The sequence below is a fragment of the Magnolia sinica genome, chromosome 9 (genome assembly GCF_029962835.1).
Source record: "Magnolia sinica isolate HGM2019 chromosome 9, MsV1, whole genome shotgun sequence".
NCBI lineage: Eukaryota > Viridiplantae > Streptophyta > Magnoliopsida > Magnoliales > Magnoliaceae > Magnolia > Magnolia sinica.
The window spans coordinates 64,904,129-64,976,217 of NC_080581.1; the positions used below are offsets into that span (position 1 = coordinate 64,904,129).

The 72,089-nt window shown below is 39.9% G+C and overlaps 2 protein-coding genes across 2 annotated transcripts; one reads left to right on the top strand and one right to left on the bottom strand.

Annotated features, from left to right (window-relative positions):
* The first annotated feature begins 26,074 nt into the window (after nucleotides 1-26,074).
* LOC131255050 (ankyrin repeat-containing protein BDA1-like) lies at nucleotides 26,075-40,337 on the top strand. Its single transcript, XM_058255745.1, has 2 exons — nucleotides 26,075-26,644; nucleotides 39,597-40,337. The coding sequence occupies exons 1-2, from the start codon at nucleotides 26,075-26,077 to the stop codon at nucleotides 40,335-40,337; spliced, it is 1,311 nt and encodes a 436-aa protein (XP_058111728.1).
* Nucleotides 40,338-44,071: 3,734 nt separating this feature from the next.
* Nucleotides 44,072-47,497, bottom strand: LOC131255051 (uncharacterized). Its single transcript, XM_058255746.1, has 2 exons — nucleotides 45,252-47,497; nucleotides 44,072-44,594 (listed from the first exon to the last, which is right to left on the bottom strand). Exons 1-2 carry the CDS (start codon nucleotides 47,495-47,497, stop codon nucleotides 44,072-44,074), a joined length of 2,769 nt encoding a protein of 922 aa, XP_058111729.1.
* Between the last annotated feature and the right edge of the window lie 24,592 nt (nucleotides 47,498-72,089).

The window sequence follows — 72,089 nt, forward strand, 5'->3', positions numbered from 1 at the left end:
AGAATGATGTCGGCCATACCAAGGCCATGCAATGCGAAATGTAAGTCAAGCATACAAATCCTCATCTAAGTCCACATGTCAATACGGCTCAAATCTGGGATTCACGGGGTCTAATACACTCCAAGCCGATTGCCGCCCCCGCGCAATAAGGTGAGTGGAAAAGACCTCACTATCCCCCTTGTCGGGCTCTCCAATAGCGGACCCATTCCTCGGGCTGGTCAAACTCAGTTCCCCTCACTCAGCCGGGTAAGGCTGCACCCCCTTCCAACCAACCACGACATAGTGGAAAGCGCGACCATTTGATAATCGACACTCGACGCTCATGCATCCACTCGGTCTAGACGTTGGAGCAACCTCCTAGTACCATAAGGGTTTAGGGACTTTCACCTAGGGATATCTATAGCACCCCATGTAGAATAAGATTTTCGGTATCCAATCTTACCAACCATGATATGCCTGTGGAGGCTACGACCCTGATGTCGCTAGGGCATAAGTAAGCATATCACCCAATGCAAATTGCATGAATCATGCTATCCAATCATGCAGCAATCCTGCACATATCGTGCGCTCATGTGGGGCATCACCAGGAGCCCCTAAACAATCTGCCCAAAGGCATATGCTATGATCAGTCATTTCTCATATCAAGCATACGTATGATGCATATGCTCATGAATCATGGAATTAAACATGTTATATAGGATGGATGACATGCATAACGAAGGTGGGCCTAGACGACCTACACATAACATACATGGGCCCAACAATGGGCCCTAGGGAAAGGCATAATGCGGACATTTAACCAACATTATACTTGCAATGTGGACGTCAAACCAACATTGCTCCCTAGGCACGACTGCCACAATTATCATTACATAAATCATATTGGGATTACACATTGCAATGGACCTTAGGTATATCCCATTGGGCCTTCAATATATCAAATGGGTCGTATCATATGGGCCTCATATTCATCAAGTGGACCACATCAATGGGCCGCACCAATGGGCCTTATGTGCATTGCAATGGGCCATAACCCGTGGGCCTTAGAATGCATCAAATGGGCCTACTCACATGGGCCTTATGTATATCAAATGGGCCTCGCCAATCGGGCCCCCCATATGTACATCAAATGGGCCTAAACCCATAGGCCCCAGAACATTTTTAATGGGCCATAACCCATGGGCCCCTAATACATCAATGGGCCTCGGCCCATGGGCCTTACATCTATACCAAGGTGGGCCTCAATTACAGGCTACAAACAAACTAAGGTGGGCCTCCCACCAATATTATATTAAACAGGATATAATATATAATATATACATATAATACATATGATATTATATATAATATAATATTATACATATATATATATATATATATATATATATATATATATATATATAAATATACACACACGCACACACCACACACGCACGCATACACGCACGCATACACCCACCCACACACGCACGCACACTCACCACAGTGGGCTCCACCGTCCAGGTGGACGGTGGAGATAAAACACTTACATCACTGTGGGCTTCATGTGGGGCCCACCATATTGTTTCTATGCCATCCAACCCGCTGATAAGGTCCCATGGGCCTAGATGAAGGGTGAAAACAAATTTCACCCTGATCCAAAACTTCTGTGGACCCCAAAAAGATTTCAAAGGTAGAGGTCTAATCCCACTGTTTCTTACGGTGTGGGCCACCTGAGTCTTGGATCTGGCTGATTTTTGGGGTGGGCCCACTTCAGGGGGTGGCCCACCCTATGAACGGTTTAGATGGTGTACAAACATCAGGGTGGGGCCCACAGCCACGGCCGTGGGTGGCTGTGCGAACGTCCGTCCGCCCGGACGGCGTGCGCAGGCGCTGCCTGCTGCGCTTTGCTGCTGTGTTGCTTATTTTTTTTTTTTTTTGATTTCTTGTTTTTCAGTGGTTTCCGCAGGAGGTGTCCACATCTAGACGATCTATTCCGTCCAACGGCCTCCCATAGCTTCTGACAAGCAAAACAAGCCCAATATTGGGCCTGTTTCGACGTATAAAAGGGTTAGGAAAGGTTTCAATGGTGCAAACCTCCATTTGCCAGGGTATGGCCCACCAGGACCTCGGATTGACACCATATTTTGGTTCAACGCCTAACCTAAGGCTTAGAACGGAATGGACGGCGTGGATTTAATACATGCATCAAGATGGAGCCTACACAAGTGGCCCACCTCATTGACTTGAAACCAAGCTGATTTTTTTGCATTTTCCAACAGAAACGTCCAGCGTCCGTGGACGCTGGACTTTGTAAATACATTAGAGGTGGGCCCTGCTTAGGTGGGCCACCTCATTGAGTATGGTGTGGATACTAAGCGCAAAGTGGGCCCCACTTGTAGATGGCTTGAGTAGGATGTATGCTTCAGGGTGGGATCCATCCAAGTGGGCCATACAAGCATGATATAATCGCACATAAAAAAAAAAGAAATAGAGAGGGAGAGAGAGAGAGATAGAGAGAGAGAGAGAGTGTGGGATCCGCGTGATGGAGGGACCCCGGCACTATGGGCCCTCCCTTGCACTAAATCATACATCAAGTGGATCCCATAACATGTGGGCCCATTAAATCGAAATCCAACGGTGGAGATCCCTTCTCCACTAAAATAGACGGTCTAGATGACCCTAAGCATGCAAGAAATAAACATCATGATGGGGTCCATGGAGAATGGCCCCATCATGGAATGATCATGATGATCCAAGTGGGCCATCGGCCACATCTTAGGGTCCAAAGTGAGATCCCACCATTGATCGGTTGGCCTCACTTGGCCTATCTTAAAAACATCAAAAGCTACCCTATCAAGGCACCCACCACTTGATCTTCTTGCTCCCTTGGCTTCCTTAGCTCCTTCTGCTCCTCTTTGATGGAGAAAGATGAGAAATGGATGGTTGAGATGAGAGATGAAGGGGTAGGAAAGGGGGCCTCACAAATGCCATTTTCTCCCCATGGGGGACTCATACGTATGGGACTTGCTATGGGAGAGTTTGAAATGAGAGAGACTTGTAAGGAGAGAGAGAGAGAGAGAGAGAGAGAGAGAGAGATGGGTGATGGAGTGATGGGGGATGGTTTGGGTTGAAAAAATTGTAAAAGGGGGTATGGTTGATGTTGAAAATGGGAAAAAGAGGAGTGGTGAGGTGGAAAGAGGGTAGACTTTTGAAAAAGGTGGAAATGGGTTGTTGTACTTAAGGTATGGGATGCTTTAATGGTTGATTGATGGGACTAATTGTAGAGATTCCCTCGAAATTCACAACGCGCGGTGTTTCTTCAGAATAAACGCTGATCGGCATCTTCTTGCCTAGGTATCGGTTCGGTGCGCAAGTCACGGCGTTGGAACCGCGGCGACGACGCGGTCGCTATGATATAACTTTCGGACCAAGCCGACTTCGGTGCGCGGGACCTGGCTTAGGATCGTGCGCAAACACCGAATACGGTGCGAAGGTTGCCGGAATTTGACCGGAAGGACCGCGGAAGCTAACGGAACAGTACGGATTAGGACACGGGTCTTACACACTAATCCTGCGTATATCATGCACTCATTTGAGATAAGCTCCGCCTATTACGGAGTCTCATAACAACCTGCCTAATGACATATGCAATGGCCAACCACATCTCATAACAAACATGGGCATGTATCATGATGCTATAATATCACATACTCATAATCGGTATAAATAACTGGCATCAACAATCGGCCTCGACAATTAACCTCGACAATGTAGACATTTAACCAACATTGCCCCTAAGGGGTGGCCCACGTAGAGCTTAATATACAGTGGACTTATAGCCTCACACTAGGGCCAAATATACAACACCACGGGCATCACTCAAGAGCGTAATACACATCGCGATGGGCCTCACTCATGGGCCACATATAAATCAAGTGCGTCGCATCTCACGGGTCTAATATACATCGCAACGGGCTGCTCCCACGGACCTAATATACATTAAGTCGGGCCTCACCATATAGGCCGAAAATATATCACAATGGGCCATGTCCCATGTGCCTCGAATACATCACAATGGGCCTCAATAATCGAAATTGGCCCTAACAATTGGAATCAATACTCAAAATTGGCCTCGATACTCGACCTCGACAATCAAAATTGACAAATCGGTCACGACAATCAGAATCGATCGATAATCGGAATCGACAAATTGGTCACGTCAATCGGAAATCGATAATCGGTCATGATAATCGGCCTCGATCGCTAATCGGCAGTTGGCCACGACAATCGGAATCGGTCGATAATCGGAATCAGCAAATCAGTCACATCAATTGGAATCGACAATTAGTCATGAAAACGGTCTCGATCGCTAATCGGTAATCGGTCAAGTCAATCGGAATCGACAATTGGTCATGATAAACGGCCTCAATCGCTAATCATCAATCGGTCAAGTCAATCGAAATCGGCAATCGGTCATGATAAACGGCCTCGATCGCTAATCGGCAATCGGTCAAGTCAATCGGAATCGGCAATCGGCCACGACAATCAGAATCGATTGATAATCGGAATCGGCAAATTGATCACGTCAATCGAAAATTGGCAATTGATCACGATAATCGGCCTCAATTGCTAATCAGCAATCGGCCACGACAATTTGGAATCGGTCAATAATTGGAATCGGCAAATCGACACTGATAATCAGGGTTGATAATCGGCACCGATAATCAAGGTCGATAATTGGCATTGGCCTCGATAATCGGCATCGATAATCGGTAGATAAACAAAGCGGGGTCCATAAATGATCAGCCGATCAACCATAGTATAAAGATTGACACTCAACCGTGGTTATATCAAATCCAATGGCACAGAGTCATCTGTTTATGGCGAATGGGGCCTACTTTTTTGGGTTAACCCACAAAGAGAATGGGCCTAACAAGGCCTAAGGGAAGGACACAATGAGGACGTCTAACCATCATTGTCCCTCAATGTGGACACCTAACCAACGTTGCTCCTAAGGAGTGGCCTACATAAGGGATTTATATGCAACGCAACGGCTATACAGGCATCACATTGGGCCTCACATACATCGTATTGGGCTTCATACGAGGGCCTCAAGTGTATCACAATGGGCCACGCCCATGGGCCTTGAATACATCACATTGGGCCTCGCCCATGGGCCTTGAATATCAAGTGGGTCGCATTACATGGGCCACTTATATGGGCCGCACTAATGGGCCCAATACACCTCACAAGGACCACAGATACAACTCAATGGACCACGCTAAAGAGGGCCATGAATACACAACAGGTGGGCCCTACACCTAGGCCTCAAATACATCATATGGGCCTCATCACATGGGCCTCAAATACACAATAGGCGGGCCTCAAATATACATCACAAGTGGGCCTTGTACATGCAGCAAGTGGGCTTACTCATCATAGCTGGGCCTACCAACGGTCCAGCCAAAGGACGGCTTGGATAACATACACATCACGATGGGTCCCACTAGGATGTGGGTGAGAGCTTGGATTACATCGAAAATCATTTCAATAGTGGCAGGTGCAACATGTGTATCACTATACACTATCATTCTATTGAGCACATGACGCACCAGTGATGATCAGCACCGCTCAAACATTGAACAGCACCGCCAGCACCGTCCAACACAATCTGGACGATGTGGATGAAATAATACTGCATGGTGGTGTCCACATGTGTGTGGGTTCTACAGCTACAATGCAGCAAGGATAAAACACATCTATCATGTGTGGCCCACAAATGCACGGTGTGGATATATCATGTACCACATGATCAGACCCACTGATCATATAGCAGCTATATAACTGGAGTGAGGCACACCAGCTATATAACATGAATATATATATATATATATATATATATATATATATATATAAATAAAACATAATATAACATAATATAATATAATATTTTATTGTTGAAAAGTATATATATATCACATGATATAATATTATATAATATTTTATTTCAATATTTGAAAAGGGTCCAGCGTCCAGACCCTTTGGACGCTGGACGGAAGGTGTAGATTTAGGACGGGAGCGTCAAGGGCCCACGTGTTAGATGCACATGTCTTCAAGGTGGGCCCACATCCAATGTGCCACACGTGCTGCTGTGCAGCATGGAAGAAATGCATATATCATGATCTGGCCTGTCAGACGGACGGCGTGGGTGCAATGGATGGACGGTGTGGGACGCAATACATACATCATGTGGGTCCCACGTGGGGCCCACCATAACATTTACATGACATCCAATCTATTAATAAGATTGCACAGACCCGGATGTAGAGAGAACAAATTTCATAATGATCCAAAACTTCTGTCACAACCCATAAGGGTTTCAATGACAGATGTTCAATCAGCATTGTTTCCTGCCGTGTGGGCCACCTGAACTATGTATATGGATGATTTAAGGGGGGCCCACCTAATGCACGGTGTTGATGTTCTCACGCATCACGGTGGGGCCCATGGTTGGGACCCACTTCCCTGGCCCCTATAGCATGCCCAGCGCAGGAGCGCAGCAGCGCCTGCTGCACGTCCAGAGGACATCAGTGGCAGCAGGTGTTGCTGCTTATTATTATTTTTATTTTTTTAAAAAATAATTTTTCTATAGTTTTTCCCATGTGGGGCCCGCATCATGAGAATCTAATCCAATCATTGCATTCTACGGCTCAAGATAGTCTAAATGAGCCTAAAATTCGATGCGTTTTAGTGCATAGAAACATCAGAGTGGGTCCTAGTGGATTTCAACGGTAAAGATCACTGTTTTTGATGATATGATTCGCCAGAAAATCGGATTGGCCCCATATTTTGGCTCAATGTATAAAATGAGCTGGGGAATGGAATGGATGGCGTAGATTTAATTTATACATCAAGGTGGGGCATACATGTGCGGCCACCCAAAAAGTTTAGAATCAAACTGATATTTTGTTTTTTTTTTTCCTTCCCAACCTCCAGCGTGCGTCCAGGGAGGTTGGGCGTCAATCCACCCCAATGTCCGTTTACACTACACTCTGTAACCTTGTACAATTTGGTTACAATCCATATTTAAGGTGGGCCACACCTATAGGCCTACTGCCTAGGTGGGCCACCAAATGGTTGGATGGTGTGGATAAGACATACATCAAGGTGGGGTCCATCCGAGTGGTCACACATCACAAAATGAAAGAGAGAGAGAGAGAGAGAGAGAGAGAGAGAGAGAGAGAGAGAGAGAGAGGTACCAACCTTCAAAACTACTCCTCCTTCCGCACTAGGGCGATATAACTCCAAGGAGAAAGAATCAATGGTTGAGATTGGTTTTTAGAGGTTGGATGATGGGGTATGAAGCTTCATGGTGGGTGGAAAATGGAGGAAAGCTTGGACGTTGGGAGTTTTTGGGATTGCTTGGAGAATGAGAGAGATGAGAGAGAGTGTGATGTAAGGGAAGTGATTGGAGAGAGGGATGGTGAGGTGATGGAAAGTTGACTTTTGACAAGTGAGGTGATTGATGTGATGGATTCACTTGGGTTTAGCAACGTTCGGCGTTTTCCTCGAACTAAATGTGGGCCCACATCTTCTGGCCCAGGTATTGCCTCAACGCATGAGATACGACATCGGAACTGCGGCGACGGCGTAGTCGCAAGGATACAAGTCTCGGGTCGAGTCGACTCTGGAATACAGGATACGACTCAGGGTTGCGTGCAAACACCGATAACAGATCGCGGGTCGCCGGAATTTGACCAGTAGGACTGCGAAAGGCTAAAGAATGGTACGGGCTAGGATACAAGCCTTACAATATTTAACCAAGATTGCTCCCAAGGAGTGGCTCATACAAAGGATCCATACACAACGTAACGGGCCATACATATATCGCATTGGGCCTCAACCATTGGATACATTACAATGGGCCTTGTTATTTAGGCCAGAAATACATCACAATGGGCCACAACCCATGGGCCTTAATACAAAACGGGTGGGCCCTACACATGGGCCTAATATATATCACAAGTGGGCCCTGCACATGGGCCTCAAATATATCGCAATGGGCCTCGTATACATCAAGTGGGCCATGAAACAGATACATCATGGTGGCCCTCAAAACTTGCTAATGTGGTACTGCAGCTATATAACTGGAGTGAGGTACTCCAGTTAATCCAATCCCCCACCCTCTAAGGTCTGGACGACATGGATATACAACATATCATCAAGGTTGGCCCCATCGTGGGTGGACAGTGTGTAGATAAAACATATACATCTAGTGGAATCCACGTTCATGGACTGGACGGAGTGGATAAAACACTTATATCATGGTGGACCCCACATCCATCAGCTGGATGGCATGTATGTAATACATATATACACCCTGGCAGGCTACATACATCAGGGCCCACCGCCCCATACACATGGATGGTGTGGATATATGCGACACATCAAGGTGGGACCCAAACGTGTGGGTAAAACACTTGCAGCACGTGGGTCCTAAGCAGATAAATGGTTGGATAAACACATACTCCATAATCAAACCCACTGAGGCTACTGATGTCCATTCAGCAGTTATTTAGCTACAGGTATACCAGCCAATCTACATCCACCATCCATGGATTAGATGGTGTGGATGTAACACAACAATTAAGGTGGGCCCCACATGTTGCCATGGTGGGGTCCACGTCAAATGAATGGACGGTTAGAATATAACAAATACCTCATGATCTGGCCTACCCTCTAGAGTTCTGGACGGTGTGGATCAACGACACATACATCATGGGGGCCCCATAGCACTGCCCATCATGGAGGGTCCCACCAGCACGTCCAGACCGTTAGACAGTTTGGATGAACGGAGAGCGTGGAAGACACATACATCAAAGGAGCCCACGGGCTGTTGACGTCGTATACAGCAACTAGATGGCGGGTGTACACCATGCCATCCAACATCCAAGTAGGTAAAGACCTGAATAAAGGGGAAAAATAAATTTCATATCGATCCAAAACTTCTATGACCCAAAATTTTTTTCAATGGTAAACGTTCAATCCCTTGCTCCTTTTGGTGTGGACCACCTTAGTTCCGTGAATGGTTGATTTTTAGAGGATCCTGCTTCCCAAAGGGGACTCATCAAATGCAAGGTGTGGATGTTCAACGTACATCATGGTGGGGCCTTTAGTGGGGCCCACGGTCCAGCCCGTTAGAAGCGGCAAGACGCTGTTCTCTGCAGCATCCTCTGGACACTGGCAGCATCAACGTCATCTCTTTCTTTTTTTGTTTTCTTATTTCCTAAGGAATTTCATAGGTGGGTCCCACATCAGGATCATCCAATTCATCCATTGGATTCTATGCCCCGGGTTGCATCTAACAAGCCCAATATTCAATATCTTTTTATGCACAGAAACATCATAGCAGGCCCTATCAGATTTTTAACAATATATACACTATTTCTTATGATATGGCCAGCCAAATATTTGAAATGGCTTCATTTCTCGGCTCAATGCCTAAAATGGGCTGAGAAAAAGGGTGGATGGTGTGGATTAAATACATGCACTCCTCACTACAAACCCATATAGCATGGGACGCTACTTACTGCAGCATCCTATGGATGTTGGCAGTAGTGCCCGTTACATAGCCCATACTCACATTTGTGGTGGTATTTCATCACCTATGTGGGCCCACTAGGTGGATGGTATGGGTAAAATACATACTTCGTAGTGGGGTCCTTCCGGGTGGGCCACAAGGCTTCATCTTTACCATAAAAATGAAAGAGAGGGAGAGAGAGATCTGTAAGAAGGGGAGGGACCCTGCCACTATGGGCCCTCCCTAAATACAAAGCATACATCAAGATGGGTCTCACCATATGTGGGTCCTCAGATAACAAAATCGACAGTTAGATCACCCACCTGTCGGCCTTCTTCTTGGTCCCTTAGCCTCCTTAGCTCCTATGCTCAACTTTTGATGGAGATAGATGATGAATGAATGGTTGAGATGGGAAATGAGTGAGTGGGAAAGGGCTACTCTTGGATTTGGGAGAGTGAGCTTGAACGTTGGGTGTTGCTCATGGAGTTGGAGAGTAAAGATAGAAATGAGAGAAAGAGAGAAATAATGGATGAAAGGGATGGATTGAGTGGTTGTTGTAAGGAAAGGAGATGGAGAGATAAGGTTTTGTTTGAAATTTGGAAAAAAAGGGATGGGTAGGGAGAGAGAGAGTTAACTTACAGAAAAAGGAGGGATGGGTGTTGGACTTGTGGTATGGAGTATACTTGACTTGATTGATTGATTGATTGATGGGACATGTTATAGAGATTCCCTCGAAATTTGCAACGTGCAGCGTTTTTCTTAAAATGAACGCGGGCCCACATCTTCTAGCTTGGGTATCGGATCGGTACGGGAGTTGCGGCATTGGAACCGCGGTGATGACGCGGTCGCTAGGGTATAAGTTTCGGGTCGAGCTGACTTCAGTATGCAGGTCTCGACTTAGGATCCCGCACAAACGTCGGATATAGGTCGAGGGTTGCCGAAATTTGACTGAGAGGATTGTGGAATCTTACGGAATGGTACGGTCTAGGATACGGGTCTTACACTGCTTATGATGATTTACCCCAATAAATGAAGTAAAAAGCCGTCTATAGCTATTTATTCTATAGGTGGTATCAAAGCAAATGACAACCCCGAATACACTGTAGTCTACTATTGACCTTCCATTTGCCCAGAACATGATTGTCATTTGATCATCTTTATCCACTTGTATAGCATAAAAGAAAGATGGATCATCAATTTACTTTTGTTGAAAGTACTCTAAAACAGCTCCTGCATCACCATTTTTCATTGCTTTCATTTGCTTTCTCTGTAAGTAGTTCTTGGAATTAATTGACATGAAACCCATATTCTCTTGACCTCTAGCTTGTCTACTAAAATATTCAACACTTGCTCGTGGTGTTATTCCTGAATCATTTATGATATGTATGTCAGCTTTTTTTATCATCAGTCAAGCTTTTGTGTGACCTTAACATGTGCACCTTCGTTGGTGTAACAATCTCATGGTTATGCTCTGCCACAAACTTATTCACACTGTATTTTCCATTCTTCTGAAGCTTAATCATCATGCTTGTTTTACAATTCGTTCTTGTAATCAGACGGGTAAACCTCTCGAGATCAGTTTGTTTCTTTTCACGTTTTTAAACTTCTTTAGAACAATAAAATTGTCTGAAAACCATGACATCTTCATCTAATTTTTGTATCCATCCCCTTCAAGCACTGAACCCTATCTTTTTAGCATAGCTATTATAAAAATTGTATGCACTTTTTTAAGAAGAAAACTCCATTCTTAGTTTTGGTTCTTCATTAAACATGTCACTTGTCTTGAATAGTACATCTTACCTTTAGTCTTCATTGCACTGGCTTGCATCTTGAACATCTATTTCAGTATCAAATTCTAGCCTTCGATATAGTTGAGAACATGCTTGACTCTCCAAGGTATTATCATCCATTTCAACAATTAACCTTCAAAAGTAAAAGGCGTACAAATCATGCAAACGATTTATTTCATAATGTAAAATATGCATATGGAATATAACAATAACGGTTATAGTTATGCATGGAAACACAAACAACACAATTAGATAAATAAAACCCAAATGTGCCTTTAGAGTTAAATCTTAGCGAAATTCCAAAAAGTCATGGAATTGTACTGCAGGTTAAGAAAGAGGTCTTTCCAATTGAACAAAAAAGAAACATATTTTTAGATATTTTCAAATTTCTACCAAAGCTTTATTTGGAATAATGGATAGGGATCAACTTACATCAAGCTAATAATTCCATAATATGTTTGAATAGTTATATCTATTACATAAATAATCCAAAACAAAACCATCCCAATACTAAGACTCTCCAAATTTTTAAAACGCAAATATTAAAATTAAACTAAATACATTAGAGTTTCTAAATTGCTTGGAGTCATTCACGTAAAAATTCATCTATTTTCCATCTACTGCAGGGTGTCATACATGAAAAAAAATAATCAATCTTTAAAAAAAAAAAGGCTAATAAAAAACCTATTTAAAAATTTGATAACCATAACCATCCAATGGTCCTATTCCAAATATAAAAATGCCCTACTATGGATTTGAAAAATCTCCTACTATGGATTTTCAATTTCTAATATAAAAATGTTAATTAGGAATTAAAAATTTGAAGAATCTCAAATCATGGATTAGGGATTTAAAAAATCCCCTACGGATTTTCAATTTCAAACTCACGTCCCTAATATTTCATAAAACTATTAATGGAATGGAGCAAAATCCGTAATCCTTAATCAACATCGCCATGCAAAGAGAAAAGAGAAAGAAGAGCATACCCCTTAGTTGCTACAAGTCACTATCACCACTGCCGCCTTCACGTGCCACTATTGTTAAGGGAGCTAGAAAAAGAGATGAGAAATGGGTCGATGCAAATCTGAGAGAGAGGGAGGTCAATCTTGAGAGGAGAAGGAGAGGTCTACAGGAGAGAGCCTAAGGCCTCTTTTTTTTTTTCTTCTTCTTCTCTAGAGAGGACGCAGATTGCATACTTGGTAACTCATTATGCTTAACATGCTGAGTAAATTTTATGACGTTCATCATAATTTATATATCTTATCCACTCCGTTCATCTATTTTACCATATAATTTAAATGCTTAAGACAAAAAATTAATCATATATAAAGTTCAAATGGACTACACCACATGAAACAGTGTGAATTAAATGTCTACCGTTGAAAAATTCTTTGGGGCACGGAAGTTTTGGATAAGTTTATATTTGTGTTTTCCCTTCATCCATGTCTTTATGATATTATGAATAGGTTGGATGACAAATAAAAATCGTTGTAGGGCCTAGCAAGTGGCCTAGCAAGGTTTCAACGGTGGAAATCATTACTCATAATGTTTCCTGTGGTATGATCCACTTGATCTTTGGATATGCTTAAATTTTGAGCTCAACACCTTAAATTTACTGTAAAAACGGATGAACAACGTGGATAGATCACATACATTCAAGGTGGGCCCAACTAAGTTTACATAGTATGATAAGACCGCACTACACATTCTGATTTCCACTAGAGAGAAATAAGCAGTAGATACTTTTACGATTCTGTTTCTTTTTACGGAAGAGAGAAAGAGAGAGAAAGAGGCTAACGACGTTTGTTTTGACGTTTGGAGGAGGGAAGCAGCCCCACATCTTAGAGCCAATAGGCTCTTGCCACGTCAACTCAGTACCCCTTAAGGTACTGAGTAACTCAGTACACAATCTAATTCTTATCGACATCAAATATGTCATTATGAAGGAAAGTGTTTAAAATCGTCTAGTGTATATGGAGTTCATTGGCACTAAGTAGATGATTCTGGATCCGCTTAGTAAAGGGCTCTCCATCACCCTATTTCACAAACATGTGACATCCATGTGAGTTATTGATTCCATAGATGCATTCAATTAGTGGGAGTTGAGCGTGCTTTATTTGTATAGACATGTGTAGAGATCTCATTTATAAAGTTTTGATGATTCTGATATAAAGTTCATTTCTACTTCTCCTTAAGTATGTAAAATTTGTTTTGAGTAAGCGGAACTAAAGTTTGTCTCATCGAAGACATTTTAAAGCTCTAGGACCTCTTGAGGAAATGCACATATGATCACACTACGTGTGTAATCCTCATAACACACTTCTCTGTCATTGATCTATGTCATAAGGCAGGTGGTATTAGTGACCATGCTTGCTCTCACTTCACCAAGATTAAATGTTGTGATGACTACCGCGATCCGGTACTAGTAGCCTTGATGGATCAGATTGTATAAGCATTGCCCGTATAATCCAATAATTGCATTGGTTGATCATTCATAAGTTTTCTTCAAAATCATAAAATATGTTTTCAAATAAATTCATAAATGAACCTTAGACATTGATCAATGTGGCCTAAGTGGGATAATGTGAGACTTTTATAAGGTGTGCCTAATTGATCAACAATATATATTTACCTAAGGTTTTGATATTCTAATCGGGCATATTGGTGGACCCTATTAAGGTTGTGATCAATCTCAATTAGTGTAGGGGTGGTGCACTTGGACTGTGTAACACGCACAATGTTCTAGAGAACTCAGAAATGTAAAACATGTGGAGCCTTTTAAGGATGAGTAGTTTCGATGCGTTGCAAACTCCTCTCTCTTGTGACTATTTAAACATAGCTGGCCCTCAAACCTACACGTGCATGAAACTTATTCTTCCCATCCCATTGCTTGTCTAATGGTGTAATGTGTGGAAGATCCCTGAGGATCCATTTTGGAGTGACTTCCAAATCATATACCTTATTTGATATCCATACTCCATTTATAGCTCCATCCATTTCAATTCTGCATTATAGTTACATCAATGACCAAAACTGAATTTGGAGCCAATACAACCTGCATAATTATGTGATCTACGGATCAGTTTGGACACAAAGTTAGAGAAATCAATTGTGTCCTTCATTGCATTGCATTGAATGCAGGGGTGGCCAAGCATGAACGATCAAGATCAAAACCGAGTCAACTCGGTGTCAATCTATCTTGGATGAGTGAAAGCCAGAGTAGTCTATATATTTGTTTGAGATGCTTGTTTGATTATTACGCTTGTGATGTCCCCTTGTTTTGATGTAGCGTTTACTTAATAAAATAAGCAGGCCATTTAATCCGTCCTTTAGCAGAATAACTAAACCATACATGACCAAATAAACAAATAAACAGAAATGCTCGAGTGCTCTTAGAGCACCGTAAGTGCTCCCGGTTGTATTGGGCGCTTGGACAATCCATTAATCTAGACTGTTTATTACAATCCGGCTCATTTAATGGGCAACCATGCAAGCATCACAGGGATCTGACAATCTTAACCTTCTGATTTATAGCACTTAATAGTGACGGTCAAGATCATTTACCCAGAAATAGATGCAATAAAAATAAAAATAAATCATTCCTGTATTTGTAAAGGGCCATCATGAATTGCTTATGAGTGCAAAGGATTACTGTTGGTAGGCAATCCTAATAATTCCACCGTGACTTAGAAAAGGGATGGATACAAGGCCAAACCAAGGATAGATTTGAAAATCAAATTAGTGTAATTTTTTGGTGTGCTCAATATTTTATTTTATTATTATTATTTAAAAAAATAAATAAATTCAGACACACTCGCTCCCATCGGCGCACTCACACCACAATGGGTACTCGAACCCATGGCCTGGGGCTGAAACTCTTTTGAGTCTACCACTACTGAGGCATGACTAAGGACCTGGTGTGGTTACTTGTGAAACGTGTTCTAAGACTGTTTGGCTGTCGAAATGACCCAGTGCAGCTAAGAGCACTGCAACTTATGTTGCTCTGTGATTACTGGATCATTTCTCGTAGATAAATGAATGAAAACATGCCACGTCGAGACAGAACATTTCGGTTAGTTCGAAATGAATGTGTCAGTTTCATCTGATTGAAACATTCTGGTATATCTTTATAAATAAATAAATGGAATATGCCAACTCAGGACAAAACCAATTTGATTAGCTCGAAATGAGTAGGTTGGTTTCATCTGATTGATTCACACATACACACACCATATATATATATATATATATATATATATATATATATATATATATAGAGAGAGAGAGAGAGAGAGAGAGAGAGAGAGAGAGAGAGAGAGAGAGAGAGAGAGAGAGAGAGAGAGAGAGTCATGCTCCCCTGCGCACCTACGCACATGTGCACCTTTGCACATGTGCCATGGGTGTCTAATATGAACGGTCCATGTGATGCAGAATCCCATCAAACCCCATGTGACAAATTTTCACCCCGACCTAAAATTATGGTGGGCCATAGCAAAGAGAAATGCAAATCAAGGGAGGAAACTGTTTTCATTTTCCATGGACCATCAAAGTTTTAGATCAAAGTAAAACTTGTGCCCGGGGGGTTTTCATGAGGTGCTGCTTCACATGTATGATAGGTTCTCAAAAAAGTTTGTACGTAGTACAAAACGTACTGGTTCGCAGGTGAGCGTTTCTGTGTGTATGTATGTATGTGTGTGTGTGTATATATATATATGGGAAAAGGTACTATGCGCTCGACCTCACGAGTTCGTCCCATGAGGTCGAGCTGTGTGGGCCTCACCATGATGCGTTTCGAACATCGAACCCATTAGTCAGATGCAACATTCCATCGTGGGCCTAGGTTTCAAAAATCAAGTCAATCCGTGGCTTGTGTGGGCCACACCACATATAGAAGTGGGGAGGAGCCGTGCACCATTAAAACATTCATAATCCATTTTTTGGGCCCACCGAGATGTGGTTTGCAAATCCAACCCATCCATTATGTGTGTCCCACTTGCATGAGGGTTCAGACCAAGTTTCAGCAGCATTCAAAACTCAAGTGGGCCCCACCAAGCGCTTTTATATGTTTTAACGGTGTTTCACATGATTTTAGATGTTATGGCCCACCTGAGTTCCGTATACGGCTGATTTTTGGGATATCCCATTATTTTGAGGGTACCCATCAAATGCACGGTGTTGATGGTCGACACGCATCACGGTGTGGCCCACACAGATCGACCTCATGGCAGCTAATCGTGAGGTCGAGCACATAGTACCTTTTCCCTATATATATATATCCAATTAATTTTTGTGTGGGGCCTACTGCAGTGTTTGTATGACATCTTACACAACTACCAACCATCCATCTATGAAAATGGGACGACCCAAAAATTAAGTTGATCCAACGATTAAAATGTACAGCAAATGGACAGAGAGAATTTTCTATGGTGGACCCACCTAATAATTAGATGTTTTGGGATCTCTCATTTTCACAGTGGAAATTAAGACTATGATAGATGGATTAGACGTTATACAAACACCATGATTGGCTCCATGACCATCCAACTAGTATTTAAAAAAAAAATTAATTTAATTGTTTTTTTTTTTTTTTTACACACACACTTCCACGGACTCACGCCGTAACGAGATTTCACCACCTATGGATGCTCGAACCCTTAACCCAGTGTTGAAACTCTTAAGAGTTTACCACCGTGTCACGCCCCAGACTCGGTAACCGGATTCACAAGAAACCCGATGGCCGGTTCTGGTCGCAATAGCCTCCGTAGTACCCCATTCTCGGCTCCTGAGGCAGGTTTCGATCCTAGGATCCTACAAAGAGGATTTTCATAACAATATAACCATTTCTAATACGAGCATACCCAAGATCACAGTAAATAAATCTGAGAATAACAAAGGCACACATCACAAAATCTACTATGAATTTGAACTTTTACAAGTTTACATAAGGTCCAAAAGGACATACATAAGATAATAGAAGAAAGAAAGGAAGGCTGCAATACTAGGTCCTCATGCTCAACTCTAATCCAAACTCTGCCACTGCGACACCTGCCTAGGATCTCTTGCACGCATCAATCGTGCATGAGCTTATAAAAGCTTAGAGGGTGGTGTAAGTGTGTGATAATAGTACATAGAAGAATAATAGGAGATACAGGAAGGAGACATGATCAAAGCCAACACCACTAGCCTTACCAAGGCTATCATGAACATAAAAAGCTATACAAAGGTAGTATAATAATGCAGGAAGCCATACCAAGGCTATATGATGCAATGAGTACGGTAATGCAAAGGGTACTGGGCGCCATGCCAAAGCGATGTAACATGAGGCTTATATAATCGATGCAATGCAATGAGAAGTAATGTTAGTGCTCATATCCAACCTACATATCAAGTACATTTCCATCATAAGAAAATCACTAAGGTCCATTACACTGTTGGATTACTACCGCTCTACAGACCCCGCACAGTCAAACGAGCGTAAGGGACCTCACTACCCGCCTGTGGATAGCCAATCACCAGCAAGGCCTGACGGTAGCGGACCCATTCATGAGCTGATCAGATTCAGCTTAGCAATGCCTCCTTACATAAGGCGAGTAAGGCCACACCCCTATCCAATCGACTACAAGACAGTGAGAGTCGCGGCTTAACGATATGAGGCCCTTGTGTGCTCATATATTCCACTCGGTCACGGCGCTGGTGCAGATCCTTGGTACTATGGAAGTTTTGAAAATTTCACCCATGGGCATCTTATGCACCCGATATGCTCAAGTAACATTTCCAGTGTCCAAACATGGCCATCCACGATGTTTCTATGGATGCTATAGCCCTGATGAAGCAAGGGCGATAATGCTCACATGTTATGCAATGCCAGATGCATGAATCACACAATCAACCATACATCAATTCTAAGCATCCAATGTGCTCAAGAAGGAATACTACATCCCTCAGAGAAGGTAACATGCAATGCCTAATGACACAATATGACCACACACACATAGTGTCAACCAAGCATACAATGATGTACATGGTTATGAGGATGAATTTAATCATACTATAAGGCGATATACAATGTATATTACATTCCTCCTATCCAAGAAGGAACCAAGACTAGGTATTTAGACAACATCCTTAAGGAATCCAACTTCTAGTGGGGGCCCATATACCTGGGGTAGCCCACAAGACTAAGTATAAAAGTTACGAGTCTAAGTAATGTAGGAATGAGCCTAGCAAGAGTCTACGATAAGTATCCAATCACTCTTAAATACAACCGGACCTAGAGGGGTCCATAATGGGGACATTTAACCACCATTCCCCAAAAAGGCATATCAACCATGAACTATATGGATAAAAGGCCCAAGCCTACATTTAGGATAAAATTAAAAGTAACCACATACATATATTCCTCATAATAGGCCATAAAAAGATATAATACCACTTTTAACAACATAGGTTCTAAGAGGGGAATTAAGGCCCAAGGCCCAATTTCCAATGGCCATAGAATCCATGCATTAAGTTGGACTTGGTGGGCAGCCCACGTACACAATGTACGGCAAAAAAAAAAGTTCAAGTTTGGATGAAATGGGCCCACTACGTCAGCCCAATAACTAGCAATTTAAGTGGTCAATCAAGGGCCCAATATTATCCTTATCTCAGCCCACAAGTCCATCAAAATGGTGGAAGTCGGCCCAATATATGGCTGGGCCAAGCTGGGACGTCCCTACCAACTTTAGGCTCACTGGATGTCCCAAAATTCTGATCTTAAGATGGGGTCCTCATAAGATCACTAAAAGTGACCCAAAAGAATGCACTGATTAAGCCCAAAGATTATAAGAAAACATAAGCATGTAACATGTACACAAGTTCTCAATATGGTGGGCCCCATAGCCAAATAAAGTTTTAACCATAAAATTGTACATCTAAGGCCCTTTAATAAACTTTTGGCCCGTTTGACTTCCTGGGCCTGCTAAGGTCCAGAAATTAGTTGACTATGTGGAAATAATCTCATGAAGGCCAACTATACTCACTAGGGGACCCCACCAGATGGAGAGTGTGTATATATCATGAAAAGATCAAGTGGGCCTGCTACTGGATTGTGAGTCCAGCAGCAACCCAAGGCAGAGAGTGCTTTCACAATCGGGCAATCCAAGGCTTGGACGGCCTGGACCAAACATGCGTTAAGGTAGGTTCCACATACATGCACATTGAGCCTTAAATAAATGGCCTAAGGTTATGGTAGGCCTTTAACCACCCATAGAGAAACCTATGAGCTTACCTTAGGATCACCCAGGAGGACATCCAACCTCAACTGGTTTCCAAGAGGTAGCTCGCCACTACCCATATAATGTAAGGTCTAAAGCCTAGGCAATGCATGGCCTAATGGGCCATACACCAAGCCCAACTCATAGGCCATATAGTGGGCCCTCAAGTAAGGTTTGGGCCCAACTACAAAGGTCATAATTCCACGTATTATGGTGAGCTTCATGGGCAACCCAGTAATTCATTTACATGAGCAAGTTTTACATGGCCCAAGTAAAGGGTCAGTTTAGTGGGCAGCCAAGGGCCCGACTTCTTGTGTATTATTGCCCCTAAGCCCATCACAATAGATAGGAGAGTATAGGCCCAAGATCAATGGGGCCTATCCAAAAGAACTAAGTCCACAAGGCTTACTTGCTAACACAAACATGCATATACTATATCACATAATGGGCCCTAAAGAAATGGCCCAAAACAAAAGCCATCCAATTCATACATTATGGTGGACTTGAGGGCAGCCCATAAGCCCAAGAATACACATGGGCAAGGCCTATGCTGACAATGTGGGCCTTGCCACATTAGCCCAAAAACTTAGCAAGGCCCTCCACAATATACATTTATGTGGGCCCCGCAAGTCAGCCCATAATTAAGCATTTCATGAAGGCATCACGGCTAATAAATATATACGGTTAGCTTGTAGACGGCCCGTTGGGCCCGTGAAACAATAAGGTCAGGCCCTGCACAATCTTGGGCTCAAGAAATAGGTTTTCAGCCCATTGGGCCTATAAACTACCAAAAATTTGGTTAAGGCTAACCCCCAACATCACCACAACGGTGGGTCTTAAGAGGAACTAATTATTCTTAAAAATGTCTAAGGAAATAAGTCAAGGAGTGTGTGCAACACTCTCTTAAATCTGGTGGGCCATAATAGCTCCAAAACAATCAACTATGAGGCAAATTTGGGCCCCTTGCTGGAATTCCAGCCCACCCACTTCCTGGGCCTGCTGGAATCCAGAAATTTATGTAATCCAGATGGGTTACTGGCTCATGGTGACCCACACATATCACAGTGGGTCCCATTGGATGAGAGGGAAATGCATAACACACATTAGAAGTGGGCTATGCTGCTAGAATACAGGCCCAGCAACAGCCCAAGGTAGGGGCATCCGCGGTGGGTAGTCATATGAGCCTAGGTATCTGGCCCAAAACTGACCCAAGTTTGCAAGCCACACCACGGTCAGTACAGGGGCCCGATGGCTATGAAAATTTACAATATGGTCCTCCCATAGGTGGGCCACGAATCCTCAAAATTTTGTGATTTTTGGACAGTCAGAAGTATTTTAATTAATTTAAATAAAACAAACTATCAAGAAAATCTGGTTAATCTGGACGTCTGAACGTGGTGAGACAGTACAGCCCAAGGTAGGGGCATCCCGTGGTGGGTAGTCATACGAGCCTGGGTATTTGGCCCAATACTAACCCAAGTTTGCAGGCCACACCACGGTCGGTACAGGGGCCCGATGGCGATAAAAATTTACAATATGGTCCTCCCATAGGTGGGCCACGAATCCTCAAAATTTTGTGATTTTTGGACAGTCAGAAGTATTTTAATTAATTTAAATAAAACAAACTATCAAGAAAATCTGGTTAATCTGGACGTCTGAACGTGGTGAGCCAGTACGGCCCTTGCCACGGTGTGCACGGGGCTCCATTGGCCCCAAAAATTTGTAGGTGAGTCCCAGCATGGGTGGACCACTTCCCTGTAAATTTTCATGATTTTAGGATATTCATAAGTATTTAAATTAATTTAAAGAATACAATCCATATAGGGTGCAACATTGCTGGAATATAACTATCCTGAATTTGGGCCATCCAATGGGTGGGTTCTGGGCCTCCAAAATTTCTGAAATTTGGACTCAAGGTCCCTTATCAAGCCTACAACAAGGTGGGATCCATAAATATGGCCCACCTTCTTAGAAATTATTTTTTTTAATATTATTTTTATGGGACTATGCTGCTGGACTGCACAACAGTAATTTCTGGCAGTCCAGTATGTTGGCCCACCCTTTTGGATGCCCAAATGGGATCCCTTGGCCTTGAAATTGTGTGGATAAGTCCTACCATGGGTGGGACACCTCCCTACAAAAATTTAGAATTTTAGGTGGGGTCCACACCTCAAAGAGAAGTCTAAGAAATTAGGAAAAAAGAGACCACAAACAAGGCCTACAACCCATACATTACAGCATAAAAAAAATTTCAGCAATCTAGACAGTAACATGTTAATGTCTAGATCAGCTCACAAAATTAATAAATGGAAAATAAATCATAGATTCCACAAGGTGGGGTCCACCCTAATGTGTCACACAACTCCCAGCCCCAGCCCCACCCCAAGAAAATCCATAAAATTAGGCCCAAAGGCCTTCCAAATCAAGCAGCAAAACTAGGCAGCACAATTGGGCCTGGGTATCTAGCAACTTGGGCTTGGATGTCCCAAAATTTTGAAAATCCTATTTGCATGACACATCAGGTGGGCCACATAATCATTATATCCAAACCACAGAAAGGAGAGAAGAGAAGATTAAAGAAAATCTCATCAAGATGGGGTCCATGGAGAATGGCCCCATCAAGATCGCATGCATGCAAGTGATGGCTAAAAACCTTATCCAAGGAGTGGTGGACCTTCACCATTGATGTGGTGAGTCCTACACTCTCCATATGAAGCAACAAAAGATCTATGAAAATAAGAACCATGCAATCTACCCTACATGCTCACCCACTTGTTGGATCTTCAAGATTCCTCAACCACCATGCTTCTCAAGCTTCAAGGAAGGAGGTTCAATGGTGATGATGGATCTTTGATAGTTAGATCTAAGGGGAAAGAAGAAGAAAGAGGGCTGGAAAAGTTCAGTAATGGTGGATGTTGGAGGGCATTTGCAAAGAGGAGATGAGAGAAATGAAGAAAGAGAGAGGAAGATGAGAGAGTTTGTAGAGTTGAAATGATTAGTTTCTAGAAAGGGGAGGGAAAATGATGTCTTCTTTCTCTTGAGAAGAGAAAAATTTCAGCTTTTTGCTGGAAAAGAAGACTTGGGTTAGAGCAACCCATTATTAGTTGCTAGGAAAGAGGCTATCTTAGCCTAGGTTAGAGCACTTTCATCATTGTTAGCTATGGGAAAGGTGGAACTAGACTAGGCTAGGCACATGGAACCTAGGGTGGGCCCACATAAGAAAAATGTGCACATGGGTAAAGTGGGCCTCACATCATGATCAATGACCCGAATAATGCGTGACCTACAACTTTTAATGGACACGTCGGATTTACGCATGAGACGCGGCGTTGGAACCGCGGCGACGATGCGGTTGCAATGGCATAGGTCTTGGGTCAATCCGAGTCGGGTCTACGTGATTAAACTCAAGGGTGACCGCAATCACTATCCGAAGGTCACGGGTCACCGAAATTTGACCGGTAGGACCGCAGGGCCAAAATATATGAGATGCATACTCACACACACACATGCACACATGCAAACTTGGGTTGGGTCTCACACACTGGAGCAAGAGTAAGGATTTCAGGCGAAAGTGTCTTTTCTGTGATCGTACGTGTGTGTGTGTGTGTGTGTGTGTGTGTGTGTGTGTGTGTGTATAGGAAAAGGTACTATGCGCTCAAGTTGATGGGAACGTCCCATGAGGTCGAGCTGTGTGGGCCCCACCGTGATGCGTGTCGAACATCTACCCCATTAGTCAAATGAACCATTCCTTCTTGGGTCTAGGTCTCAAAAATCAAGTCAATCCGTGACTTGTGTTAGCCACACCACATACAGAAGTTGAGAAGGGCCGTGCACCATTAAAACATTCATAATCATTTTTTGGGCCAACCGAGATGTGGTTTGCAAATCCAGCCCATCCATTATGTGTGTCCCACTTGGATGAGGGTTCAGACCAAGTTTCAGCAGCATTAAAAACTCAGGTGGGCCCCACCAAGTGCTTTTATATGTTTTTGGCATGTCTTCACATGATTTTAATTGGTATGGCCCACCTGAGTTCCGTATACGGCTGATTTTTGGGATATCCTATAATTTAAAGGGGACTCATGAAATGCACGGTGTTGATGGTCGACACGCACCACGGTGGGGCCCACACAGCTCGACCTCATGGGACGTTATCATTTTTTTGAATTTTTCCCTAATATATATATATATATATATATATATATATATATATATATATATATATATATATATATAGACACGGACCCATACAGGGGATATTATCTAGTGCAAAATGTTTCCACTATATTTGTAGTGTAAATGGTTGATTTGGGGTAGTTGTGATACGTTTATTACATCCACTCCAACCATCATGCACATCCACTCCAACCATCATGTACATCCACTCTCGTTTAGACAAGGAATCGAAAATCAAGCTGATCCAAGACTCAGGCGAGCCACACAAGCTGGAACAGCTGGGAGAGACGCCGAGAACTGATTTCTGCTGAGCCTCACAAAAGTTTCAAAATGGCCTATTTTTTTGCTTATGACCACGCAACATCTGGGGCAGATGTTTCATATGAATGAATATGATGGCAATATATACAAATACTGTGGGTCCTTCACACAAATCAAAGGTGAGCATCCGCTCTCAACTGTTCCTGATTGTATGGCGGATCCAAATTATAGATTGACCTATTTTTTTTTTATTTTTTTTTTTGTGCATGGCTAAATGAATAGGGTGTGCAAAGTGGTGGGAGTTTTTTTGTGCACGGCTAAATGAGTAGGGTGTGCAAAGTGGTGGGAGTGGATGTCATCGACATTAGAGTCCATAGCACACATTTGTCCCAGAATAGGGCTGAAAGTTGGGTGGGTTCAACCTAACCGACCCGTGACTGACCCGACATTGGGTTGCGCTGGGGCAGGATGTATCGGGTTCGGTCTAAGGCTTGGGCTATACAAACACTAATCGGATAAAACTTGGATCAAGCTTGGGTTGAGGTCTCAGGTTGCCCGACCCAACCCGAACGGATCAATATATATAAGTTAGTTGTAAATTATAATTGAGTGTGGATCATCTGTGTTGAAGGCACATAAAATTTCGTTGTTGTCGGGTTTCATTGGTCCACGTCATTTTCGATGACTCAAGCTAACAAAATACGCTAGACTTCTCTCTCTCAAATAGATTGCGTGCTACACAACACGACTTTTAAAGGAGCAGTCCTATATTTTAGATTGTTTGTTTAGAAAAAAAAAATGAAGTTCATTACAATAAACAACTGCATATATAATTAATAAAAGCATATGTACAAAAAATAAGTAGTGTACTTGAAGCATAATATATTAATGTCATAATGAAAATATTAGCATATATCCACCAAACCAAATTGATTGAACCCGTTTGGGTTGGGCTTGGGTTGAGAATTCCTAACCCGAGGGTTGGATTTGGTTAGGGTTGAGGTATAGGAACCTTGGGATGGGCTAGGGTTGAGCACCAACCTGATCCAACCAGCCGGACATTCAGCCCTAGCCCCATACCTATAAATGAGCCTGTCAATGAGCTATACAATTGCACAATCAGAAGCAATACGAACGGTTTCATCTGAAATTTAAAACCATAAATGACTAATTTTTCCGATCATATCAAAATGATATCTAGGACATGGAATCTGTACAAGTCAACATAAGGGTAACCTGATGGCACGATTCTCTCACACGTGCTCTTGTTTGTTACTTCGTTTACCCAGTAAGGTGCAGCTAATTTAAATTCCCCAGATGGACCCAGCACACAACACTGCACTACAAGGGCCAAACCCTTAGCCCAACATGGGCCTAGCACAGAAGGCCTCGTCCGAGCCAAAAATAAATAAATAATAAAAGGTTAGCCCGGGCAGGAGCCTGCTTGACACATATATTGATGAAATCATTATTTTCTATGTGAATTTTCCTGATCCATATCTTGATTAAGTGGCCCACATGCGCACAAGAAAAATAGTAAAACCAGCCATATACATGCAAGATGCATGTGTTGCCAAACCAAGCTTTAGAATAGCCTATAATTTGTAGCATGGTTCGAAAACCCAAAAACTGAACTGGATGTCAAGTCGGGTTGGTTTGACTCAAACGAGTCTTTAACCAACTCGACTCAATGTTATATCATATAAAATAAGGAATATACATGTGTTAGTAAAAATTTGAAATCCCTGGAATTATAAATATAAAAATTTCCAAAAAGAAGCGTGGCTAGTACCAGGGCTGCACTTTCAAAGCAGACTTTCTGAGTTGAGGAAGCAAGTTTTAGAACTCGTTAGTTATAAGATAGAACATGACCATACATGCCAGTCCGACCGGCCGAGCTAATAGGCCAAACACCAGTCCGAAACCATGCTAGGCTAGCCGGCCGGACGGCACTTTGAAACTTTACTTTGGGAGAAGAATTTTGGACTTCTTTGTTGAGAGAGAGAGAGAGAGAGAGAGAGAGAGAGAGAATGGATGCTGAGCTTCACGAAGCAGCTCTTTTGGGGAATGTTGATTCCCTAACTACATTGCTTGAAGGAAATCCTAATATTCTCGATACAACAGCTGATTTTGACGAGACCTCTTTGCACATAGCAGCTTTATTTGGGCATGTGGAGTTTGCGGAGAAAATTTTAAACAGAAAGCCAGATCTCGCTCATGCATTAAATTCTGAAAAATCCTCTGCTTTGCATTTGGCGTCAGCCAAAGGGCATGTAGAAATGGTAAAATTACTATTAGCGACCAACGCTAATATGTGCTTTGCTCGTGACCAAGATGGAATGATTCCTCTCCATGCAGCAGCACTCAAAGATCGTGTGGAGGTCATGAGGGAGCTAGTTGATAAAAACAGTAGTTCCATTCGGGTCTTGACCGTTCGAAGGGAGCCGATTTTGCACCTCTGTGTGAATCATAACCGCTTCAAGGCCGCAGATTTGTTGTTAGAGCTTGCAAATAATGTTCCTGATGTTGAGTTTGTGAAAATGAAGGATGATGATGACAACACAATCCTCCATCTTTGTATAGCTAAGAAGCATACCAGGGTATGGATCTTCTTCTCTTCTTCTTCTTCATCTTCTTCAATCTCCACAATAACATTCATATTTCATTTAGTTTCCATATATTTGCTTATTTAAGCTATATGTTTGTTATAGAGGTAACAGGAAACCAAGGCCCATGTGTTCATTTTATTTTAGTTAATATTAATTATCTATTAGGGATTATATTAACTAAAATGAATTGAACTCACTTTTAAGTTATCCTTCTTAAACCAATTTATGAAAGCAAAATTCACCAGATATTTATCTTAGCCATGCCCCCAAATGAAACCTTGATAAACGTAGTTCTCTTCATGAACTTGGCTCTTATTTGAATCAGGTAAGGTGATGCACGAAGCATCTAGGTCAAGTTCTTTGCAATCATTGATTTTTGCATGGCCCGTGATTTAATGGTTTAAGGGCTCCTATTTTCTTAACTACGCCCCAAATGAAACCTTGATAAATGTAGTTCTCTTCATGAATCCTTATCTTATTTGAATCAAGTAAGGTGATGTAGGCAGCATCTAGGTCAAGTTATTCCCAATCATTGATTATTGCATGGTCCTTGATCCAAGGGTTAAAGGCCTCCTATTTTAAAACGAAATATCATCATTGACTTAGGAAGATCGTTTTTAAACCGTTAGATTGATTCAAAGACCAAAACATCGTGTGTTTCACCCAAGGGTACAGTTTATAACTACATAGGATATGTCATGCCTGCAATTCGAATACAGAGTGTGCACTTTCAGACCCGAGTTATCGTCCATGACTCGTACACCAAGTGTACTTAAATCGATAAAATTATACAATTGCTTGAAGGCATAATTTAAATGCATTCTATGTTCATTCTATATTCTAATATGCACACATCCACACATGTCATACAATTTCACACATTTCCATTAACCACCATCACATTCTCCAATCATATCATCAAATTGATAACGCAACAAAGTTCACCCATTTGGAACTCTAATTAATCATAAATATCAATAACCATCCAACACAAAATGCCTAGCAACAAGTAACCTAACAATATCTATTCATAAATGAATAATATAAAGAAAATTTGAAGTTCATAATCAGCAGTTCATGTCAACGATTCATTCAATTAATTCATTGCAAGAAATTTGTCTTCAGATAAATATGGCCACTGATCCTATGGGTCATCTGCCATCTTGGCCTCATTCTTTGGTACCTAATTTACATTTCCACTTTCGATCATCTCTGTGTGGTTGTTATTCAACAAACGTCAGTTAGCCAGGCCAAGTGAATGAACCCATCATGGTTCATGCATAGCACAATTAAGATAACATCAAATAACAATTAAAGTACAAGAATGCATGCATGTGTATTAATACAAAAATGACATGAAATGCATGCATCAAGTGGGAAGGTCATCCACATGCTTGAGTTGGATATCCATCAACTTGTATCTGCACTTGGCAAGCTTCTACCATATTCAGTAAGCATAGGCAAGGTCTTCATCTACTTCTTGAGTAGGCTTCCACTAGTATAGTAGACATTTGGTAATATTTTTATAATGAAAATCATTTAGAGAGATCCTCTAGGAACCCAAGGATGAGGTGTGCATGCAAATCATTTAGAGTAGGCCTCTAGGAATCAGCATAAGAGCCTTATGCAATGCATATGTGTATGCTCAGTGCCCAATGCATTGACATACACAAATTTTCATATACATCTCTGCACATGAGAGGAAAATTTGATTTCATGAATGTAATGATATACATTCCCATATATACAATTCACAGTAACAATCATTTAACACAATCATTTAAACATCAATAAATTAACATGATTTACTCACCTATACTTGGTAGAAATAAATCCGTGGAACAGTCGAACATGTTTGAATCTAAGAACTTTAATAAATAATTAAAAAATCATAAATTGATCTAATTATTCCATACAATGGGACCCACCTTTGATTAAATTACGGTGACCTACCTTCATTCATCAATTTGATAATTAGTGAAAGGTGAATTATGTGTATTATAAACTTATTAATCCAATTATCATAATTAGGAATATCACCAATCAGTTTAGGATTCCGTTGATTGATTGAGTTAAATCTAAGGCCCTCAATTAAATTGATCTCTGATTGATTAAAAAAAAAAAAAAAAAAAAAGAAGAATTAAAAAGGTTTGGTCACAGGACCATTTCCAGCATCTTTGATCAAACCCTTTGACTGATCGAGTCTGATTGATGCTCCATCGATCAAATAAAAAAATTCATAATTTCATAGTTTAAGTCTCTAGACATATTTTGGCCTATTTTGATCGATCGAAGCTTCCTTCCATCGAATCGATAGAGGTCGATTATGCGCTGCTGATCCGATTCAACAAAGTCTAGAGATTTTTCTTGTTTCTAAGTTCTTAAGGATTTATCATACGCATATTAAATCTGAACCATCCAATGATTCCCATACCATTAAGTTAAGAAAGAAAAAAAAAATCAAACGATTGTTCAGATTTAGACCATCCAAGAACCACAATCATCTATGACATGTTTTATCATTAATATTATCCTTTGATTGTTATGATCCATCCAAAGGTCTGATCCATCTAAAATTTTGGATAACATCCTAGATCTAACCTAGAGTTGTTATGAATGGTGTAGATCAATATGATATATAAGAAAATTCATCGAATAATCCAATATACAAATCAACGATCGAGATTTAATCTAATTGGTGTGGCTCACCTGGTGGTAGATCATTCCAAAATTTGAGGCCTTAATTATTTTCGCTTTAAGGATCACATTATCCACATGGATCTGAGCTCACCCCATTGGACAGTCTAATGCCAATCTTTACAACAAGAGATCTCGCCCAAAACCAAAGCTTACTATTAAATATTTCCACGGATCAATGCGACAAACATGACGCTAATCTGCCCCATTCATGGCATAGATATGGGAATTCTGTGTTAAAAGCACAAGAAAATAAAAGAAAAATGGTTTTTGAAACCTATCAATGAGAGCTTTCCTCCATAGGATCCCCCTCGGGTCTTCTCCTTTCCTTAGGTTTTTCACAAGAGAACTCTCTCCGTTCCCTTCTTATATAGAGAGGAGTCCGCCAGATTAGTAAAATTCTTATTCAGATGAGCACATTTTCCTTATATGGAGATCTTACCAATTTGTGTAAAAAGTTATTTACAATGATGACAAGAATAAATCCTTTGACCTCACCCGCAACCAGTGGCATGAGTTAATCATCCAACCTTTTGTTCATCCAAGAGTGCCTCTATCAAAGTTCTAAGTGATTGTTTTGTTATAAATCAAAAAATTAATTTTTAACTCAAATAATCCAGGACTTTGTGGGCCAAAATTCAAGGATGTTACGGGATCGTACCTACCAAACTATGGAAGGATGATAGTGAGTTTATAAGCATAAAGGATGATGATGACAACACCATCCTTACTTCGTTGTTGCTAAGAAACATGAACCATTATGGATCTTCTTCTTCTTCTTCTTATTATTATTCTTGTTTGTTGTCTTCTTCAATATCAATAATGCGATCTATATACTAAATTAGCTTTTTAACATATTCATTGTTCCTTAGGCATAAGAGTAATAAAAGGCTAAAATATTCATATTAAACCAATAGGAAATTAGGATCCCTAAATTTTATCTTAAAAACGCTACAAATGAAGCTTCATAATTGTTAATTTTCCTCATGAGGCCAACTCTTATCTAGCTTAGAAATGAGGGGATTTTTTTTTTAATTTTTTTAAATTTTTATTTATTTTTATTTTTTTGTTTTCATGGAGTGAAAGAAATGGTTATTTGAAGATGATGTGGGGATCATCCAGATCAATCCAATCTCCACCATCAATTTTCATATGACCCATGATCAAATAATTCAATGGCTCAGATTTTGAGTTGTGTATGGATCATTATCTTTAACCCTAGAGGATTATTATCATGATCGTGTGATGAGTGGGCAATCATTGTGGGCTTGACATGAAGAGTCCTCATCTTTTAGAGAAATATCTCTAACTTTTAATTATCTAAATAAAGTTATAGTTTTAATTTCCCTCACTTTTTTTATGGTCCACTTATGAGATATCAAATGATGTCAATATCAAATTAGTCCCATTTAAAAGCCCATTAAGTTCCCTTTCCAACAAGCTTAAGGTCATGCAATTCCAACTCTGTATAAGTTATGGTTGATTTTTTAAAAAAAGATGTACATGATTGTGTGATGAAATAAGGGTTTTTTTTTTTTTTTTTTTTTTTTGTCATTTTCAATATTTATTCAAAATAGATGATAAGGTTTAGGAATTTGGAGGTGGAATAAAGGATCTACATTTATTAGTGTGTAGCCTTACATAATTATTTTATTATAAATAATGTGCTCTCTCTCTCTCTCTCTCTTTTCCCCAAAAAACTGGTGGCAAGCACCACCTAAAATACATTGAATGAACAACATTTATAGGCATGTACTTCGGGTGGGCTCCACAAAAAGGGGCCTCACCTTTCCTATCACCCCCAAAAACCAAGAATAAAAATGGGCAGAGCCAACTAACAACTACACTACAAACAATGACCCTCACTCCTTTAACTTCCTGATGACACCCACCCCTGTGTTGTCCAAGGATATAAGCCCTTTAATCGGGCTCAAATATCCGACCAACAAAAATATCGTGCATTGGGCCACCCACCGCTAGCCAACCTCGCAAGGGCATTCACCACAAAATTACCTTCCCTGAAAGTATGGGAAATCTTGAAGTTAATGAACCTCTGAAATTGATAGATAACTCCTAACTGATACCAAATATTCTAAGGAGAGTTAGCTCGAGGGTTGGATGATGCCTTCACAATGATGCAATAATCACTTTCCAAAATAATATTAGATAGGCTCAATTCACTGCAAATCTCTAAGCCATCTAGCAGTGTTTGGGTCTCAGCTACCATATTGGTCAAGCGACCATAGGAGTTTTGAAACGTGAAGATGGCCTATATGATCCTTGCAAATGCTCCCAGCACCCCATCATTGAAGTTAACTCTAGTTGACCCATCTACATTCATTTTATATCAATCCCTCTCTAGTCGAATGCAACAAATGATTTCCACCCTATCCCCTCTAAGAGGGTTGCCACCGTTAAGACCTAGAGAATGAAGAGTAACCATCTCGGACAAAGAAACCTTCCCTATCTCTGCTAACCGAAAATCTATCTGTCTCAGCCATCTATTATTCCTCCCAATAACGACTCCTACCGACACCCATTTCCCTTTGAATCTCCATCTATTTCGTTCCAACCATAATTCCCACAAAATAAAGCATGGGTGCTAAGCCCCTAAGCATTTTGAGTGTGGAGGAGGAATTGCCCTTGCTAGTCCAATGCATAATCGTTAGGGCTATCCATTGAAGACCATGCACATCCATGTCAAATAGCTAGGAGAAGTGGAACCATACCTGAGAAACTAGATCGCTTTGGCAAAAAAGATGATCCAGATCTTCAACATCGCTATTGGCAAATGAATGGACAACTGAAGTAGGTGAAGATTGATGACACTCTCTAAGTGTAGGGCAATTGTTGTTGATTTTCTAAGTTAATTTATACTATATATTATATGTGATAATGAGATTGTGATTCTCTATTCGAGCCACTTAATGAGGCCTAATAACTAGGCCTTTAGTTTATTTATGGTTTTTATTTTTTTTCGCCAAGTCACTCAGAGAGTGCCAACCTATGGCTTGTTTAATGTGATTTGTTGTGGAGACATCATGATATTAATTATCCATCATTGGCTTTTGTCTTCAACTTTTCTCCATTATTCTTTATGCCCATGTGTGTCATTTTAAAGATTTTTATTGTCATCGTCAAGTGTATGAGAGTGAAGTCACACTCAGCATGACCAATCCATGTACTTGTTCCCAACCTTATACTGACGCTAACTTCATCGTCTGCATCTTTGTTATCCATCATCTTCACCATCACCATCTCTCATCTACGCTGTCAACACCATCATCTTCACCATCACCATCTCTCATCTATGCTGTCAACATCATCACCATCTCCCATCTATGCTGTCAACACCATCACCATCTCTCATCTATGCTGTCAACATCATCACCATCTCCCATCTATGCTGTCAACACCATCATCTTCACCATCACCATCTTTCATCTATGCTGTCAACACCATCATCTTCTATCACCTTCATTTATGAAGCATTCAAGGTGGTTTCCTACAAATACACTTTTATTGATGTCACATGGTATGGCTCTAGAATTTGTTTTGCATTGTGAATCATGCAAGGACCCCTGAAGACACAATACTTGAGTGGAAGAGTTTTCATCCAGGGATTTTGATGCCAAGATCATCTGGGTTAAGCCAATCTCCACCATCCATTTTCATATGAGGCATAATCAAATAATTAAACAACTTAGATTTTCAATAAATCATAGATCATCATATTTGACATTATAGGACCGTGAAGTGATTGTGCAAAGAGTGGACCCCACGTGAAGAGTCCTCTATCAAGTAACTCCCATTTTAATATAGCTTTTTATAAGAGATTTTCTTATACCTGTTAGTTACCTAAAAAGAGTTAAGGTTTTCAATACTATTTCCATCATTCTTTTTATTGTTTGCTTTTTAAGATATCGAACAATGTTAAAAAGAAGTAAAACTAATCCAATTTAAAGCTCATTATGCTAGCTTTCCCATGTGCCTAAGATCACACAATACTTACATCACATGATTAAGTTATGGAAATTTTGATGAGGATGCATAAGGTTGTTATGAAATAAATGATGTTTTCTCATTTTTAATATGTTGTTAAAAGAGATGGTTAGGAATAAAATTAGGTGGAATGATGGGAGTAGATTAATTAAGGTTTGAACTATGCATTTGTTATAATACATTTTATATAAAGTTTGTTTTATTAAATAAAGGACATTATATGTTGAGCGGAATAGTTGTCGAGTTTCTAAGTTTTGTTACATTCTTGCATATGATTGTGAAGTTGTGATTCTCCTCAAGTTGCTATGGACATCTGAATCTTAGGTTGGTGGTTTTTCATTACTGGCTTGCTTCTAAGGTGCCAAAATCTAGCCCACTCATTGTGATTTTTCATCGAGTCATTCGCTAAATCTCAGTATCATTTATTCAATGTCGAATTGTGTTTCAACCTTTTTATCTTTTTCTATGACACCTAAGCATGTTCTTTCAAGGACACATACAATTGTCAATAGAAGGTATCTTGAATCTATCTTCATTTCATTTGTTCTCTAGTGTGGAAAATGAAAATAATATTAATTTTGAAAATGTTATTCCGGATGCTCTCGGTACACATGCATATGATTGGCAATGGAAATGCAATAAGTGGGTGTGTGTGGGCTCGGGATATGATGCGATTGAATTAGAGTCGTCACTTGCCAATGAAACTCAAAATCTATGATCGAATAAATTCCATAAAATTGTTATAAGTTGGGGAATTGAAATACTCCCCAATCCGAGTGACTCCTATGATTGGTCTACAATTGAGGATTTCAGGTAAGGACTTCGATGACAAAGAATGAAGGGGTTCACCACCATTCTTCCCGCATACTTGTGCAGTTTCTACTTTATAGGATTTTAGGATTTTTGTGAATTTATTAAGCTCAAGATAATTATTACAGTCAAAGTTACAACATTGCAGAGATGGAGTGTTCAACGTCAACCTTAACCTTAAATTAAGTAAATGAAAAGTTGCAATAAAAGGATAGTAACTATGATCGCAGAGACATGGAGCTCAACATTGATCTTGATCACAGTCTGGATTAAGAAAGGAAAAAAATTGTTGAAAAGTAAATATTGCTTTGTGCTTTGAGATATGAAAGGAAAATTAAAAGATTTAACACTCTTTAAGAGAAGAGATGATTGGATATCCTTATCTTTGATTCTACCCTACTCTCACTAAATCCAAGTAAACGTAAGTTTCTACTTCTCTCCTTTTCCTAGCCTTTCCTGTTCATTTTCTTTCCCCTTTATTTTACTCTCTCTCTCTCTCTCTCCCCAGTCCCTTCTTATAAAAAAATCACCATCTTCTCCTCTTAAAAAAAGACAACCCCCTTTTGCAAGTGCAGATGATTTTCTTATAAGGTAACATCTGTAAGAATCGAGTTTCCATTGGCTGCCTACATGGCTGATCACGAATCCCGAAGCTTCCCTTAGTTGTTATGTGCTTAATAGAGTTGACATCAAGTATTATGGGGAAACATATTTTCTTTCATTTTCTTGTCAGATCGAGATCGCTCCACAAATCTCCTACATCTTTGACCCCATTTTGCAACTAACCATTCCACCTCAAAGTCACCATTGCTTAACTTCTTCTTCATCTCATTGGAAATAAGAACCATAGTGATCTCTTCCAACTTCACTATATTTTTCCGATATACCAGAGTAGTGACGAGATGGTCGTATGATATGGGAAGCGATACTAGAAGTAGCATCTGAAAATAAAGAAAGAGATATAGCAAAATCAATAAATCAATATACAATGCTGAATGCAATCTCAAAATATTAATTGTTTTAAGGACAACCATGCACCATAAAAATGGTAGGGCAACCTTATTAGAACAAATAGAGAAACTGAAGCTCAAACTAATAAAGAGATAGCAAGAGATAAATTGCAGAAATATAAATCTAAACTATTACAGCATTCTCCACTGATCTTGAAATAAAATGATTACAACATTCAAATCCACATATACATCTCACAAATGAATAATTAAAGATATGAAATATAAACCACACAACCACAAAACACAAGGGATTATAGTGGTTCGCCTGTGTGTACACCAATTGTTAATAAATAGCCACACAGCTACTCCACTCCTAATATCCTCACACAGGGGATATCAGCGTTCACTATCAAAGATAGGTTTTCCAGGTTCACCCAAAACTTTCACAATTGTGTCTTTCTCTGTGGGCTTACACAATTAAAAAAAAAAACCCCCTCTTCTGAGTTTTCCTGGCTCTCCTCAGATAACCAATACAATGACATTTTTCTGGCAAATCCCAAAAGAAAATCAAATGAAAATAAATTACATAAACATAAAATACCTGAATTTCTCCTTCATTGTAGCAACCCAGAAGAACCAAGTCGGAGTAGAGATTTGAATGTCAAAGTTCAATGTCTAATACTCATTTTATAATGGTTCTAAGTTCTAATAGATTTTGAATTAAACCAAATGGGGCTAGCTTTAATTGATTTTGATTCCAGAAAAAGAAAAAAGGAAACTTCCTCTTTTTCAGATCAGATTAGAATACAAGAAACAAAATTAATTTTAAAAGTTAAAGAAAGAGAATATTAAACATGCACACTTAGCTTAAATGGAGCACAAACTTATCTCTCAGAAGGCCGATTTAAATTAGCTTCAATTTCATATTTTATTCTAAGATTCGTGCTCTATTTATAGGTGAGCAAATCACATCTTTGACTGGTCTAAAGATCTCTACGACTGGTCGTAGAACCAATAAATATTTGAAAATTTAGACGCGATAAGATCTGGTGGTTTCATGACTAGTCGTAGGTCTCCTTCGACTAATTGTAGGTTGTTCACGACTAGTCGAAGCTAGCCGAATTTTAACACTGTACTTTGAGTCGTAGGACTACGATTGGTCGAAGAAATAGTTGACACTGTTCATATGACTAGTCGAACAGTCCCTAAGACTAGTCGAAGTTTAACAAAAAAATTTTAAATTTTGCAACAAACTTACAACTGATCTAGGAAATTCTTAAACAGGTCGAAGTAGTGTTAGGACTAGTCGAACAAAGTTCAGGACTAGTCTTAGAACAGACTAAACTCACTTATATAAAGCATATGAATTATATATCCAGAATAGCCTACTCTAAAGGTCAACCTAAGGTCAGTCATACCTCAATAGTGAAGTAAGGACATTGAAACTTAGAGATGAGTGACCTTTGAAAGTAATGAAGCTTGAAGTCTTGATGTAGCTCAAACTTGAAAGCTTCTTGAGATCTTGAGGTTGAACTTGAAAGCTTCTTGAGATCTTACATTATCCTTGTCTTGAATTAAGTTGAACAATCTCACTTTCTTGAGTCTTGACTTGTGAACAGTGCTTGTCAATCAAAGCTGATCTTGAGTAGAGCTTTGTTCTTCACATATGCAAGCTTCATAACAGTGTCTTTGGCACCACAAATTTGACAACAAAAAGGGGCTATAAACTATAGCACTTAGAGCATCGCTTTGTCTTCTTCCACAATCATCATTTCAAGCCTTAATAACTTGCAACATACATTAGTAAACGAGTTCATGTGCTCCAAAAAATTGGGTCATTCCTTCATTTATAGCCCAACAATTTATTCCTTTATAAAAAACTTATTAGTGATGGACTTTGCCATGTATAAATCTTCTAGTTTCTTCCACATCTTCAGGGGAGATTCTCAATTTAGAACATTGTACATGACTTCATCTAATGGATATATACAGATGATGCTCTAGTCATCATTTGATATCTTCTCCAGTTTACTCTCCAACAATGCCTTGTCCAACACTTGTGATACTAGATTATCATTAACGTTCTATTAACACAAACTAAAATTATTCATCCCATTAAATTTTTGTATATCGAACTTCGACCTTGATATCTTCACTGAATTCCCAAGCGTCCTTAAACCTGACACTAAAATACCACTTTGTTAGAGTTTCGGCTCTTATCTCACACCACTACAATGTAATCTTCAGCCTCGATAAACCCATATCAACTCTAGACATTAGAAATTTTGATCTAATACCACCATTAATCTGTGTGCTTTGTGGAAGCATGTTTAGGGATGATAGAACAATCAAATAAAAAATAACCAACCAAAGCAATCACACATAACAAAAGATATTTTAACATTGAAAACTGTTCCGAGAAAAAAAAACCACAATACAAAGGTACAAAAAGTCCACTATAATCAAAACCTTAGAGTTTACACCACTCACATTCTTTAATTATAGACAAAATTGATTTCTTCTTGCGATGTGTACCTAGGAAAACTATAGCCCCTTAAGAAAATTTCTTCCCAAGCCTTTAAAAGTGTTTAAAACCCTCTCACATTGCAAAACCTTGCCCCTAGAGAGGAAACACTCATATTAACTAAGCCCTAATCATGGTCGGACTTAAATATGCCAATTTGCGCTCATATGCATAACTCGTTCGGTTGAATCTAATGAAACCTTTGGTCGGACTGAACCAAACCGATTCATAGTTTTCGAGCGAATCGAAAATGTGTAAATCTTCATAGCATACAAACCGAGAATATATCCAATTTTTTTCGAACTAAAAAATACCTTGGTCAATTCGAGATAGGGCATCTCTACACTAGCAGATTAGTAGAATCCATGGCTTGCCGCATAAAAAGCACTACTTTGGTACATTTTTGAAAGCATTCTTTGTTTACATCTTCTCTCTATGGGTGTTTTCTTCTTCTTCTTTCTATAATCATAAATATCACCATCAAATCTTACTATTATATCGTGAAGATCATCAAAAAAGCCTTCATTTTAGATTTTTTTAAATACTAAAAACCTACATTGATAAATCTTGAAGGAAAGTTTTCCTTATTACTATGAAAGAAGAAGAAGAGAGGAGACGTATGGTGGAGTGAAGAAAAAAAGTTGGGGAAAAAAGAAAAAGGAATGTGTAATAATGACATTTGGAATCACCGTTACTTTGAAAAGGTAAAAGCTAACGCTACCCTATTAAACAGGACCACAAATTCCTGAATACACTATATATATAGCAACTTTGATGCTCTATTTTCTTTAAGGCCCATTTGTTTTGTCGATTTCTCCATCATTATAATTTCAAAATGTTTGTTTAAACAAGTACTATAACACATAATTCAAAGGGTAAATACATTTGTAATAGGTGATGGATAAAAGAAAAAATATGTAATTATTACAAATTTACATTGTAAAATTATAATCTTTATAATCTTACCTAAATCAGACAAACATTTTAAGCAATGCCACCTTGGGAGCCAAATACCGCTATTGTTACCAAACAAGTAAAGCAATTTGGCAATTTGTAATCATTACCCATTTCTTATACCTTACTGATACAATTGGTAAAATTAACATGCCCATAGGGAGATATTTTCTTATCATCTCACCATGCAACAATGCTTACATGTGTTGAATTTTACCTTATCTGTACAGAGTATTAAACCCTGTTCAATAACCTTTTTATTTTATCCTTTTCAACGTGTCCCAATCTAAGGTGTCATGTATATGTATGAGAAAAAGTTAGGAACAAAAAAAGAACTTTAAAAGCAAAACAGTTCATGCGAGTAGTAGAAATCATACATCCGGTGCAAATAAGTTTTCATCATGAATTAGATAGCCCCGGCAAGAACACATGAGCAAGCTTTTTGGTGGATATTTTCAATGATTGGAAACAAACATTAAACCCTTTAAGAACTAGATGCAAGACTATGGCAATATTAAGTCAGCGAGGTTCGATTTTTGCATTTAAATATGCAAGTTTCCATCCCCCAATCTATCAAAGTGTTATTTTTCAGGTAGATGCACTTTTCTCGTGCTTTGAATTCCATAAGGTTTCAAACAAGTCTTTCAAGTTAGCAATGTATTGATTAGCAGTTGTGTCAACCCACCTGCCCTTCTTCTCAAGTTTAGCAAATGAGTGGTCCGAACGAGCATATACTAGCTGCATCTATAGTTTTTTATTTTATAATTAGAGTGGTTCCATCTCTAGTATATAGCTTTTGGCACATTTGTCTTGCACCAGGATTTAGAATTAATTGAATTTTAGTAAAGCGTTATGGTAGAGGTTATTCTTTCTATTAGCCCTGTCATAAGAATGCAAGGCACGGAACCATTCTCCTAACTCGTAGAAAGTCATCACTTGATGATACTATGCAGATAAGGATCATACAATTCCCTCAAGAAACATAACCCTATGAATTTTGCAGACGGTTAAGTACTTGGTAGAGAACAGACAAGTGGACGTAAACGCCCAGAACATCAATGGCTTGACTGCCTTGGACGTGTTGCTACAAAGTCCATCCGAACCGCCTGATACAGAACTAGAAGCCATCCTCAAAGGAGCTGGAGCTACAAGTGGGGAAGAAATGCATCCCTCACGCAAGAAGAAAAAAGACCATGGCAAGTGGTTAGACGAGACTCGGAGCACACTAATTGTAGTGGCCGTATTGATTGCCACAGGAACCTTCCAAGCCGGACTCAACCCTCCAGGTGGCCTTTGGCAAGATACCGGTTTTGACGGCGAAAAGGTTAAGCACTTTGCAGGAGAGGCCATTATGAGTTACCGGTCGCCGTTACGGTATACAGTGTTTCTGATTTTCAATGGGATAGGATTCGTTGCGTCTCAGCTCATAATCCTACTTCTAATAAGTGGATTTCCTCTCCAACGAAGATCTGTGTTGTGGGTTTTTATGGTGATAATGTGGGTTGCTGTTTCTTCGATGGTGGTTACTTACACCTACGTGATGTCTGCTCTCACATCATATAGAGTTCGACATGCTTTGCACCGGTGGCTTAGAATTCCAATTGCAATCTTTGGGTGGGTAGCGTTAGTTGGCCTACTATTTCTGTGCCATTTCCTGCGCTTGGCTCTAACTCGCCTCAGGAAGTATGGAATCTTGCAAATGAGAAACAGGCGACGTTCAATGGGCAGGAGAAATGTTGTTTAGCTAGGATACCGATATGGGATACCTCCTGCTGGCCTCTGTGAAGCTCCAAGGCATGGTAATGTAAGGAAAGTGCAGCTTAAAGGTTGGATCAGGCCATGGTGGGGACATGTCTCTACCAGCTCAGGTGACAATCCGTAGGCAGCCTCTGTATTCTTTATTCTTGTTGTAGAGACTCGCATTCCCGTGGTCGTCTTGTATTGCTGATGGGTTTTGATTTCCCACCTAGGATTGCATACTTAGATTAATTGTTTGTTTCGATATACACGTCTGATGATGCTTATGTAAAGGATTGGATTATCTTATGGATTAAAGCAGCTATTGATTTTTGGTGCTAGGAAGGACATGATGAGGTCAATCACCATCTTCCTCAGGGATACGTACTCTGAATCTATGGAGCTTCTCTGAACTCCTAAGAGATATTCCTCGAACCTATGAGTGATGAAAATAGAAATAATTTCTAATAATTCGAAATAAATTAATTGCTGATTAAAAACAATAAAAATAAAATCAAAATTACAAGGTCAAACCAAAGATGGAGTTTTAGACTCAAACTCCCCAAAAACGTGACGTACCATAAACAGTAAAGTTGCTATTTATAAACACATGATTCCTACTAGACTTCAAGGTTTTGGGCCAAAAATAGTGAGTGTCCAATTCGGCCAGCATGTGTTATTCTCCTATCTTTTTTATAAGCCCTTTTCATGTTGGGCACAGCTCCTAAAACTCAAATGATCAGAAGTTATGATCGAATTAAAATTTACAGTTTATAGTCAAAACGAAAATAAAATGGACTTTTGACCATTGATATGAAGGAATCTCGCAAATCCGGGTGTTGTGGGGTTGGCTGGCTAAAGTAGATTCTCCTGTCCCAAAACCATATATGATGTGTTGAAAAAACTCATTCCAGTTTGCAAGATTAGACTGTTTTAAGGTTCTGACTGTCCTTCTGTGGTCCATCTTTTTCATGAAAGTGTCTGCAGCCCACTTTACATCAATTTTGATGCAACTAATCTATCTTTGCAATAAATCATAGTTCAAAATCCCAAAAAATCCCAATCAAACTTGCAATCCTGCTAAGTTGACTTGAGCTGGCCAGTTTCTAGTCAAGTCATTAAGTTGAAATATGCATGGTTTGCACGGCCCTTCAAAGAGTACGGTGAAGATTTTTGAGATTAGTAACAGTCTTTCATTGTCTGAGTATAAAAGAAGCCTAAATTATCTTTGAGAAAAGGCCAAGCTATTTAAGGATGAAATTTCCTTAGTTCGATGTGTATGGTAATTCACACGGACCCAGCTCAAAATTAAAACCTAGCCGAGCCCAACCCAGACCCTTGACGGGCGATAACATACTGACCTGAGGTCCGCTTGTGTAGATTATGCAAGGCAAGAGCTTCAGTCTGTCTCGAGCCAAGCCCGGTCTTGCCCGAGATCTCTTTCGTTCATTTGGCCTGGCTCAACCAGCATGATGTATTTTGAAAAAGCCATTGAAACCTAAACAAGTTGGTTGAGCCAACAGGCTCTTAGATGCAGCCCGCTCCTGGCATGGGCCCATCTTCGAGCCTAATATACCAGTCCATGTCTCCATTAGACAGGCCAGGACTGAAAAGTGTCACGCCAGCCCTGCTCATTGAGAGCCCCACATTAGGGGTGGATGGTGTCCAGGGGAAATTCATTTTCAAAAATCAAAGCATGGGCATTTCCACCTAACTAAAAGTCAACAATGTGGATCAAGGAGAGACTCCCACTTTCCCATTCATCACTCTAATCAAGCTTCTATACCCCTTGGAAAAGAGGTTTCAAGTGTGCCAGGAGAAGCCTTGGACTCAAAAATTACACGTAGTTCTGTCCCACTGTATCATAAATTTTGGATGAAAATACCCCTTGACAGACGCTTCCCACCTTTCGCTTCAGAGTGGCATACCTGAGTTTTGGATCGACTTAATTTTTTGCAGCTACGGAGAAGATGATGGGTTACACGTGATGGATGGATAAGATACTATTAATTAAAACATCACATTGGAACTACAAAAATGTCTTGTCGGAGAAGATTATCTTACAAAACTTTACCGTGGATCTAGCCTCCAAACTAGAAGAAAAGGAAAAAAGTACGGGTCCCACTCACTTGCCACACTACAAGAAAAAGGGGCTTTAGCCTCGGTTCAAAACTGTGGCTAAATAAGTTAAAAACTAATGCTAAAGCCTTTAGCCTCAGTTTTGTCTCGGTTATCCAAACTGGGGTTGAAACCCCGGTGGCTAAAGGCTTTAGCTTCAATTTTAGCAACTGAGGCTAAATTGACTTTTATAGCCTCAGTTCTTCAAGTGAGACTAAAAACCTTTTTAGCTTCAATTTTCTCGAAATGAGGCCAAATCAAAATTTTAGCCTTCATTATTTTCAATTGAGACTAAATCCAAATTTTAACCTCAATTACCTCCAACCGAAGCTAAATCTATTTTTAACCTCGGTTCTCAACAACCGAGGCTAAAGCCTTTAGCCACGGAAGTTGTAGTCTCAGTTTAGGTAACTAAGGCAAAACTGAGACTAAAGATAGATTTAGCCTTTGTTGACATCAATTGAGGCTAAAATCAATTTCTAACATCATTTATCAATAATCGAGCCTAAATCATTTATTTTAACCCATTCGTAAACGTATGCATATTCAGTGGCCATTGATCAAATGGCTTGCATTTTTGTTCTCATAAGGTAACAACTCATGGAGAAAAACATGAGAATCACACCGACTTTTCAAATTGAAATTTTAGTTTCTATTTGGAATAGAAATCTGGGAAAAAAAAAATTCAACAACTGAAGCTTTGATCAACCATCATCACTGGATTATACTTCAGATTACTAGATCTTGACTGCAACAACTGAAGCCTCTGGTCCATCTCAGAGAAATCAGCCAACATGATGGAGCTGTAGTTGGGAGAGATCTGGTGCGTCATCGGCAGTGGAAGCTTTCCTCTGCCAACGGCCATAATCACAGGATCGATAAATTCAACATCAACATAGCTGCTATTTCCAGCAACTTGTTGTTGTAGATTCAAATTAGCTAACTACCAAGGAAAGATACTGTGCAGCTGAACCTGCCACAAGAAGGAATATAAGCATTCACAACAATTAGAAAAAAGATCTTACCAGCAAGAAAATAAAAAAGGAAAATAAAAAATAGATGGTAGCAAAACTGCAAGAATTTGAGCCAATAGATCAATGGTAGACAGGGTGCATTTCAACATTGAGGTCTCAGATTTGAACCTTGCTTACCTGCCAATCAACAAAAACAAAAGAAAAGAAAAAGATTTTTTAAAAATAACTTGAAACTGCTAATGAAATATCGGCATGTATTCAACAATGAATTATTAGACTTATAGATATTATGTTGCACCAAAAATCCGTGAATCTTGATCTTAGTAATGACACTGCTAGCAAAATAAGGTGAATGCCATTTTAATGGGAATTTACATATGTCATGGTTACAAAAGGGGATAAAAATGGTCATGCCTGAGGAATCGGAAGTGAAACTAGAAAAAGACCTGATTAGCAAAGCCGACTCCACACCCCAGGAAGATCCTTCCTATAATGAGCATGGCAAGGTTCTGGGCAGCTGCATTTAGCACCACGCCAATGATGAAGAAAATCCCTGCAATGAGCATGGTCAGTCTCCGATTGAGGTTTCTTGTTGTGTAGGATGCGAAGAAGGACGAAATCAAGCCAGCCAGATACAACGATGATGTGATCAATAGCTGACATTATCATTATTGGCAAGCATAGTCGCTTCCAATGTATGATTAATGCAAGGCAAGCTCTGAAGGTATGTATCATTATCAACAAACGAATCATTCATGCCCATTTCAAACAAATCCCTTGGCTTTGACCTGATAACAACATGCCAATCACGATCAATAGGATCGGGGACATAGAATACCTGTTGTACTTGGGTTACTAAGACATATGGTTCATCATACAGGTTCCGACCAGTATGCCATAATTGTTTGAAATTCACGAGCGTGAACCCAAATTCATCCTTCTTGATTCCCCTGCCTTGAGTTCTTACATCCACCCAATCACACCTAAATAATACAACTTTCTTGGACCCACAATAATCCAACTCAATAATGTCTATTAAAACATCATAGTAATCCACATCCCCTATAACAGGGTTTCTATCACTTGTACTTGCGAAGCTTGATGCATTTGCCATCACTATAACTCCACTATTCTGTGTTTTCAAGTCTCTCTCATGATCTCTTGTATGAAACCTGAAACCATTAATGATGTATCCTTTAAATCTTCTTGCAACAGTGTTAGGGCCCCGAGCTAGGCTTCTAACTTCTTTCGGAACTTGATCATTCCCAACATGGTCCACATGCTTCCCAAGCCAATCTGGAAACTTTTTATTGTGGACGCGTTCTAGGAGCCTCGGTGCTCTTTGGGGCATCTCCTTCTAAATCACTTTCCTGTGTTCACTGCATTTTATTCAATTCGATGAATAAGTTGTAAACAAGTGAGATTCTTATGAATTAACGCTACAAATAAAACTACTCTTACTCAATGAATGTGCGACCGCATTGGTGTTGAACAACACATATCTATGTGCCTGTGTCCTATCAACATATTCGATAATAAACACGTCAATCTTTCCCAATGGACGACCTACTGTCCCATCCCTAAAGTCCTCATTTTGAACTGGTCAGTTGAATCTTGTCTCAACACCATGTAAGTACCGAGAGCAGAATGTTAGGCATTCTTCAGCTAGGTACCCCTCTGCAATCGAACCCTCTGGCCGACTTCTATTTCAAACGTAGGACTTTAGTCTCTGTAGGTACCTATAGTCACATAATAGACATATAAGTATACATGATTTTATCTATTACAACAAGATAAATGAAAGGTCATATTGAGACCTTAAAACACACCTTTCAATTGGGTACATCCAGCGGTACTGTACTGGCCCGGCTAACATTGCCTCGCTGGCTAAGTGTATAGGCAAATGCACCATGATATCAAAGAATGACGGTGGAAAGATCCTCTCTAAATGGCAAAGTGTTAAAGCAATCTGAGATTCAAGAAACTTGAAATCCTGCATCCGGCCAACCTTGGAACACAAATCTCTAAAGAATCCGCTTAATTCAATTAGGATTGAGCTTACGTTTGGAGGTAATGTCCTTCGCACGGCGATCGAAAGTATTTGTTGCATCAAAACATGAGTGTCATGGCTCTTGAGTCCTAAAATCTTCTTCATTTTGAGATTGGTACATCGTGAGATATTACTCGCATAGCCATCAGGTGCCTTCATGTTCTTTATGACTCTGCAGAAATCATCATTCTCCTTATTCGCCATTATAAAGCATGCAGGGGGCAAATATGTTTTGCCTGATGGTCTCTGCTTTGGGTGAAGTGTTCGTCTTATCTTTATTTTTTGGAGGTCCAGACGAGACTTCACATTGTCCTTTGTCTTCCCGTCGATGTTCAACAACGTCCCAAGAACATTGTCGCATACATTCTTCTCGATGTGCATCACATCAAGACTGTGACGCAACATATTACCTGCCCAGTATAGTAAATCGAAGAAAATACTTCTCTTCTTCCAACAAGATGCCTTTCCCTTTTCCTTATTATTGTCTCGATTTCTCTTCTTTCTAACTTTGGTATCAGACTTCTTTCCAAATATTATGTTAATTTTGCTCACTTGAGCTAACACTTCATTTCCAAATAGTTGTTTCGACATCTCTCTCAACTCCAGCTTTCCATTAAAGTTCCTTTTATCATGTCTATACCTATGATCTCTATCCAAGAATCGACGATGACCCATGTAACAAAACTTATGGCTATGTGTCAACCACTGGGACTCTGTGTCCTTATTGCAGTTAGGACAAGCGAGCTTACCTTTTGTGTTCCATCCTGACAACATTGCATATCCAGGAAAGTCACTAATAGTCCATAACAAAGCAGCACACATTCGAAAATTCAACTTCGATGATGGATCGTAAGTGTCGACACCGACCTCCCACAATTTAAGCAATTCTTCTATCAACGGTTGTAGATACACATCGATATTATTGCCAACACCATGCCGGCCTGGCATAAGTAGAGACATCATGATGTAAGGCTGCTTCATGCACATCCACGGTGGTAAATTGTACGGCATCAAAACAACAGGCCATGTGATATGAGCAATACTCATCATCCCGAAGGGATTGAATCCATCAGTTGCTAACCCAAGCCTGACATTACGACTATCATATGAAAAATTTGGGTGTTGCTCGTCAAAAGATTTCCATACAGGAGAATCAGCAGGATGTCTCATGCACTCATCCTTGGTTTGTCCCTTGTCATGCCATTTCATGTTTTTAGCTGTTTGTGCTTCCATAAATAACCTTTGTAACCTTGGTATTAATGGAAAATGCCACAATGTCTTTGCTGGAATCTTCTTAACTTTGGAGGGAATAGTTGTTGCCTCATCGTCATTAGAATTATGTTCCATCGTTTTCCATCTAGATATACCGCACACAACACATGACTCATCGTTCACATTAGTCTTCCAATACAACTGACAATCATTGGGGCATGCATCGATCTTGTTATAACTGAGGCCCAGTTCTTTAATAATCTTCTTGGTCTCATAAAAGGAACTCGGCAACGTCTCACCCTCGGGGAGTGCTTCTTTCAACAATTCAAGCAACATGGTGAATGACTTGTTGCTCCATCCATTTAAGCACTTAAGTTGATACATTCGAACAACAAAAGAGAGTTTCGTGAACTTCTTACATTCTAGGTACAAGGCTTGTTCGGCATCTTGCAACAACCTGAAGAATCTTTCAGCTTCAGGATTCAGTTCCTCTTGTATTAGCTCCTGTGATGGCAACTCAGTTGGCATGTCATCCACACCTGATATTCCAAACACATCATGCAACAATCCATGCATGTCATTACGTGGAGGCATATCATCATGTGTACTAGTTGCAGGGCCAAAAGTCGATGAAGAAGATGCCTTCCCATGGAACACCCAACGGGTGTAATTCAGCATAATTCCCTCACACACAAGATGATCTACCACTTCTTTATGAGCACGCCAAAAGAGGTTGGTGCACTTTACACATGGACATAAGATCTTCCCCTCCCTAGCAGCATTGTTGAATGCAAACTCAATGAATTCTTTCATGCCCTTAACATATTCCAAGCTCACCCTATATTGTCCAAGGAAACAAAGGGAACTCTTAAAACAATGCAACTTTATAAAGAATTCAAATTCGAAGGAGAGAGTATTGCTCAGCACATTACCTTGACTTTTGCATCCAACTCTTATCCATCACTTGTATCCAACTCTGAACAATGCAATACTCTGCCCAAAATTCATGTCAATCCACTGTAGTTATTAGTCTACTCAACATTGGTCCTGCTACTATCTTATATTCTAGTATAAATTGGTCGCCAAGGCTTCAGGACTCCTCTAGAGTCACCACCACATCCTTTAGCTACTACTAAGGGAGCACGACACCTAATTAAATTACAAAACCCCTAAACATCCACACCATGAATGATTGCCATCTCAAAAAAACTAAGTGTACATGTGGCAACTATGTGACATTGAGGTAGCTAAGAAAATATGCGTAGTTATGCATAAGCCTTTTTATTTTTTAATAACTGTGTGGACTTTTAAAGCCAATCTAGGTGCTTGCAAAGTCATGTAGTGCACATGCCATCCTGCATAGACAACATATAAATAGTTCCTCAAGCACTATTACACTTCCATAAAGAGAAAAATCAGTACAGAGTATACGGTTAATGCAACAGTTACCTAAGGATAGCCTATCATGCTTAAAAGGCTAAATAGATCACCATACATGTTAAAAAGGCTTATATGACAGTCTCAAATGTATCCTCAAACATGTTTATAGAATGGAAGTTCCATGGAATGCCACTCAGGCTGGTCCCTTTTGCATTTCTCATAAAACAAAGTAATGGATTTGCAAGTGCATAGCAATCTGTCTTATTGTATGTATTCAACTTTAAGTCTAGCACAACTCATCTCTTAATGTACCTCTTGTAGCACAAATGGGTCTTCAGAAAATATAGATGAAAGTTTGATTAGTCTATCGAGTCCACCTTGGTTGACCTGGCATTCATAGCAATATAAATCATCATCAACATTATTATCATTGGCCTACAACAAAAATTATAATAACTTCAAATAAAACGAAAGCTAAAACATTGTGCTTATAATTAGTAAAGCCATTCATAGCAAGTAACTTAAAACATTGTGCTTATAATTAGATTTGTGCCAGGTTGGCATGTAGAGCTATTCATAGCAAGCAACAAATTATTATTTTTTAATTTTTAATTTTTTTTATTTTAATTTTTACAGATCTGATCTAAAAGCTTAGAATGACAATAATCCAAGTTAAAGATGTGATGGCGCTGGAGCAGATTTTTCAATCCTTCGAGCTCTTTACAATGTGAGATTTTTTAGGAAAGCACTAATCCGTTTATCTACAGATCTAGATAACAGGGAGACTCAAAATTTTGGTGAAAAAAAACAATAGATCTTGTTCCAGTACTAAGATCTGAACCTAACTGCCATCAGAAACCAAATTCTTCTCTCCAAGTCCGAAAATTTAGGGTCTCATATAGGAAAAAAATGTATACAAAGGATAGAGAAAAGATCATCAAAATGAAGAAAATGAAAAATAAGAACAATGAGAAGTATTTCCAAAGAAATTCACAAAATTTCCACTTCTAAAGTCATGAATCAACAGAAACTCAAAATAGCAAAAAAAAAAAAAAAAAAAAAAATCATTAAAAGAAAAAAGAAAATGAGAAATCAAGAGCAAGAGTAAGCAAAATTTTCCTAACATTTTAAAAAATCGACGAAATTTCCATGTGAAATCTCTGTTTCCAGGGTTTCAACTAGAAAAAACTCGAAAACATGCTAAAATAATCAAAATCTGCAAACAAGGAAATCGCAAAGGTCTTCTTTATGGGAATCCGACAGAATTCCAAAAAAATAAAAATTAAAAAAAAATCTCTGTATTCCTCACTAAACCAGACGATCTAGGGTTCTCAATCGAGAAAAAATAGAAAAACAGCAAAGAAATTCCAAACAAATCAAGAAAAACAAAATTGAGAGCTAGAACATCCGATTTTCGACGAGATTTAACGAGAAAATGTGGGAATAAGAGCAATATCGACTTGCACGTCCGAGAAACGAGAATTCCAAAGCTCCTTTCGCCATTAATCGACGAAATGGTTGGAAGCGAAGAAATAGACGGCGATTTCCGAGCAGAAATCGAGAGAAATGAGGGTTTTGGGAGACTTGCGACTCGCAGAGACCTTTTGCCCGAAAAGCTGAGTGAGAGATGGTGCTTTGCTTTTGTAGAAATAACGAAAACGCAAGGTCGAAAGTACCCTTGCTCTTTTCTCAGTATAATGGCAGGTGTCCGGGGCGATATGGGCCTTAGTTTTCATAACCGAGGCAAAAACGGCCAGAGACCTCTATAGGGCCCACCATGACATGGCATCCGCTCCATCCATCTCTTATGATATATTATTTTAGAATGGGACCCAAAATAGTAGGCTGATTTAACATTCCAATGGGCCATAATGCATGGATCAGTGATAATAGGACCATTTACCTTTGAAATCTTATTGTGGCCCTCCGTGATGAGTTCGGTAGCCTCAAGAAGGCCTCAATGATAGGCGTCTTCAAGAAATAATTTTTTGGCCCACTTCTATAAATGAGTTTCCAAAAATGATGGACAGACTTTTAGCCTCGGTTACTAACCAACTGAGGCAAAATGACAGACTTTTGGCCTCAGCTACTCACTAACCGAGGTAAAAGGGTAGACATTTGACATACTTTTAGCCTCATTTGCTCACCAACTGAGGTAAAATGGCAAATTTTTTGCCTCAGTTTCTCACCAATCGAGGCAAAATGGCAGACTTTTGGCCTCAGTTTTCAATAACCGAGGCAAAAGGGTAGACTTTTGGCCTCAGTTTTCAATAACCGAGGCCAAAAGGTAGGCTTTTGGCCTCAGTTTTCAATAACCGAGGCAAAAGGGCAGACTTTTGGCCTCAGTTTCTCACCAACTGAGGTAAGAGGGCAGACTTTTAACCTCAGTTTCTCAACAACCGAGGCAAAAAGGCAGACTTTTAACCTCAGTTGCTCACCAACCGAGGCAAAAGGGCAGACTTTTGGCCTCGATTTCTCACCAACCGAGGCAAAAGGGCAGATTTTTGGTCTCAATTTCTCATCAACCGAGGCAAAAGGGCAGACCTTTGGCCTCAGTTCTCAACAACAGAGGCAAAAGGGTAGACTTTTAACCTCAGTTGCTCACCAACCGAGGCAAAAGGGCAGACTTTTGGCCTCAGTTGCTCGCTAACCGAGGCAAAAGGGCAGACTTTTAGCCTCAGTTCTCAACAACCGAGGCAAAAGGGCAGACTTTTGGCCTTAGTTGCTCACCAACCAAGGCAAAAGGGCTGACTTTTAGCCTCAGTTTCTCACCAACCAAGGCAATAGGGAAGAGTTTTGGCCTCAGTTTCTCATCAACCAAGGCAAAAAGTGAATTTTTAACCTCAGTTCCTTTATAACCGAGGCTAAAAACCATATTTAGCCTCCTTTTTTTGAACTGAGGCTAAAAAATTGAGGCTAAAGGCCTAGTTTCTTATAGTGCCAACAAGTAAACAGGCTGAATTATTACAAAACCAACTCAATTCAAGACTTGGTTGCAGAAAAACAACCAAGTAAAGAGTCTGGGCCAAGTGAACATGAGGAAGGACAAATAAAAAAACAAAAGAAGAAAGTGCAGGGAGGAGAGAAAGCTACTAAAGACAAAAACAACTTTATTCAAAATGTGTTAGAGAGAATAAACAGCTTTATTCAAAATGTGAGAGAAAATAAGTTTTTATATATATACTATGTATGTACCAGTTAATTCATGTATAGAAGAAAACTCTTTATTTCCTAATCCTAGTGAGACCATAGTTCCATAGTTCTAATAAAGAAAATTCCTAACTACTTTTGTAATTTACTCCACCAAAACATACTTAATAACTAAGTTATTATTAAATTAGAACTTGCTAATTGTTGAAAATGTAATTTGAAAATAAAAATATTTGAGAAGTATCTAGAATGTATGTAGGAAGCATTTAGAAAGTATCTAGAATGTGTCTAGAAAGTTTTCCTAGACTACTCTAGAAGGTGTCTTTTGAGTTTCCTAGGTAATTAATGATCTTTATAGAAAGTTGTAAAGTATTTACTCATGTGTGTAGATTATTCCTCGAGAGTCTATAAAAAGAGACTTGATGTACATGGAGGAATAAAAAAAATAAATAAATAAAAAGAAGAAGGAAAATCCACCCTTCCAACAATTCAAAGCATTGTAATATCCATTTTCATATTACAAAATATATAAAAGCATTTTACTTGCAATACTCCAAGTCTAAGAAAATCTCTTCTTCCTCACCTATTCTCCAACAAATTTGGTATCAGAGCAAGGTTCAAGAGACATATATGACAGCAAGTTCTAGTAACACCATCTTCAGTTATTCACAAAACATGGTGTCCATATTCGAATGAGAAAGCTATGACTATTGGAGCATTCAAATGAAGACTCTCTTCACCTGACAAGACTTGTGGGAGTTGGTGGAAGACGGATATAAAGTACTAGAAAATGCAGCAGCATTAGCAACATGTACGAATGCAAGACAACAAGCATTCAAGAATAATAAAAAGAAGGATGTCAAAGCTCTACTTTACATCCAACAAGGAGTAAGCGAAAGCATCTTTCCCAGACTCTTGCCTGCTACAACTTTAAAAGAAGCATGAGAAACTTTGAAGAAAGAATTTCAAGGATCAGAAAAGGTGATCACTATTAAACTTCAATTTCTTTGGAGAGATTTCGATAATTTACAGATGAAGGAAGGTGAGTCAATTCAAATTGCTTCTCTCGTGTTTCTGGCATCACTAATCAAATTAGAAGTTACAGAGATACAATCCAAGATTTTATTTTTTTTAAACCGTTAAAAAGATTTTAAGAACTCTTCTGATAAAATTTGATCATGTTGTACTTGCCATAGAAGAATCTAAAGATTTATCTAAGTTAAGTTTACATAAGCTGATGGGCTCTCTTCAAGCACATGAACAAAAGATGAGCAGGCTTGTGTAACAAAGCATTGAACAAGCTTTTTAGTCCAAAATAAATATATCAGAAAAGAAAAATATGGAAGTAGAAAAGAGAAGTCAAGAGGCATATTCAAATCAAAGATGGCAATCTGGACGAGGTCGTAGGAGGACAAACTTTAAACGTAGTCATAGAAGAGGCAGAGGAAGGTCTGATTTCAACAATATAAAAATCCAAGAGATAACAAGCAAAATGATTCTTAATACTCTATTTGTAAAAAGTCTAATCATGTTGATAAGGATTGTTGGTACAACAAATGCAACATATGCAAAAATCGGGCCACATAGATAAACATTGTTGGTATAAGACAAAGAATGAAGCAAATTTTTCTGAAAAGACAAAAAAATTGAAAAATTTATTTTATTCTTATTTGAATATTCAAGAAGAATTAAATGATATTTGGTATTTGTGGACAGCAGTTGCAGTAACCATATGATAGGAAATCGGAGTTATTTTGTTGATTTGAATGAAGGGGTACATTCTCAAGTGAAGCTCGGGGATGGAAAACTTCAAAATATTAAAGGAAAGGGAGTCATAGCCGTACAAACAAATGGAGGTAATTCTAAATTTATCCATGATGTTCTTTATGTTCTTAGCTTGGCTCAAAATTTTTTAAGTGTTGGACAATTAATTCAAAAAAGGATATTCGGTCAATTTTGATAAAGATAAATGCATGATCTTGGATAAGAAGAATAAGCAAATCACGACCGAAGTATAAATGACATTAAACAAGGTTTTTCCTCTCAACATGCCACTAAAAAGAAATTTTGCATTAAAATCCAAAGATGTTGGTGAAACTTGGCTATGGCATTTGAGAGACAGGCATTTAAATTTTAAAGGCCTAAAATTACTAAAACAGAAGAATATGGTAATCGGTCTACCTTCTATTAAGAAAGAAGATAAAGTTTGTGAAGGTTATATCTATGGTAAATTTCATAGGCTTCCATTTACGAGTACATCTTAGAGAGAAAAAGTTCCTCTTAAACTTTTACATGCTGATATTTGTGGACCTATGCAGTCACCATCTCTTAACAAGAATAAATATTTTCTACTCTTCGTTGATGATTATAGCAGGATGATATGGATATATTTTCTTGAACAAAAGTCAGAGACTTTCACCATTTTTCTTCAATTTAAAGCATTTGTGGAAAAACAAAGCGGCCAATTCTTGAAGGTTCTAAGGACAGATCATGGTGGAGAATTCATATCAAATGAATTTTGGAATTTCTACAAGTCGAATGGCATCAAAAGAGAGCTGACAGCCAGATACACTCCTCATCAAAATGGCATGGTGGAAAGAAAGAACCAGACAATTATAGAAATGGCTTGGAGCATGCTAAAAGGCAAAGGGCTTTCAAATGATTACTGGGTGGAATTTGTATACATAACAGTTTATATCTTCAATAGATCTCTAACAAAAGCTATAAGGAACATGAATCCAAATGAAGCATGGCATCAGAAAAATCCATCAGTAAAATATTTCAAAGTTTTTTGATGCATTGCATTTACGCACATTTCAATTTTTTTTAAAAAAAAGTGAAAGAAAAGTTCGATGAAAAGGGAGAAAAATGCATATTTATAGGCTACAGTGAAGAGTCCAAAGCCCGCCTTTATAATCCCACTTCTGGTAAATTGGTGATTTCTAAAGATGTGGTATTTGATGAAATGACAGGATGGAAATGGGATGAGAAACAAAACCATGTTCCAAAGACATTTGAAGAGCCTGAAATTATACCAAAGATGACTGCAGCTCCATGTTCTTCTCCACAAAGCCCCACTACAAAAAATTCAAGCTCAAGCAATTCTTCAAACCCATTAAGCAGCTCTTCATCAGATTTTGATACACCTCCAAGGAAGGTATGTTCTCTAAGAGAAATTTATGATAAATGTGATGTTGCCTACTTTGCATGTGAGCCACAGATATTTGAAGAAGCAGTAAAACAAGAAGCTTTGATTAGGGTAATGAATGAAGAAATTGCAGTTATTGGAAAGAATCGCACATGGGAGCTCGTTGATCTACCTAAAGAAAAAGACATTATAGGCTTGAAATGCATTTACAAGACTAAGTATAATGAAGATGGCTCAATCCAGAAGCACAAGGCTTGATTGGTAGTAAAAGGTTATTCTCAACAACAAGAAGAAGTATATGTTGAACAACCACAAGGATATGTGGTGAAAGGAAAAGAAGAAAAGGTATTTTGACTCAAGAAAGCACTATATGAGTTAAAGCAAGCACCAAGAGCACGGAACAACAAGATCAACAAATAGTTTTCTCAAACGGCTTCAAAAGAAGTCCAAGTAAGCCATCCTTATATGTGAAGGAAAAAAAAATTGTGATTGGGCAGGATCGATTGGTGATAGAAAACATACTTTAGGATATGTATTCTGTATGGGATCAAAGGTGATCGCATTGTCATCAAAGAAGCAGAAGACAATTGCATTATCATCTACTAAAACAAAGTGTATTTCAGCTACTGGAGCAGCATGTGAAACAATTTGGATTAAAATGATTTTGGGCAATTTACAAAATGAACAAAAATCTCCTACTACTATTTCTATGACAACATGTCGGCAATTGCCATGACAAAGAATCCAGTCTTGCATGATCGATCAAAGCACATCGAGCTTCACCATCACTTCATCAAGGAGTTAGTTGAAGAAGGACAAATCGAGCTGAAGTTTTGCAGGTCAGAAGATCAACTCGTAGATATTTTCACCAAGGCTGTGACTATATTAAGTCTTTTCTTACAATATCCACTCTTAGGCCCTCTCTTTGTTGAAAATATAATTTGAAAATAAAAATATTTGAGAAATATCTAAAATGTATGTAGGAAGCACTAAAAAGTGTCTAGAATGTGTCTAGAAAGTTTTCCTAGCCTAGTCTAGAAGGTGTCTTTTAAGTTTCCTAGGTAATTAATGATCTTTATAGAAAGTTGTAGAGCATTTACTCTTGTGTGTAGATTATTCCTCAAGAGTCTATAAAAAGGGACTTGATGTACATGGAGGGAAAAAAAAGAAGAAGAAGAAGAAGAAGGAAAATCCTCCCTTCCAACAGTTTAAAGCATTGTAATATCTACTTTCATATTACAAAATATACAAAAGCATTCTTCTTGCAATACTCCAAGTCTAAGAAAATCTCTTCTTCCTCTCCTCTTCTCCAACACTAATGACTCTAAAGATTTGTTTCCCGTGACATTTAGGACGTGTTTGAATTGTAAGTTACTTCAGATTAGCTACTTATACCTCAAGTAGCTTATCTTGTCTTCTACTTATTCAATGGATATGTTTGGTACTTATTAGCCAAAATGTAGGAAAGGATGTTTGGTTTCCAACATCACATAAGTATTAATCTCTCAAGTTTGTCTGGCCCACCTTTAATATCCATCATCCATCATGTGGGCCAAAACTTTGATAAGAACAATTCATTACATTGGGCCCACCTCGACCCTATCTTCAGTGTGAACCATTGATCATGTGATGCCTACCTTCAATGTGGACCATCCACCTTGCAAAGCTCACCTTCAATGTAGGCTATCTCAATGCAGGGCCTGTCGAGGGACCGTGGAAGCACACAAAAATGAATCAACCAAAGCATTCCAATTACACAATCAAGTCCAATCACAAACACTCTGAATTTAACGTGGAAAAACCCTTGTTGGAAAAAACCACGACACAAAGTGATAATAATGCACTATAAAAGCATAAAATTATAAGAGATAGGGATTACTCAAATCGAATAGCCTCGAATCACCCCAAGCTATGCCCTTGAAACCCTAGAATGAATTAGAAAGCTCTCTCATACCCCAAATCCCAATTTTATATATATATATATATATCATATTTAAGAATCATAATCGAAATTAGAAACAAATCCCGCACTTACTCAATTTTGTGTGCACACTCAATGACACTTTGATGATATTGATAGAATGTCGATGGCATCGAACACCCTTGACATCATCGAGTAGAACATCAAAATGTTCTAGTGACTAAACATGGATTTCTTGAATTTTTTCGATGACATCTTCGATGGGACTTCGATGGCATCGATGACCCGTTAATGGCATCAAACCCTTTCGATGGCATCGAGCAAGATACAACAAAGTGTTCAACAACTGACATCTAATTTTTATATTTTTTAATGGCATCAAGCGTCAAATAGTTGTTGATGGAATCGAATGTTCTGCCGATTACATCGCAAACCCTGTTGTTGAAAGATTTGAGACATCAACAGCAATCTCCACCCTGTCTTAAATTTTTATGCTTCATAGATTCTTTTCCTCATCTTTAATTCCGCCTTACATCATAGTTCCACCATCGCTTCTCGTGCACACCATGTCTTCATTTATGCCTTCACCAAGCCTAGAGAAGTTGCACAGAACTTGAACTTCTCTGAGGGAGCCACCTTAGTAAGCATGTCCGTCAGATTCACGCAGGTGCGAATCTTCTCTAAAGTCATGCCTCCTTCCTCAAGTACCTGTGGTGACACACATTAATCTTTAGTACGTGAGTAATAGATAGTTTTTAGCTAAATTGATGGGGCTTTCACTATTACAATTAACCAGCATGGCCTCCTACTGAAGCACCAACTGATTTATCATCCCTCTTAACTAAACACCTTCCTTAAATGCCTTCGTCACTGTCATATACTCAACTTCAATTGTGGAAAGAGTCACCATAGACTTAAGCTTAGATATCCAATTGATTGTTCCACCCGCTAACACAAATGAGTAACCAGAAATTAACCTTCTATTGTCTACACTGCCCACGTAATCAGAATCTACATAGCCTACTAACTTGGCCTCTGAATTCTCAAAAGATAAGACATATTTCTATGTATCTCGAATGTATTGAAGTAGCCATTTTACTACTTCCTGGTGTTGTTTTCTAGATTTAAACATGTATCTGCTAACAACACCTACCGCATGTGAAATATCCAATCTCGTATAGCAATGACATACATCAAGCTCTCAACTTGCTCGATTAAGGAATACAAAACATATCCGGCTTTTCTTCATCTGTTTTAGGACACTGTTTCGAAGAAAGCTTAAAGTCATGGGCCGCATGGGGAATACTAACCAGATTTGCATTGTCCATCCCGTACTTAATCAATTCCTTCTCAATATATTCTGCCCGAGATAACCAAAGTCTGCTCCTCTTCTTGTCTCTGTGTATATTAATGCCGAGAACCGTCCTTACAGCCCTTAGATCTTTTTTCTCGAATATCCCTGATAGATGAGTCTTAAGTACGTTGATTTGAGACATGCTATGACTGGCGATCAATATGTCATCAACATATAAAACCAGGATAATGAACTTTTCATAACTCAGTTTCTTGAAATAAACACAGTGATCATAATCACTCATGGTAAAACTCAGACTCACCATGAATAAATTAAACTTTTTACACAACTGATTAGATGACTGTTTCAGGCCGTACAATGACCTCTTTACTTGCAAACCTTGTTTTTTGCTCCTTTTATTTCAAAACCTTTTGATTGCTTCATGTAGATCTGCTCTTCTAATTCCCCATATAGGAAGGCAGTTTTCATATTCATTTGCTCAACTCGAGATCATATTGCATAACCAATGCCAACACAAATCTGATAGATACTTGCTTCACAACTGATGCGAATATCTCATTGAAGTCAACACCTTTCCTTTGAACATATCCATTCTCTACCAACTTTGCCTTATACTTGTCATGTTTCTTCTTAAAAATTCACTTGCACCCTATCACTTTTCAGGTGACATGAAGCTCCACCAGCTCCCATGTCTCATTCTTATACAAGGAGTTCATCTCACCATTCATCGTAACTTTTCACTTTTCGGCATCTGGCACAACAAAATCCTCCTAAGGAGTAGACAAATCTTCATCATCTGTAATGAGGGCATATGCAACATTTAAGTCATCTCTGTATCTCCTTGATAACATGCGATCCCGTGCCGGATTCCTTCTTACATGTGGCTAATACATGCTCATGTACCTTTGTCTGCGTCTTTATCTTAACCCGAGTCTCATCTCTGTTTATCTGAATGTCCACAACCAACTTTTCCAGTTCCTTATGTTCATCTTTACGAAATAAATATCCTTTGTCAAATTTGACGTCATGACTAAGGATGATTTTTTATGTGACTCGGTCATACAACCTATACCCCTTTACACCAACATCATAGCTGACAAATATGTATTTCTTAACCCTTTAGTCTCGCATATCTCTCTTAACTGACGGTAAATGAGAGTAAGCATCACAGACAAATACTCAGTCCCGAGTAGTCTACCTATTGACCACTTCACACTTCTTCTAAAATCTTACAATAAATGGTCATAGAAGGAGATCGATTCCCAAAGCAATAAGTCGTGTTAATGGCCTCAATCCATACTTTATTGTCCAACCCAACATTACTAATCATGCATTAGGCCCTTTCTATGAGAGTTTGATTCATCCGCTCAGCCACACCGTTCTGGTCTAGTGTGTAACACACTCTGTTGTGCCTCAAGATCCCTTTATCCTTACAGTATTAATTAAATTTCCCATAAGAGAATTCCTCACGGTAATCTTTCCTTAGTACCTTCAATTTTTTTCCCTGACTATTTTTCCACCATTGCTTTCCACTGCTTGAAGTTAGTAAAAACATCAGATTTATTTTTCATAAAATAGGCTCATACCTTCCTGGAATAGTCGTCAATAAATGTAACAAACCATGATAACTATCCACCAAAAACCACGAGCGACGACGACCCCCATACATCAGAATGCACATAATTAAGAACATCCTTATATACATATTTACCAGACTTAAAAGATAACCTTGAATGTTTACCGTATATATAATGTTCGCATATATTAATATCAATACTTTTAAAAACTGAAATTAAATAATGATCAGAAAGTACCTTTATACCTTGCTTGCTCATGTGGCCCAAATGTGCATGCCACATACATGCATACATGGAATCCGCTACAGCTGTTACAGCTCCACTTGATGAAGTACTCCCAATCAACCTATAAAGGTTCCTACTTCTTCGTGGCTTCATGACAATGAGTGCTCCCTTTGAAACTTTAAGGACACAATAAAAAATGGTGAATTTGCAAAATGTCGACATTATCTCGATGGCGAGCAGTATGATCACTTTACAGATCACGGAAGTCTTCGATATTTATTTTCAAAGATGAATATAAATATGAGATAGAAGATTGGATGAGTTCCTGAAAGATTATGACTTTTTATTATGCTATCAGCAAGGCAATACAAACTTAGTATCATATGCATTGAGTTGAAAGAAGTACAAACAACAGACTATGGCTACTCTAATGATCTAGGAATGGAGGATGTTAAATTTTGTGAGGGAGTTTGACATTAAGTTACAGTTTGAAGATTATAGCAGTCACATATGCAATCTCGTGGTGAAGCAAACCTTGAAACATCACATTATAGAGGCATAGAGTGATGATGAATAGTTGCTAAAAATGATGACCAAACATCAAGATAATGATATGTCAAAAATGAAGGATTGACAGATATAAGGGAATTTAGTACCGTGGTCATCTGTGTGTACCTAATATTCCGAAACTGAAAGAATGGTTAAATGGAGCTCATCAAATTAAGTTTTTCATTTATCCTAAGGGTACTAAAATGTAGCAAAATATATGAAGAGATTGTTTTGGTGGCAAACTATGAAGAGAGAGATCATTGATTACACCTCTTAGTGTTTTACGTATCAGCAAGTGAAGGCAAACCATCAAAACTCATTAAGATTATTACACATGTTGAAAAAACCTAAATGGAAATGGGATGGTATCTCTATGCATTTCATAATTGGGCTTCCCAAGACTTGGAAGAAGCATGACTTAATTTGGGTGATCGTAGATCGACTGACGAAGTCAGTACACTTATTCACATCCGCATTAATTACTCGATGGATGACCTTGCTATACTGTATATCAAGGAAGTAGTGCATCTTCATGTACCTAGTTCTATCTAGTGAGATCATGACTCTTGTTTCACCTTGCAATTCTGGTCAAGCTTACAAGAAGCCATGGGCACCACTCTTGATTACAGTACTACAACTTACCATCCCTAGTCCAATGGACGGATGGAGCGAGTGAACCAAATAGTTGAAGATATGTTACGTGCTTGTGCACCAGACTTTAAAAGAAGCTAGGATGATAATCTTTATTTCACCTACAATAAAAATTATCAAGTAAGCATAGGGATGGCTCCATATGAAGCCCTATATGGACATCAATGTCGTGCACCTAATCACTGGACAAAAGTAGGTGAGAAGAGACTGATTTGACCAAATATTGTTCTTGAGGCTATTAAGAAAGTCGAAGTTATTAGAAAGTTTCTACAAGCCAAGTAGAGCCACCAGATGAGTTACATAGATGACTTGGAGTTCATCATAGGAGACAACATATTTCTAAAGGTCTCTACATTGAAAGGACTAATACATTTTAGTAAGAAGGGAGAGTTTGCGCCTTGATATATTAGACCATATTGTGAGGTATTTAAACAAATTAGAACAATAGCTTAATGACTCGTGTTGCCACCTCAGCTTGCTAGTGCTCACAACATCTTCCATGTTTCGGGTTGTGTGAAGATACATCTTATGTGGAAAGACTGGTACATGTGTTGGAGCGCAAAGAGCATGTTTTAAGAAACAAGACCATGCCATTACTCAAAGTCTCATGGACGCATCAAGAAGCCGATGAAGGATCATGGGAGCAGAAGTGAAAATTTTGTGAAAATTAGTACCCTCCTCTCTTCGATGACATATCTTAGGTAAATTTCAAGGATGACTTTTTTAACGGGGTAGAATGCAACAGCCCTTGTATTTTAAAAAATAATTCAAATTTATAAATTTCAAATAATTTGAAATTTTAAATAATAGTTGTTAAGGAGAGATTTTCTCTTCCTTATCTCTTCAAAAGAGGAGCAACTCTCCCTTCTTAAGGATGTTATGTTATCTCCAAGGACGTTCCAAAGAAAATAGAGATAAAGAGAGAGAGAGAGAGAGGAGATAGGAGGCACAGAAGGTTAGTATTTTAAAATTTTATTTATATTGTTTTATATATAATCATAGGATTTATGCATGGGGTCCATGAGATGGACGGTATAGATTAACCGTGGGTCTACCTCATGCATACATATAACAGTGTGTGCATATACATGATGTATGTTGGAGCACAAAAAGCATGTAATAAATAAATAAATAAATAAATAATAACATAACATCACATAGACATGTTTCCTTTTTTGTTTTTGACATGAAAATTCGTGTTGGGCCCACTGTAACGTGTGGGGACTGATCCACGTGCTCCATTCGATTCTTAGGTCTGTATCTACGACCCCAAAAATCAAGCCAACCTGATTATTAAATGGGTCATGCCAATCAAAATAGTGGATATTGAGTGTCTACCATTAAAAACTTCTTAGGGCTAGATCAACCTGACATTTATACATTCCCTTATAGCATATTATTTTGTCCCACTGATCAGTTTAGATCAGACATAAATATGATAATGAGCCCTAGACAGTCCTTAGGAAGGTTTAATGATGAATGACTAGTCTAAACTATTAGTGATTGTATGATCCACTAAGATCACGGATCTGCCTCATTTTTGGACCCATGCCCCAAAACAATGGTGTTAAACTGATTAACCAAGATCTAGTGGACACGTATCATGTGTGGGCCACCCAAGAAAAAAATTATATAGCTAAAAGTCTTCCCAATGTTCGAAGGTAGATTAAATAAATTTATGGATTCAAAATTGATCAGGATCTATGAGTCATCTTTGTGGAGCCCATCTTGATGCAAGTGGCAAATCTATGCCTTCCATTTTTCCTTACACCCAATAAGAAACTTGGGGTGGAAAAATCAACTCGAAAGAACGCTTAGGTGGGCCACAACTAAGTAAATAGTGAGTATTGAATGTCCATTAGTGATCCTTCATGTGCGCCACATAACTTTTATATCAGGATGAATTTTTAACCCACTAATCATATGAGTGGACCAATCATATAGTCAACTCAAATTCCCATAGTGGGACCCACTTTTGAATGACTAAATAATGTAAAAGATTCTGGTGCTGGAATCAAAATTGTTCCAAACACTTGAACGGTTCATGTTTTTCGATTAGGGTCGTGAACCCCTAGTATGATGTATATGTTATATCTACTCCATCTAATATGTTTGGAAGGCCATATAAGGCATGTGATGAAATCTTATAACAGATCCTTGATCTGTGTGGTCCACATCGAAGTAAAATAGTGGGACTGCATGTTGAGCTTTTTCTAATCATCATAGACCACAAAAATCTCATTCAGGGCTAAGATTTTTTCTTGACGATCATTATTAGGGCAATAATCATGTAGATAGTTAAAATATCACACAGATGCTTAAAGTGGACCCTAGATCTTGATTAAGAAAAATGTAACGCCCCAACTTTTTAGACCCGAGTACATGACCCGTTTCCCAAAAAAACCGAGTGTTAACTTATAGAGAACTATTTTTTTTTTCGTTAGAGTTAACAGATAAGCATAGAATGGACAAATAAACATAAGGAAAAATTTTAATTACATTTAGAATATACAAGAGAGTGCCCATAATAACTTATACAAACTAATGTCTCAGAATTAACAAATACATGGATTTCACAGTTTATACAAGAAAGATAACAAAATGCATATAAAATCTGAGTCGCAAGATCACGCAGCGCCTCGTGGCAATACAGCCATACACCCCTGGCACTTGTACTCAACTTGTCACACCCCAAACCCGGAGATCAGACTCACAGGAATCCTGATTGTCGAATCCGATGCCGACAGTATCCGTAGTACCCCATTCTCAACTCCCAGCGTCCATACACCAGATTCCAATCCTAGGATCCTACAAGGAGGATTTTTCATCGTACTTTTATCTCGTAATAAGCATAACCACAAGTTTACCCAAATCAGAAAGGCAACATCATCATCACATATCCACGCATATAAACATTTGAATATAATGCTGAAAGGGAAATACATATATCGAAAATCAAGCTCCAGAGGTCTGCTGCATGCTCCAAGCTCAACGTTGCTACAACCTAACGCCACCTACACGCATCTATCATACCGAAGCTTATAGAAAGCTTAGTAGGTGGTGAAAGTGTGTGCACAAGATAAGTGCCAAGTAAGCAATATCGGAGTAATCAGAGTAAGCGAAAATACTGACAAGATCATAAATCATACGATATTAGAGTAAGCGAAAATATACTAGTAAGTCCATGAGTGCTATTAGTCGTACCAAGGCTATGCGATGCAAAGCATGAATGCTAACGGCCATATCAAGTCTATGCAATGTAAAACATAATAAGACAATAACAGATGTCGCGGATGCAATGCAATATGTAAATTCTAACGAGCCACGAATACCATCAACCTCATCTAGGCCATACATCAAACCTGCATGTATCGGGCGATTATGTGGGGATAACTCCGTCTCACAAGGAGTCTCATAAAATCTTAGCCTAATGGCATCTGCTTTAATCAATCATCCATCACAACATGCATACGAATGATGGGGGTCCACAGAAGGACGGTGGATCTAGTCTAAATATCAAGATAAGCTCACTCATTTAAAACGCATCACGATAGTTAAGGAAAGAATTCAACTTATAGCCACCATGACACCGGACGATGCAACCGATGTGGGACAAAGTTCTGCCTTCACTGTGTGCACAGTAACGTGCAACATCGTAACCTGCCAATCACTGGTAGCTCGCCCAGGCTCCTCAGGCCCCGCCCACGTGCGCCCGCCCACATGTTATTATAGTGATAGAGCATCACAATATCCCCCACCGAGGGTAGATCCGAGTCTAAGTGCAATAAGTGGGCTTCCTTACCCTCTCTATCGTGTAATAAACTAGACTTTCCTATGGGCCCAATATATACACAAGGTGGCTCCAAGGTGTAGGTATCATGATGCTATGCTATCACATACTCATAATCGGTATCGATAACCGGCACTGATAATCGGTCTCGACAATCGGCCTTGACAATCGGCCTCGGTATTCGGCCTCGATAATCAGCCCCATCAATCGAAATCACCCTCGATAATTGAAATAGGCCTAAGGAAAGGTCACAATATGGACATTTAACCATCATCGCCTATCAATGTGGACATTTAACCATCATTGCTCCCAAAGCACGGCCTGCCATAAACATCATTATATAAACTATGGTGGAATCACACATTGCAATGGACCTTATATACATCCCATTGGGCCTCGACCCATGGGCCTTAGATACATCTAATGGGCCTTATACACATCAAGGTGGGCCTCAACAATGGGCCTCATACATCACATCAAGGTGGGCCTCAACAACGGGCCACAAATACAACAAGATGGCCCTCATCACATGGGCCTTATATATATATATATATATATATATATATATATATATATATATATATATATATATATATATATATATATAGGTGGGCCTCATACATCCCAAAAAGAATCATATTAAAAGATCATTTGGACTATGCCACAAATAGTAGTGGAGATAATAATTCTCATTGCTAAATAACATATCAAGGTGGGCCTTATACGCCTGATGCTTGCATTTTTATTTTTATTTTTATTTTTCTGTTTATTCACGATTTTTCATAGGTGGGGCCCGCATCAGGTGAATCCACCCTACCCATTGGCTTCTACGACTCAAGACAGACCCATCAGCCCAATATTTGATGTATTTCGATGTGTAGAAACATCAGGTGGATTTCAACGGTAAAAGAACATTGTTTTCTACGCTATGGCCCGCCAGATAGTTGGATTGGCTTCATTTTTCGGCTCAACGCCTAAAATGATCTGGGAAATGGGATGGACAGTGTGGATTAGACCCATACATCAAGGTGGGGCCTGCATGAGCAGCCCACCCCAAAAGCTTAAACCAAGCTAATATATATATATATATATATATATATATATTCTTTCTATTGCTATCAGTACACCCCACTATCTACTCACGGTTCACTAGATTACATCCAACGTCCAGGGACGCTGGATGTTTAAATGTCCATCAAGGTGGGTCTCACACGTACGTGGCCCACTTGATTTAGATCAATCTGGTATTTGTGTTTTCCCATTGCATAAGGTAGGGCCCACATGGTTTAGACGGCCGTGGGGTCCATTTGATAAATGGTTTGGAGATCGCATAACTCATTAAGTAGGCCACAAAATAAAGGAAGGAGAGAGAGAGAGAGAGAGAGAGAGAGAGAGAGATAGAGAGAGACGTGACGATGGAGGGACCCCGGCACTATGGGCCCTCCCTTCCATTCATTATAACATACATCAAGTGGGTCCCAATACATGTGGGCCCACTAAATCAAATCAATGATGGAGATTACTCCACCAAAATGAAAGGACTAGATGACCTCTATTCATGTAAAGAAAATAAATATCATGATGGGGTCCATGGAGAATGACCCCATCATGGAGTGATCATGAGAATCAAAGTGGGCCATCAGTCACATCTAGGATCCAAAGTGAGATTCATACCATCAATTAGTAGGCCTCACTTGGCCCATCATCAAAAGAATGAAATCTAAGCCTATAGAAGCACCCACCGTTTGATCTTCTTGGTCCGATGGAACACCGATCTCCTTGTGTCTCACTTTGATGGAAGGTGATGAAGATTGAAGGGCTAGGATGACGGATTTTGGGGTGGGAAGTGGACCACACAACTCACTCTTTTCTCTCCTTAGAGTGCTTGGACATGCACTCCTTAGCTTGCTTGGAAAATGTGAAGAGAAAGAGAGAGGGTGGTTATAAGAGAGGTGATGGGAGTGAGTGATGGATGTGAGGTGATAGGTCTACTTGACATGTATGGGTGTGTAAGAGAGAGGGTGAGAGAGAGTTAACTTTGGGGTTGCTCTTGTACTTGACATGAGGTGATTGATTTGATTGATTGATTAATCAGAGGAAACAGTGGAGATTTAACGTCTGCCATTGGAACCCTTTTGGGTCAGCACAAAGGTTTTGAATCAATATGAAATTTGTTTTTACTCTTCATCCAGGTCTGCGTGACCTTATGAACGGATTGGATGGCTTATAAACATTATGGTGGGCCCCACGTGGAGCCCACAGTGATGTATATGTTTTATTCACACCGTCCACTGCCGTGGACGGTGGAGCCCACCTAGATGTATGTGTTTTATCTATGTCGTCTAGCCATTTTAGCTGGCTGCTGGACGACAGGGGGACCCCACCATGAGGTATATGTTTCATCCATGCCGTCCATCTATATGGGACCCACCCCACGTGTGGGGGCTGCATCTCATGTGTGTGTGTGCATGTGTATATATATATATATATTATATTGTATATATTATATATATTATATATATATTATATATATATATATATGATGGTGGGCCTTTATGGGACCTACCATGATGCATGTGTTGCATCCAAACTCTCCAACCATTTTGAAGGCTCATTTTGTAGCATGAGCTAAAGAATGAGTCAGATCTATAGTTTAGTGGACCCCACCCTTGATGCATGTGTTGCATCCAAACCGTCTAACCACTTGGCGAGCTTATCTTAACGGCTTGAGACTAAAAATAAGACAAATCTATAGTTCCAGTGGACCCCACCTGGGTATATAAATAAGGCCCAAGTGATTAGGCCCATCTTATCATAATTATGGCCCATTGTTGAGGCTCACCTTGATGTGTATGAGGCCGTTGTTGAGGCCCACCTTGATGTTAATGTAAGGCCCATGTTATGAGGCCCATTGTGAGGTATTCAAGGCCCATGGGTTATAGCCCATTGCAATGTACATAAGGCCCATTGGTGCAGCCCATTGGTGCGGCCCATTGATGCTACCCACTTTATGAATATAAGGCCCATGTAATGTGGTCCATTTGATGTATCTAACGCCCATGGGTCAAGGCCCAATGGGATGTACTTAAGGTCCATTGCAATGTGTGATTCCTCCATGGTTTGTGTAATGATATTTATGGCAAGTCATGCCTTGGGAGCAATGTTGGTTTGACGTCCACATTTTAAGTATAATGTTAGTTAAATGTCCGCATTACGACTCTCCTTAGGGCCCATTGATAAGCCTATACTTGTTGATAATTCATCACTTTATAACATGCTTAGTATAGCTCTATGATTCATGCCCATACGCATTATATGTATGCTTGATATGAGGAATGTTTGATCATAGCATAAGCCATTGGGCTGAGACATTTATGGAACTCCTTATGAGACGGAGTGCCCCACATGATCGCGCGGTACGTGCTTGATTGCTGCATGATTGTACGGTATGACTTATGCATCTCGTGTATGTGTGACTTGATCACTGCAGGCCCTAGCGACATCAGGGCCATGGCCTCCACAGGCACATCGTGGATAGTCGTATCAGATATCGAAAATATTGGCTCTAGCATTGTGGACACTTAGGATGTCCTTGTGTGAAAGTCTCAGAACCTTTTTGGTATCAGGAGTTGCTCCAACGTCTAGACTGAGTAGATACACGAGCGCCCGAGTGCCGAATACCAGTAGGTCGCATCTCCCACTGTGTCGTGGTCAGTTGGAAGGGGGTGTGGCCTTATCCACACGAGTGAGGAGCTTATAAACTAGGCTGAGTTTGACTAGCTCACAAATGAGTCCGCTATCGACAAGCTGGGTAGGTATTGACAGACTACTGGTCAGGCAGATAGTGAGGTCTATTCCACTTGCTTAGCTGTGCAGCAAGGGAGGAGGCAGTCAGTGTGAAGTGTATTAGACCCCGGTGATATCCAGAGAGAAACTGTACTGATATGTGTACTTGATGAGTACTGACTTGCTTGGATTGCATCTCACATATGACATTCGACTATGTAGGCCTCGCATCGCGTCAATATGGCTGATAACATTCATGTCTCGCATCGCATGGCCTTAGTATGACCGATAGCATTCATGCCTTGCATCACATAGCTTTAATACAGCTGATAGCATTCATGGACTTACCACATATTTCCACTTTACTCTGATATTGTACACTTGGCGCTTGCCTTGCGCACACACTTGCACCACCCTCTAAGCTTTTGTAAGCTTATGCATGATCGTTGCGTGCAGGTGTCATTGGATCACAATAGCGCTCAAGCAGGAGCACGTGTCAGACTATTTTTAAGCTTTTTGATCACCTTGTATTTCCCTTTCTGCATTGTACTTAAAATTTTGTTATAGTGGATATGTGGTGTTGTTGTTGTGTTATGACTTGGTTATGCTCCATTACAATAAAAATTCATATCAAAAATCCTCTTTATAAGATCTCAAGATTGAAATCTGGCATGCGAGTGTCGGGATCTGAGAATGGGGTACTACGGAGGCTGTCGGCGCCTGATTCGGGGATCGAAAATTTTGTGAGCTCATTTTCTGAGTTTGGGGTGTGACAAAAGTTGTTATCAAAGCATAACTTGGGAATACCTAAAGATCACATCACATATCTTCTATAAACTTAGAATGAATAGGTTCTGAGTCCGAATAACTTAGCGATTTAAACCCTTAACGTTTATGCTTTCGAGAATTCTCAAGGCTGATAGGCCCTTGTTCCTTCCTGTAGGACATTATGCCTAGAAGACCAACCAGAGCGAATCCCGCCCCACCACCTGTGACTCCCGCTCTACCACCTGTGACTCCCGTTCCACCACCAGATATTCCTGATTTTTAGCCTGAGGATGCCACTCCTTTACCTGAGACTGGTGCAGATCCGACCGTACCTGTGAGTGCTACTCAGCTACAGCAGATGCTACAGACGATGACTGTTATTCTTCAAGGGCAGAGCAGGCATCCCACTGTTACACCAGCCGAGGCTGAGCAGGAGTGTGCGAGCCCCCTTCTCAAGGACTTCCGACAGCACGATCCTCCGTGTTTCCGAGGCGAGCCTAACCCTACTACAATAGAGATATGGTGCTCCGAGGTGGAGAAGATATTTGACACCATGAGATGTACGACCTAGCAGCGAGTCCCATTAGTTATATTCCTTCTCTAGGGTGAGGCTCAGCATTAGTGGGCATCTGTAGCTCGATTGGTAGCGGCCGATTTTGAGTGGACCTGGGAGGACTTTGTAGACCGGTTTGACCGAAAGTTCTTTCCCGAGCATATGCGACAGCAGTGCGCATTAGAATTTGAGACTCTGGTCCAAGGAGACATGATTGTGTCCCAGTATGAGGCACGTTTCGTCGCGCTATCGAGATTTACAACGTATCTTGTTGACGATGAGGGGCGGAAGGCCCGCCGTTTTGAGAACGGTTTGCGTCCTGCCCTCGGGAGTCGTGTGATCGAACACATGTTTTTGACATTTGAGTAGATCATGGAGAGGGAATAGATTTATGAGTCAGATTGGGCCAGTTTGCAGAGAGCTCGTGACCAGAGAGGAGATCAGAAGAGGAAGGCGACCTCTGGTAGTTCCCAGCAGCAGTAGCATCGTTCACAGTAGTGACGCATGACCCGCCCAGCATTTTGAGTACCAGTAGTACCCCCAGCACCATCTCCGGGACCGTTCACAGGTACTTGCTTTGGGTGCGGTAGGACAGGACATCGCGTGCATGAGTGTCCCCATCCATAGCGGCAGCAACCAAGGACATCGCATCAGCCTCCATGACAGCCACCACAGCAGCAGCAGCAGCGACCACAACACCAGCCTTCAGGGCCTCCCCTATAGCAGCAAAGGCAGCAGATCAGGCCACCACAGCGGCAGCAACATCAAAAGAGACCTCAAAGGGGACCTGCACCTCCCCAACAGGCTTAGAGCAGTTTTATACTGCACAGCAGGACTCTCAGTCATCAGGAGGGTCGTCGAGGGTACTCTCCCTATTTCTGCGTGCATTGCACGTGTATTGTTTGACTCTGGTGCATCGCATTCCTTTGTGGTCGATAATTTCTGTCGATTGACTGGTTTGCCGATAAAGTCTACCCGTGAGGGTTTGTCAGTATCAACGCCCTTAGGGAAGACTGTAGTATTAGACCGATTTTGCTCATTTTGCCCCGTTCTGATTGGGGATATCTTCTTGCCTGCTGACCTATTTTTATTGTCGATGTCCGAGTTTGATGTCATCCTAGGCATGGATTGGCTCGTCGAGTACCATGCCATATTGGACTGCTTTGCAAGGACAGTCACGTTCTGCATACGCGGCGTGCCAGAGTTTCAGTTTATTGTCGAACCCAGAGGAGAGCAGCTTTCCTGCTTGTTGTCGTGTGCCATTGAGGAGTCAGTTGCTTTGAGTATCGACCAGCTACCGGTCGTTTGTGGTTTTCCCAATGTGTTCCAGGAGATTTCGAGGTTACCACCTTATCAGCACACTGAGTTTCAGATTGATCTTGTGCCTGGTACCACGCCTATTTCGAAGGCCCCTTATCGTATGGCACCATTAGAGTTACGAGAACTACAGAAACAGTTGGACGAGTTGCGTGAGTTAGGCTTTATCCGTCCTAGTAGTTCGCCGTGAGGAACGTCGGTACTCTTCGTGAAGAAGAAGGATGGTTCACTGAGGCTTTGCATAGATTACCGCGAGCTCAACAAGGTCACGATTAAGAACAAGTACCCGCTCCTGAGGATCGATGATTTGTTTGATCAACTGTAGGAGGCGCAGTTCTTTTTGAAGATAGACTTGCGGTCCGGTTATCATCAAGTTCGGGTTCGAGATGAGGATATCCCGAAGACAGCCTTCAGAACAAGCTATGGTCATTTTGAGTTCCAGGTCATGTCCTTCGAACTGACCAATGGGCCCACAGTATTCATGCAGTTGATGAACGAAGTCTTCCGTCGGTATCTCGACCAATTTATTGTGGTGTTCATCGACGACATTCTGATATATTCGAGGACCCATGAGGAGCATGAGTGGCATGTAGAGATTACATTGCAGACCCTCCGTGCACACCAGCTTTACGCAAAGCTAGAGAAGTGCGAGTTCTGGCAGGAGGAGGTGAAGTTCCTCGGTCATATGGTGATGAGGCAGGGTGTCGCTGTGGACCCCTCGAAGATTGATGACATGCATCAGTGGGGCCAGGCCATGAACGCATCCAAGATCCACAGTTTTCTTGGTTTGGCGGGCTACTACCAATGTTTTATTGAGGGATTCTCTCGCATTGCAGCCTCATTGACAAGGTTGACCCGGAAGGGTGCCGAGTTTGTGTGGAGCGATGCTTGTGAGCAGGCATTTATGGAGCTGAAGGACCGCTTCACGTTCGCTCCTGTCCTCACTCTTTCCTCTAGGAGTGATGGATTTGTTATATTTATCGATGCCTCGCGAGTTGGTTTGGGTGTTGTCCTGATGTAACACAGGAAGATGGTGGCTTATGCGTCTCGCCAGCTCAAGGTCCATGAGTTGAACTACCCCACGCATGATTTGGAGCTGGCGGCAATTATCTTCACACTGAAGGTGTGAAGGCACTATCTTTATGGGGTGAGGTTTGAGCTCCTCTCCAACCACAAGAGCTTAAAGTATCTGTTCTCTCAGTCCGAGCTGAACATGAGGCAAAGGCATTGGATAGAGCTCCTGAAGGACTATGATTTTGATCTCCAGTACCACTC

What these genes read in the sequence shown, in the direction of transcription:
- LOC131255050 (XM_058255745.1), top strand. Translation starts at nt 26,075, where the DNA reads ATGGATGCTGAGCTTCACGAAGCAGCTCTTTTGGGGAATGTTGATTCC. An exon ending in TAGCTAAGAAGCATACCAGG is followed by an intron (nt 26,645 to 39,596) that starts GTATGGATCTTC and finishes TGAATTTTGCAG; the next exon opens with ACGGTTAAGTACTTGGTAGA.
- LOC131255051 (XM_058255746.1), bottom strand. Translation starts at nt 47,497, where the DNA reads ATGAAAGAATTCATTGAGTTTGCATTCAACAATGCTGCTAGGGAGGGG. An exon ending in TGGATGTACCCAATTGAAAG is followed by an intron (nt 44,595 to 45,251) that starts GTGTGTTTTAAG and finishes TAATGGTTTCAG; the next exon opens with GTTTCATACAAGAGATCATG.